This window comes from Pelophylax lessonae, assembly GCF_965119305.1.
Source record: "Pelophylax lessonae genome assembly, chromosome: 1".
Lineage (NCBI taxonomy): Eukaryota > Metazoa > Chordata > Amphibia > Anura > Ranidae > Pelophylax > Pelophylax lessonae.
The window spans coordinates 232,781,144-232,853,232 of NC_138768.1; the positions used below are offsets into that span (position 1 = coordinate 232,781,144).

General features: G+C 43.7%; 2 protein-coding genes across 3 annotated transcripts in view; one reads left to right on the top strand and one right to left on the bottom strand.

The window, feature by feature from the left end:
• The first annotated feature begins 19,809 nt into the window (after positions 1–19,809).
• CDK2AP1 (cyclin dependent kinase 2 associated protein 1) lies at positions 19,810–47,183 on the top strand. Of its 2 annotated transcripts, XM_082271100.1 has the most exons (6): positions 19,812–20,077; positions 35,049–35,106; positions 36,309–36,376; positions 36,808–36,905; positions 42,548–42,674; positions 46,217–47,183. In XM_082271100.1, the coding sequence occupies exons 1-6, from the start codon at positions 20,005–20,007 to the stop codon at positions 46,282–46,284; spliced, it is 492 nt and encodes a 163-aa protein (XP_082127226.1). In that variant the 5' UTR covers positions 19,812–20,004; the 3' UTR covers positions 46,285–47,183. The 2 variants fall into 2 exon arrangements, with proteins under 2 accessions (XP_082127227.1, XP_082127226.1); XM_082271101.1 differs by lacking the exons at positions 35,049–35,106; positions 36,309–36,376 and having other exon boundaries at positions 19,810–20,077.
• A 13,006-nt stretch (positions 47,184–60,189) lies between these two features.
• The window catches only part of MTRFR (mitochondrial translation release factor in rescue), a 23,353-nt gene continuing 11,453 nt past the window's right edge, over positions 60,190–72,089 (bottom strand). The window contains exons 2-3 of the mRNA XM_082271324.1: positions 71,338–71,604; positions 60,190–60,455 (exon numbers count right to left, since the gene is read on the bottom strand). Coding sequence (XP_082127450.1) covers positions 60,240–60,455; positions 71,338–71,604 — 483 coding nt within the window. The 3' untranslated portion in view covers positions 60,190–60,239. The remainder of the gene's footprint in view (positions 60,456–71,337; positions 71,605–72,089) is intronic.

Consider the following 72,089-nt stretch of genomic DNA (forward strand, 5'->3'; position numbering starts at 1 on the left):
AGCCAGCCACCCACCACAGGGTGCCAGTAAGCCAGCCATTAGCATTAAACAAGAATTAACATGTTCAGTACCAGATTTGTGTCAAAAATTGTCTTTATTTTGCAAAACTTTAAATGTACAAAATATCGGCCCATATCGGCCGATACCGATACGTTGCGGCTAAAATATCGGTATCAGTATTGGCTCTGAAAAACACTATCGGTCTATCCCTACCATGAATGTCAATTTAACAGATTTGGTAGTGCAACATTTGTGCTCACAATATCCTTTCACCTGGTAACAGGTGTCGCTACCTTACCTAGGTATTAAAGCGGTTGTATACCCAGCTTGGTGATTTTTACCCAGAGGTAAGCCTATAAATTAATGAAATGAACCTGCATGGTTTAGGAGATATTCACCCTGTATGCAACCGCTGACATCAGTGGCGCATTCAGAGCTCCTTGCTGGAACGGAGGGAATGCACGGAAGTTAAGTCATCGTGGCTCCAGCCACTCACAGCGCCGGAGCCAGTGAATTAAAGCACTTCGAGAGGATCTCGGGATTATTGGTTAACTGGGAAAAATCAGAGACCATGAATTAGGGATAGACCGATTATCAGCAAGGCAGATATATCAGGGGCCAATATGCACTTTCCCCGATATATCGGTATCGGCCCCAGAACTGGCCGATATTGCCGATATTTTTGTGACGTCATTCTGCCTTCTTAGGCTGCCTCCCTCGCCTTGGACAGCCTCATCTGGAGTTGGGACTAGTCTCGCTAGAGTGTATCACAGCCATACACCCACCCAGAGCAGCCCGGTGCCAGCCAGCCACCCACATCCACAGGCCCTGTACCAGCCAGCCACAGTCACTGTACCAGCGAGCCACCCAGCCACCCACAGGCCCTGTACCAGCCAGCCACCCACAGGCCCTGTACCATCCAGCCACAGGCACTGTACCAGCCAGCCAGCCACCCACATGCCCTGTACCAGCCAGCCACCCATCACAGGGTGCCAGCCAGCCAGCCACCCACCACAGGGTGCCAGACAGCCAGCCACCCACAGACAGGGTGTCAGACAGCCAGACACCCAAAGACAGGCTGCCAGACACACAGCCAGCCACCCACCACAGGGTGCCATCAAGCCAGCCATCCACCACAGGGTGCCCAGCCATCCACCACAGGGTGCCAGCAAGCCAGCCACCCACCACAGGGTGCCAGCAAGCCAGCCACCCACCACAGGGTGCCAGACAGCCAGCCACCCACCACAGGGTGCCAGACAGCCAGCCACCCACCACAGGGTGCCAGACAGCCAGCCACCCACAGACAGGGTGTCAGACAGCCAGACACCCACAGACAGGGTGCCAGACAGCCAGCCACCCACAGACAGGATGCCAGACAGCCAGCCACCCACCACAGAGTGCCATCAAGCCAGCCATCCACCACAGGGTGCCCAGCCATCCACCACAGGGTGCCAGCAAGCCAGCCACCCACCACAGGGTGCCAGACAGCCAGCCACCCACCACAGGGTGCCAGCCAGCCACCCACCACAGGGTGCCAGTAAGCCAGCCATTAGCATTAAACAAGAATTAACATGTTCAGTACCAGATTTGTGTCAAAAATTGTCTTTATTTTGCAAAACTTTAAATGTACAAAATATCGGCCCATATCGGCCGATACCGATACGTTGCGGCTAAAATATCGGTATCAGTATTGGCTCTGAAAAACACTATCGGTCTATCCCTACCATGAATGTCAATTTAACAGATTTGGTAGTGCAACATTTGTGCTCACAATATCCTTTCACCTGGTAACAGGTGTCGCTACCTTACCTAGGTATTAAAGCGGTTGTATACCCAGCTTGGTGATTTTTACCCAGAGGTAAGCCTATAAATTAATGAAATGAACCTGCATGGTTTAGGAGATATTCACCCTGTATGCAACCGCTGACATCAGTGGCGCATTCAGAGCTCCTTGCTGGAACGGAGGGAATGCACGGAAGTTAAGTCATCGTGGCTCCAGCCACTCACAGCGCCGGAGCCAGTGAATGCAGAAGAAAGCCAGGGGAACGTAGCAGTGACTGGGCTCCACTGTGGGGGTTTCATTCTAAGGTGGGTATCTCATAATGTGCTAGCATGCGATATTGTCTGGCAGTTTTTTTGGGCTTTTTTTTGTTTTGTTTTTTTGTTTGTTTTGTTTTTCAGTGGTTTACTACTGCTTTAGGGTCCATTCACACTAGCGCGACTTGTCAGGCGACTTGGTCGCCTAACAAGTCGTGGTGGATCGCTCGCCATTGAATAGTACAGGACCCGTTCTAATAGGAGCGACACAAGTCTTTCCGACTTAGAAAAAGGGTCCTGTACTACTTTGGGGTGACCTGGAGACGACTTGCATTGACTTCAATGATATGAAGTCCATGCAAGTCGCGCCGAGGTCTTTATAAGTCTAATTACCTGACGCTTTTTAATAAACTACTTGCGGATGTACAGACATGGACTGATACGTCTCTTTCCTGGATGGGAAGAATTGCATCAGTAAAAATGACTGTTCTACTTAAATTGTTGCATTACTTCTGAACTCTACCAATAGCTGTACCATTTGAAGCAATCCAAAAATTTCAACTAAAAACCTTTAAATTTATTTGGGGGACTAAGGGTAGCCGACTGGCAGGAGCTGTGTTGTTTCCTACCAAGGATGTGGGAGATCTGAGAGTTCTGGACTTCTGTAAATATTAGGTGGCGGCACAGTTGACCCAAATGTGTCAGTTACACTCTTATAGACCAGACTGGGTGTCTTTGGAGGCTAAAGCTTGTTCCCCTCTGCCCTTTAGATCTGGTGCTTTTGCTCCCTTCCAGACATCGCAAAGCTTTTTTGAACCCAACCCTTTCTCATTCCATAGGCTTATGTGACTCTTCCTGTAGGAGGTGGCCCCTTCACTCTGCTCGTATCCCGGTTGCTCCTCTCTTTAACAATCCCTTGTTTCCCCCAGGCCTACAATCTCAACAGTTTTGATGGTGGATGGACAAGGGATTATATTGAATAGGCCAATTTTTTGATCGCAAGGGCATACGCCCAACTTCATATTTTGTGCAGCATTTAAAGGTGCCACCCTCTGATAGCATTCATTTACAACAAATTCTACATTACTTACGCTCTTTTTAAAAAGTGAGCGCTGACCTTGCCACGCAAACAGTATTTGAGAATAGATGTTTGCATAAACTATTTGTTGCCTCTAAATTGTCTTATCAACTGTCATGGGAGAAAGATCTTAATTCAGACCCTGATGACGCAGACTGGGAAACCTGGAATGCTTGTATTCATAAGGGTATTATGAATGTTGCACTGGTAGAAGCAAGCTTTAAGGTTTATTCTAGGCAGTATTTAGCACCAGAATGCCTCTCAAACATATTTCCAGGTATTTCACCTTCATGCTTTTGGGGTTGTGGACAGGTGGGGACATCCTTTCATATCTGGTGGATATGTCCTAAGGTTAGATAGTTCTGGTTACGTGTCCACTCTTTGATTTATTCTGTTACAATGGTTAATATTGTTAGGGATGCTCGGATTGCACTGTTGAACACGCCGATGACATCCCGAGACATACGCAGTCGCAGATCCTAATTTACATAATGTTTTTAGCGGCAAAGATAGTAATTGCAACGGCTTGGAAGAGCCCTGTAGTCGACTTGGCCCTGCTGAAGCGCAAGTTGACTTGGAGTATGCTTATTGAAGAAATTGTGCTTGTCCTGCAGGATAAACAAACATTTTTTGATAAGGTATGGAAGCCCTGGCTTACTTATTTACAAGAACTGGATGTCTAACGGCAATTGGATATGGGATCAGTAAGGAGCTTCTGGATGGATGGGATTCTTTCATTTTCTCTTTCATCTCTCTTTTCTCCTCTTTGCTTTCTTCTCTTTTTTATTTACCAACAATGCTGCATATTGTGTGGTCTTATGGTTACACCTTTTTGATGGATAAATATCCTCACATAAAGTATATTTGTTCCAGTTCCCCAAATAATATTCCAGAATGTGTTGGATGTAAATGAGGACATTGCAGTTGGTTCTCTATTTTGTAGCTCTTTATGACATCTTTTTGTTGAAAAATCGATAGGAAAAATTAAAACAAAAAATTGATGAACCCCAAAAATGATGTGTTGCTTTCAGACAAAAGGGCTGAGGCCAGTTGGAGATGGCGTGAAGTTTGGCTGGGTCTATAAGCAGACCTTTATCCGTGACTACAGTATATAACCAAGAAAAAAAAACTGGATTTGAAGAGGCTTTTCTTCAGCTTTGCATACAGGCAGTGGAAACAAAGACGCTGAAAAACCATACATATGTGCTGACGATCGGCATTCAAATCTGGAGAAAAAATAAATATGTTGTCCAGAAACACAATGACACAAACATATAAAAGATCTTTAATCTAGATATCGGACATATCCTCTGATCTCTCTTTTCCTCCCTTAACACACTTTATCTACTCCTTCATTGTCCCGTCCTCCCAGGTATTTTGGTATTTCCAGTTCACTCATGCCTTCAAATGCCAGTTCCCGCCCGGGGGTTCGCAGGTAGTGCAGCCGGATCTGGAGCTAGTTCTGCGACACGACTACTCGGAGCGGGCGGTGTCGGTTCTCTACGCTCATCTCCTCCGGGTCCGCTCTCCGGAGCTCTCTGGTCTCCATGCTCGCTGGACCTGGGATGTTCCGGACTTGGACCCTGAGGACTGGATCAATATGTGGGAGCACCCCTTCAAAATGTTGGTATCCCTCAGGGATAGACTCATCCAATTCAAAATAGCCCATAGAGCCTACCTCACCCCATACCGTTTACACAAGATGCATGTCTCCCAATCCCCGGAGTGCTGGCGTTGTGGCCAGGATCCGGGTGACTTCCTACACATTTTTTGGACTTGCCCTCATCTCTCCGCCTTTTGGTCTGAGGTACTCCAGTTGATTGAAAAGGTCTCTTCGGTCAAGCTGGACCCCTCTCCAAGGATATGTATACTAGGACTGCTGGATGATTTGGTGCCTCGGGTGGCGGACCGGACGTTGCTGGGTCTCCTGCTCTTTTACGCCAGGAAAACCATCGTGCTTCACTGCGACGCCGGACCCCACCCACGGTACTGCAGTGGAAGCAACTGGTGAATTTGGTTCTTCCTCTATATAAAAATATGTATGCACACAGAGGCTGCCCGAAAAAATACGATAGAGTGTGGGCCAAATGGCTCTCTGATTCCTCCACAGCTGCGAGTGGCTGATATGGGTCTCACCCCTTGCCCTTGGGCACCTGGTGGCGCTGATCTTGGCCCTCAAAGAGTTTCCCCCTGGACTCTGGGATATCGGAGCTTCTCCAGTTGCCCGCCAATAGACAGTATGTCCCATGGGGTAATTGCACTTGCCCTCTCTGTTGATTATTTTGTTTCGTGCTTCTTATCTGGACCCCTGCGCGGGTGACATGCCTTATTTTCTGTAAATTTGGGAAGTTCAGTTGTGAACCATTGCACCTTTTTTGTTGTGTTTTTTCCTGATTTAAAACTTAATAAAAAGATTTTCAAAAAAAAAAAAAAAAGATCTTTAATCTGCCAGCACCTAGTTTAGTTCAACTTTCATTTGGTAGTCTGCAAGGGGTAGGGTGCTGTGGTGGTTATCACCTCTTCCATGTTTCCCTCCTTGTTGGGTGCCAAGCAAGGGTCATATGGGAGGCCCACCCCCGGGGGTGGGTTCTTCTGGTCTACACTAGCCACCTGTAACAGAATCGCTCTGCTATACACATGGGGTACCTTTCCATCGGTGCCGTTTTCATCAATGCTCTGGGACAAGGCTGAGGCTGCCATGGGGGAATGCTCAACTTAAAGGTGGGTCTCTACAGTGAAGCCCCCCCCCCCCCACCTCCGGGATGGAACTGGAGGCCACTCTCTGCCCCCATCATTAAAGTGATTGAAAATGATCAGCTTGAGAAACAAACCATTCAATTTAAAATAGGAATGAAAGGCAAAACATTTGTGCATAGCAATTAAAAAAAAGAAAAACATTATAAATACCTTTTTTAAAAGTGATCACATTTTTGTTCTCAGCTGCATAAGAGCTGGGGGAAGGAGAAGCAACAGCACACTGATCCTCCCAGTGAAGGGCTGTGCAGGGGGGGTGGGGGGTGTCAGGACAAGTTTTGTCATTGGAGGAGAGCAGTCTGAGTTTCCAGCACAGCCAGAGAACTGACTACGTTGTGTTCTCCTGTTCAGTGTGGTCAGTTTTTAACAAGAAAGCAGAAGGACTGACTGGAACACCAGGGATTTCACACAAAGGAAGCAATACAAAGAACAGGATTTTTTTTCATACAAGTACATGGTATGGCAGGCACATCTCAGGAAAATGAAATGATGGGTTTACATATTCTTTAAGGCTCTACCCTGGACTTCACACAGACTAGGATCATGAACCCTCCAATAAGACATATTAATCTCTGAAAATCTTGCATCATTTTAGGTACTGTTAGGCTATTATCACAGCATTTTCCCCTACTTCACGTGAAGGGTGACAAACATTTCACCTTTTCACCAAAACACTTGAATCCTCAACTGTTTTTACTTGATGAATGACTCATTGCGTTAGTAGGCTCAGTTCTTCCTTGAGAAGGATTTAATCCTCACGTGGCCCGCTATCAGGGATAAATCTCAAGCACTCCCATCTTAATTGTTTTGGTACATACAACTCAGACATTGGGTCACATCACTCTTTCCTAAGGTCCTTTCCACAAAACTGACCACTTTTGAACACATTTGTAGTTACATGCCCTTATCACACAAACATATCTTTATAGTCTACTCTCATCCTAACCATTTTCCTTTACCCACTACAAACTCTTATGCTGCCAAATGGGAGGAAGACTCAGGCTACCAAGACAGAAGAAGACCTGATCTATAATTGCTACCTGTACTACTTATATTACTGCTCTTGAGTCTGCTTTTAAGGCCTTACCCAGGTGATACTTTGTATTCTCTAGATTTACATATTTCAAGAGCTCTTGGGCCATTGCTGCAAGGGTTGTCAGGCTGGCAGAGATGTCCTACACACTTGGTGGATCTGAACAACGCTTCGTTATTTTTAAACCAGGATCTTTACTTTAGGGAACAAACTATTCAACACCTAAAGACACATTGTTATCCTTATTCATATTTTAAACCATCAAACCTCACAAAAGCCCATTTTAGTCCCGGTTCACACTTGTGCGATGCGGGAAGGCTGCGAATATGCAGCATGTTCCCGCATCGCAAACGCACATCTGGCAGTTCACACTGCCATATGCGATACGCAGAGGGTGTCAATTAAATGTTAACGACACCCCCAGTTTGATTGCATATCGCAGTGAGATCTGACAGTTCGCACAGGATCGGATCGCACAAGTGTGAACCACTGTGCGATCCGATCCTGATGCGGCTGGAAAAAATGGTCCTGTGCGTCTTTTGTGCGGGTGCAGTGCGAATTTCAGCCATACAAAGTGTATGGCTGAATTCACATCCGCACATCCGATCGCATGTAATGAAGGAGCAGTGCGCGAATTACATGCGATCGCCGCACTCGCAATAGTGTGAACCGGCCCTTAAACTAGATCACTTTATATTATTGGCCTCTAAACATATGATAACTCTGGCATAGCAAAAAACATCTTAAACTATTTTCAAAAGTTGGAAATCATATTGACAACTTTTATGTCAATGAAAAACTCACTAATTTTCTCACTAACACACATTACAGGTTTCTTAAGATATGGGGGGCTGGGGATTAAATATCGCCACCCAACACTTTCCATAGAGATTCTGACAAGTTTGTGAGGACCCCACCATGTGTGGCCGGGAGCCCCCAGTGCCATTCTGCTACTTACCCACTTCTTTATAACCCTGCCCCTCACATGCCAATCTTTCCTTCCTGACTGTCCTCTTTTTAATTTCTCTTACTTCTCCCCTTCCCTCTTCCCCTTTTTTTCATCCACACATCTGGACAATAGGCCCTTATAAATCTTCCCACTTCTCACTCTTTTCTCATGTCTACCTTGAATACTATCCGGTATGAGAATTGAAAGCTAAACCCAAATCCGTAACCCCTGTTTCATTCCCTTTCCGCAAACCTCCCCTATCCCCCTTCTTTCACCATCCCTAAATCTATCTGTCCCCCACCCACCTTTATTCCTCCCTCTTTCCATCTTCTTCAACTAAACCTGGAAATATCAGGTCCTAAGGTGCCACAATCTCTCTTCCTCAAATACAGAGCTGCTAGGTGCATTTACAGTAGAACTATATGCATTTTTTTTTCATTTTGGATAGAGGAAGGGAGGGTTATAACCCCTATCAGATATTTTTTTTTACCATCTGTGTCCCATTGCAAACATTTCACTTCACTTCCTGTTCTATAGTCAAACAGGAAGTGAGAGGAAATCCCTGCAAATTAAGGGAATTCCTTGGGGACCCCCAGGTCACCAGAACTAGTGTCCCTATTGGAGGGTTTAATTTTCTGGGAAAAAACTAAAATTTGGGATTTTCTTTGACTTTCACTTTCGATCATAATGGTAAACAGGGCAAATAGAGAGGATGAATCTCCCTAACAGGGGCACATACAGCTATAAAAAAAGTCAGTTGTTCTAATCTCTCTCCACCCCATCCAAAGCTAAAAAGAGAAGTTTTGCCTTTAGTTATACTTTAAACAAAGACTAAGCATTGTATTTTACTTGTACTATCTTGTTTAATAGCTCATTGCATTTTTTGAGATTTGTTGCAAAACTTCTTTTTAACTAAACAAATGCTTAGATTTCCTGTTATATCCAAATACTAGATTAGCAAAATTGGGTAACGTATTTAAATTTTGAACATTGGAATTGATCTGAGTCACTGCCCTTGGGGGGAATGGGGGAGGATTTTTCCTCCTGTACAGCAAATTTGGAAATTGCTGCTCAGGGAGTTTTTGTTGTTGTGAAAGATTAAACTTGATCATATATAATCATTTTTTTCAACCTTAAAGTGGTTATAAAGGCACCAAGTTTTTTACCTTTATGCATTCTATGTGTGAAGGTAAAAAAACCTTCTGTGTGCAGGAGCCCCCAGACCCCCTTTTACTTACCTGAGCCCCCCTCTAGATCCAGCAATGTCCACAAGAGCCTTGCCTCTCTGGGGACTCGCACTCCTGATTGGCTTTTGGCCATTGGATCCCGCTGCTGTCAATCACAGCCAGTGAGCCAATCAAGAGATGGAGGGGGTGGGGCCAAACCGCAGGTCCATGTGTGAATGGACACACAGAGCCGCGGGTCAGGAGCGCGCCTCCTTAGGTGCCCCCACAGCAAGCTGCACCCGGCAAGAGGGAGGAGCTATGAGCACGGTGAGGGTCCCCAGGAGTATGCGGGCTGCTCTGTGCAAAAGTATAGCAAGTATAACATGTTTGTTATTAAAAAAAAACAAAAAAAAAACAAGGCTTTGGTATCACTTTAATTATATACTGTAACTAAATATGTATGTATCTGCACAGGGCCACTGTTAGAAATCTGTATGGCCAAGCTGACAGGGCCCCCATCGACCCCCCCCCTCTTTGACTCCACCCTGGCCCCTTCCCTGATCCCGCCTCAAAACAAAATGCAGTTTTGTCTTCAAGTAGGGTGGGGGGGCATACAGTGCAGCAGTTGTGAAAGTGATTGGGCGGCTTCAGAGCTGCTCGTATCACTTCCACGTGAAACCCAACAGTTTCCCTTACAAATATACACACACTCCTGGCTGCTGACCCCGGCCGGGAGTGTTTATGTGTTTAAAAACACGTCTGCAGCATGGTCCTAGTGCTTGGGGGCAGTAAAAACTCAGCACAGCTGCCCACTTTTACTGCCCCCTCCCCCCCAGGGCAAGTGTAAAGTAGCATCCAACTTTGTCTTATGATCTTCAGTATTAGGATATTCATTCACATAGTGCAGCAGGTACTCGGCTCTGTCACAGTGTCACATGGCTGCTGGGCGCTGACTTTGTTATAACTGTACTTTTTTACAGTCTGTAACATACAGTACAGCCATAAGCTAACAAAGTCAGCACCCAATAGGCATGTGACACTGCGACAGAGCCGAGCACCTGCTGCGCTATGTGAATGAATATCCTAATACTAAAGATCATAAGGCAGAACAAGTATTTTATTAACCACTTATGGACCGGAAGATTTTCCCCCTTAATGACCAGGCAATTTTTTGTGATTCGGCACTGCATTACTTTAACTGACAATTGCGCGATTATCCGATAGTGTACCGAAATAAAACTGATGTCCTTTCTTTCCCACAAATAGAGCTTTCTTTTGGTGTTATTGGCTCACCTGTGAGATTTTTATTTTTTGCGCTATAAAAAAAAAGAAAGCGACAATTCTGAAAAGAAAAAAAAAAAACAATATTTTTCACTTTCTGCTATATAACATTCCCAATTAAAAAAAATTTAAAAATCTATTTTTTCATCATTTTAGGTCAATTTGTATTCTGCTACATATTTTTGGTAAAAAGAAAAAACATCCCAATAGGCGTATTTTGATTGGTTTGCGCAAAAGTTATTGCGTCTACTAACTAGGGGAAAGATTTATGTAATTTTTATTTATTTATTTTTTTTACTAGTAATGGCGGTGATCAGCAATTTTTAGCGGGACTGCGATATCGAGGTGGAAAAAGTCCGGGGGACAGATCGGACCCCTATTTGACATTTTTAGGGAGACCAGTGACATTACTACAGTAATCAGTACTAAAAATATTTACTGTTACTGTAATAATGACACTGGCAGGGAAGGGGTTAACCCAGGGCCAATCAAAGGGTTAAATATATGCCTAGGGGGTTGTTTATAGCTGTGAGGGGAATGGGCTTGTGGAATTAACACAGAGACCTGTTCTCTCAGGAATCAATACAGAGCGCCTGTGTTCCTCCTATTTAAGATCACAATGGTCTTTTTGTGTTTACAACAGCAGACTGCCATTCTCTCTCCACGGGGAGCGATCGCGGGTGCTCGGCGGTAATCGCAGCCATTGGCCCCAATGGGGGCATGCGCGCGCCCCTAGGATCACTCCTGCAGGTCGCTGTACAGGTACAGCGATTCGCGCAGCCGAGCCATTCGGCGCCGCTGAGTACCCGGAAGTGATGTCATGAAATGACATCACTTCCGGGTACTGGTGGCGCCGGATTCAAAAACTTACATCATTCAAAACAGCCAAACTTTTAGACCCCCAGATCCCTTCAACACAGTACCTGTAGACATTAAAAAAAAGAAATGTTTTTTAATGTCCGAAAATATCGGCCAATATCGGCCGAAACCGATATCCGATGACCAAAAAATCGGTATCGGCGGTAAAAAAAAACAATATCGGTCGATCACTAGTAGGTAAAAAACAAACAGGCGAAGCGCCTCTAAGTGCAGTAAGTTTTTAATACGACAGGCACACAAGATATAGCAACTCACATGGGGTACAAAAAGGTAGGCTTGATCTGATGCCAAAAGATGGTGGTGGAGTCCAAAGTCCAGGGTCCGGGAGAAGAGATGACCGATCACTAGTAGGTACACCACCCAAAAATAAAGAAAAATCCCTGCAATACTCCTTCCTCCTGGGCCCCTCTGTTGACCTGATGGGGCCCAGAAAAATTTAATTATACATCCACCCCTAAGCAAATAGGAGCGGTGGTGTAATTTTGTGAGCCCTATTTTTTTATTTGAAAGAAATTAACTATAAAGCTGTACAGCCCCCCCTGTTGAGCTGATCGGGCCCGGTAAAACAGGGTGGGTTGTACTGCCCTATCAGCAGCCCATTATGTGCAAGTAAAAAATTCAAAAGAAATGAAAACAAGGTTGGTTGTAGAAATCTTCCACTATTAGAACAGGGTGGTTTCAAAACTTCCACACCTCCTATTGCGTTCGTCACAATCAACATCTGCCTTGATACATTCAGTGGTGATTAGATAAAGTTGGCTGGGTGGATAAAGGGGTTAGATGCATGGGTGATCTGGCTTGTACGGCATAAAAAATCCAAGTGTTTTTGGGTGCAAGGGTGGCACAGGTGCAGCATACAGCCCACTGTCTCCAGCCTGTCAAAATCAATGACAGGATGAAATACCTGCCGGCTGTATGTGGCTGGACAGTGTTGCGAGCATTACTCAGGTTTATGGCCGCATGTGTTCAGGGACATACAGTTAGGTCCATATATTTTTGGACACGGGCAAAGTTTTCACACTTTTGACTCTGTATGCCACCAGAATAAAATTAAAGCGAAAACAATCAAAATTAATTTGAAGTTCAGACTTTCAGCTTTATTTGAAGAGGTTGTATATACAGAATTTCACAAAAATGAGTACACCCTTCACATTTTTATAAATATTTTATTATATAGTTTCATGTGACAACACTGAAGAAATGACACTTTGCTACAATGTAAAGTAGTGAGTGTACAGCTTGTATAACAGTGTTAATTTTCTGTCCCCTCAAATTAACTCAACACAGCCATTATTGTCTAAACCACTGGCAACAAAAATGAGTACACGCCTAAGTAAAAATAACCAAATTGGGCCCAAAGTGTCAATATTTTGTGTGGCCCCCATTATTTTCCAGCTCTTCCTTAACCCTCTTGAGCATGGAGATCACCAGAGCTTTACAGGTTGGCCACTGGAGTCCTCTTCCACTCCTCCATGACAACATCACGGAGCTGGTGGGTGTTAGAGACCTTGTGCTCCTCCACCTTTAATTTGAGGATGCCCCACAGATGCTCAGAAGGGTTTAGGTCTGGAGATATGCTTGGCCAGTCCATCACCTTTACCCTCAGCTTATTTAGCAAGGCAGTGGTCTTCTTGGAGGTGTGTTTGGGGTGGTTATGTTGGAATAACGCCCTGTCTCCTACTGAATTGTAGCTCCCTAGTGTCGGCAGCACTCATGCAACCTCAGACCAAGACACTCCCACCACCATGTTTGTCTGTAAGCAAGACACACTTGTCTTTGTACTCCTCACCTGGTTGCCACCACACACGCTTGACACCAATTAACCAAATAAGTTTATCTTGGTCTCATCAGACTACAGGACATGGTTTCAGTAATCCATGTTCTTAGTCAGCTTGTCTTCAGCAAACTGTTTGCAGGCTTTCTTGTGCATCATCTTTAGAAGAAGAGGCTTCCTTTTGGGATGACAGACGTGCAGACCAATTTGATGCAGTGTGTGGCGTATGGTCTGAGAACTGACAGGCTGATCCCCCACCCCTTCAAGCTCTGCAGCAATACTGGCAGCCCTCATATGTCTATTTCCCAAAGACAACCTGTGGATATGACGCTGAGCATGTCCGCTCAACCACTTTGGTTGACTATGGCGAGGCCTGTTCTGAGTGGACCCTGTCCTGTTAAACTGCTGTATGTTCTTGGCCACCGTGATTCGGCTCAGTTTCAGGGTGTTGGCAATCTTCTTATAGCCTAGGCCATTTTTATGTAGAACAACAATTCTTTTTTTCAGATCCTCAGAGAGTTCTTTGCCATGAGATGCCATGTTGAACTTCCAGTGACCAGTTTGAGAGAGTGAGAGTGATAACACCAAATTTAACACACCTGCTCCCCATTCACACCTGAGACCTTGTAACACTAACGAGTCACATGACATTGTGGAGGGAAAAGGCTAATTGGGCCCAATTTGGACATTTTGACTTAGGAGTGTACTCACTTTTGTTGCCAGCGGTTTAGACATTAATGGCTGTGTGTTGAGTTATTTTGAGGGGATAGCAAGTTTACACTGTTATACAAGCTGTACACTCTACTTTACATTGTAGCAAAGTGTAATTTCTTCAGTGTTGTCACATGAAAAGATATAATAAAATATTTACAAAAATGTGAGGGGTGTACTCACTTTTGTGAAATACTGTAAATATCAAGTACACATTTTAGAAACTGCAACCATTTTTTACACAGTCCCCCTATTTTCAGGGGCTCAAATGTAATTGGACAAATTAATATAATCATGAATAGAATGTTCATGTTTAATATTTTGTTGAGAATCCTTTACTGGCAATGACGGCCTAAAGTCTGGAACCCATGGACATTACCAAAGACTGGGTTTTCTCCTTTCTGATGCTTTGCCAGGCTCTAAATGCGGCTGTCTTCAGTTGTTTTTTGTTTGTGGGTCTTTCTGCCTTTAGCTTTGCCTTCAGCAAGTGAAATGCATGCGCAATTAGGTTGAGATCAGGTAATTGACTTGGCCATTGCAGAATTTTGCACTTATTTTAATTCAAAAGCTTTGGTTGCTTTTGCAGTGTGTTTTGGATCATTGTCCACCTGTACTGTGAAGCACCGTCCAATCAACTTTGCTGAATCTGGGCTAGCAGTATATCTCTAAACACTGCAGAATTCACCTGGCTGCTTCTGTCTTCTGTCACATCATCAATAAACACCAATGACCCAGTGCCACTGGAAGCCATGCATGCCCATGCTATCACACTGATTCCACCATGTTTTACACATGATGTTGTGTGCTTTGGAACTTGAGCTGTTCTTCTCCACACTTTTTTTATTCCCGTCTATCTGGTACGGATTAATTTTAGTTGCATCTGTCTAAATAATGCTTTTCCAGAACTGGTCTGGCTTTTTTAGATGTTTTTTGGCAAAGTCTAATCTGGCTTTTCTATTCTTCAGGCTTATGAATGATTTGCACCTTGTGGTGAACCCTCTGTATTTGCACTTGTGAAGTCTTCTCTTGATTTTAGACTTTGACAATGATACGCCCACCTCTTGGAGAGTGTCCTTCACTTGTCTGGATGTTTTGTATGGGTTTTCTTTACCATAGAGAGGTTCCTGCGATCATCCACTACTCTTGTCCTCTGTGGACATTTAGGCATTTTTATGTTGCTGAGCTCACCAGTGCGTTCTTCTTTCTTCAGAATGTACCAAACTATTGATTTGGCCACTCCTAATGGTGCTGCTATCTCCCTGATGGATTTGTTTAGTTTTTGAAGCATTGCAATGGCCTGTTTCACTTGTATGGACAGCTCCTTTGAACGCATGTAGGTTTACAGCAATAGATTCCAAATGCAAATACCACACTTAGAATCAACTCTAGATGTTTTACCTGCTTAACTAATGAAGAAAAAAACAAAGGAGTAGCCCACACCTGGCCATGAAACAGCTTTTGGCTCCTTTCACACGTTCCGCCTCCGTCGGCAGACTCCCCTCCTGTTCAGGTGCAGGTGACAGCTCCCTCTCCGCTCTGTGTGCAGAGAGGGAGGTGTCCGAGCCCCACTGCTATAAAATAGGGTTTCCATCTGTCCAGATTCCACGGACAGGATTGGATGCGGATGGCAGCGGACATGTCTCCGCTGACATCCGCTGTCCCATAGGGATGCATGGAGGATCCAATCACATCCGCCTAAAAAACTGGCAGGCGGATTTGATTTGATCGTTCATGTGAAAGGACCCTTTGATTCAATTGTCCAATTAGTTTTGGTCCATTAAAAAAGGAGGATGGCTATTCTTAAGACTTGTAATTCATAAACCCTTCATCCAATTTGGATGTACATACCCTCAAATTAAACCTGCGAGTGTGCACTTTCAAACTCATATCCATTATACAACTATAGCTTGAATATGTTTTGGTAAATACCTGAAAAAAACTAAAATTGTGCCTGTGTCCAAATATATATGGACCTAAGTATGCCTTGAATGCAGGACTTCCACATACAAGGCAAATGTTCCTAAATGTATATGGCCTTAAATGTGAGTAATGTTAGGAATAGCATGCAACCACATAATTCAGCCTGTATGCTACACTTCTGCCTCCCTTGAGCCCAAAAACGTCTGCTTTTTAGGTAGTATGAGTCAAACAGTGTGCATAAGCCCTAAATGCTGGGGTATGGTCCTGAGACTTGTTAAAACTGAAAAGGTAGATTGAATGAGCTGTAAAATGTCTTCAACGTTACAGAACAAATCCAGATGAATATGACTAACTACAACTAGATATACCCAGGGCCAGAGCTACCACTAGGAGAAAAATTTCTGGTGACTTCCCCACACAGTCCGCCAATGTTCCCCACACAGTCCACCAATGTTCCCCACACACAGTGCTGACAATCCGCATACCGCTGAAGCCTGCAGGATTGGATTATGTTTTTGCAGATTAAGCTCTCTCCTGCAAACTTCAGCCAATACATGAAGAAGAGGTATCCAGCCAATGAGGTGAATTTCACAGTCATTTAACAAGTAAAGAGAGCGTATATGAATCAAAGTATAGTGAGATCTGTCATGCTTTTTCATGTTACACTTTCAAAATCTAAAGGTTTAGGGCTGACCAGTGCGGGGTGTACCAAGATGGCGTCTGCCACCTTCCTACTGCTGGCGTCCAGCTTCTTTCAAAATGTAACATTCACAACAGCATAAAGCCTCGTACACACGCGTCGAAAATTGGCAGGGAATTTTTCGTCCAACGACCCATCTGCCGATTTTCAGCTTGTTAGTATGATGCTTCCGACAACCGACTCCGACTTTTCGGCCGAAAAAAAATCTGGTGTGCAGACTATAAAATTTTTGTCTGCCGTCAAAACACGGCCGATTTTCGTGCAGTCAGTACAGATTTCGACAGGGAAAAATCTAATGAGCAAGTCTAGGCATGCTCAGTGAAGAAATAACACAAAGAAAGCAAACCAACACATGACATCACTTCTGAAGTAGATTTTTCTTGAGCAAGAAAATTTGTGTGCAGTCTAGGCACATTCCAACCAACAAAACACAACTCTGGACAAAAGACGGACGATCGGTCGGCCGATAATCGTTGCGTGTGTACGGGGCTTTACAGATGTCAATATACTATATTTAGTTATGTACGCTCACTTTATTGCTAAAATGACTGTGAATTTCAAGACGTAGCTGGGTGTAGTAACATGTCCGCCACCGACTTCTGGCTGCAGGTGTTCTGTCACATTTGCAAACCTGCTACGCATGCGCAGTAAGTATTTAGCTGCTGACAGAAGGTCACGTCCGTTACCTAATCTAACAGAACACTGATGCTAGACTATTTTGCGCCCTAGATACTCTCCACCCCCCCCCCCCCCCCAAAGTTAGCTCTGTGTGGAGGCTGACTGGAGAGCTAGAAAGAAGTGAAGATGCGCAGCACCGCACGGCTTGCACAGCACCTTAATGGCTGGGATACCTCCTCTTCCCGGATTGGCTGAAGATTGCAGGAGAGGGCTTCAAGTCCAATATTCCTATTCTGACAGAACACTGGCCCTGGATATACCATGACCTGGAGAAATAAGAACCTTCACAGGCAGCATGTGAGGGAAGATTTGCTCTGTCTGAGATTTTCACTTTAAGAGAGAACTATACTCACCTCCTCATCCGCCGACATCTTTAATTGGTCTTCCTCTAGTTGCAGGATCTTTGGCCATCTTGATTGGCCTCGTAGGGATGACATAATTGCAGCACCCAGGTTCATATATCCTAGCAGATGCCAAAATTGAACCCTGAGCTATGCGCACCTGATAGCAAACTTTTCTTTCTGATGTCAAGTTCCACTTTAACTTGGGTGATGGCTATGAAAGCAGGCCGTTCTCAGGTTATCTATCCCAAATGACAAAAAAAGGAGCCATCTCTCTTTACAATGGTAATTATGCTAAATAAACAACAACTGGTGATTTGTGTTATACTGATTTACTTATATATATATATATATATATATATAAATAAATTCATATGACGGGCTAAAACAAGCCAGTTACGGCTTTAGATAATAGAACAAAACAGGCACAATTCTGGCCCAAAAATGCGTCAATGTTGCATTCTTTTCTTTGCAAGGCGTAAAATAGTCACATCTTTATATATGCCCTTCCATCTCAAAGATATTACATGAAGTGCACGGACCAGGGAAGATATTTCCGCAGTGCATTTAAATCAATTGCAATCCATATGCATATAAAAATAACTAGCTTGCTGTAACATAAGGACAAATGGTTAAAATTCTCTCAGAAACTGTGATTAGCATTGACCTATTTGCTGCTGTAAAAGTCAGCAAAGCAGCTGAATGTGATGCATGCAAATGCCCCACCATACAGGTTACATAAAGAGAAGATTATGCAGTGATTGCTCTTTGCTGACATCCATCTTCTGCTCTCTTTTATTCTCTTGCAGTCACATTAGCTGCTTTGAGCCCATACGTCACAAAATGGCTGTTAATACTGACAAAATCATTCATCCGAGACATAAACCCTGATCACACTGCGTGCCTCGCACCTTTACTAAAGGAGCACAGCCCAGCATCTTGGAGGCTCAAAAAAATCATTTTTAATTGAATGATTTCATGTACTACAAAGCTTGGACAATAATCATTTACTGCTAAATAAAGAGTTCAGCGGGCTCATTGACAGATTATTCACGTTTACTATGCCCTGGGATTCCCTGAAGGGGTTACATGTATGTGATGGCAGGTGGCAGAGATTTATACAAAAAAAGCAATGTCTGCAGGACAACCTTTTTTTTTTTTTTTACTTCATACAATAAAACAAAATTATTCTGCATGAATTATTTATGTAACTATAGCGTCAATGCCTCATTTATTTCAGCCCTAATCCTCCCCACCCCCGCCCTAAAAAAAAAAAATGCACGTGGCCAGGCACGGGTTAAAATGTGTCAAAAAGATGACTCAAATGGGGTGATTTTAAGAGATATTATGACGATTTTGATTTCTGAGATATATTATATATATATATATATATATTAGTCAGAATTGTATTTTGAATCCTAAAATTATATTATTTTAGTCACCTTTTGCCACATATCTGACCCTTGCCTTACATATATATATTAGTCCGAAATTTCTCCTGATTCCCAAAATTACATTATTTCAGTCACCTTTTTGGCACATATGTGAACCTTGCCTCACACACACATATATATATATATATATATATATATATATATATATATATATATATATTATTTTTTTAGTCAGAATTGTCTCCTAAAATTATATTATTTCAGTCACCTTTTTGGCACATTGGTTAACCTTGCCTCACACACACACATATATATATATATTTTTTTTTAGTCAGAATTGTCTCCTAAAATTATATTATTTCAGTCACCTTTTTGGCACATATGTGAACCTTGCCTTATACGTACATACATATATATATATATATATATATATATATATATATATATATATGACAGGGCAGGGGTCGCCATTGTGTCAAAAACGTGAACAAAACACTGAATTTCAAATTCTGACTAAAAAATGATATATATCAAGGCAAAGTTCACATATGTGACTGAAATAATGTCATTGTAAGATTTTGGAGACAATATATATGTATAAATGATGAGTCAGGGGTCACTAATATGTCACAAAGGTGACTAAAATAATTTAAATTATGTAATTTTGAGGTTTAGGAGACTTAATTCTGACTGAAAATGTGTGTATATATGCAGTCACAATTGTCTTTTATATCCTAAAATCACATTATTTTAGTCACCTTATTGATACATTAGTGACCCTTGCCCCTCTCTCTCTCTATATATATATATTTTTTTTTATTATTTTTTTTTTTTTGGGTGTCCAAAAGTATTAATATATATGTTTAACTTGTGTATAAAATAAGTGTACAAAAATAAAAATGAAAAAAGTTTTTAAAATACTTTCAAAATCCCGGGTAGGAAGTGTCCTGTAGTGGTAAAACTCGTGGTGAGCCTCCTTTCACAGTTGGTGTCACGTCATCCATATAGAATATATATAGAATTTATTGTACAATGTGGGTGAGTTTTTTTGTTTTAATATTTTTTTATTGTGTGTCTCTGAGGAGGGGTGACCCGAGGGGTCGGCGGGGTAATCCGGGGTCGGTGACCACGGCGGGCTGTGTGTAGCGTTCCTGGCATTGTGGGTGTCAGTCTAGAGTGACGCCATATTTGCCGGTGCCGCCGCTGTAAACAACAAAAAGTGTCTGAGGGAGACAGACAAGAGACGCTTCAGTGGATTTCAGGACATTTTATTTGTTGTTGTGGGTGAATTGCTCTCCTCTCGGCAGTCATGTCTCTGGGAATGGCTTACAAGCCCAACCTGAACGCTCAGCAGACGCTGGCCGGCAACCACGGCACCCCGGGTGAGTGAGAGAGCGGCTGGGCAGTAAGTTGGAGCGGGGGGACGGCCGGGGCCCGGTGGATTTTAGGGGAGATCCGGGCGGAGGATACCTGGGGAGAGTTTACGGCTGGCCGGCGGAATAAGGTCACATCCTGCCACATTCCAGCTTACGGGGAGGCCCTGGAGAGCGCCGGGCGTTAGGTGGCTGCGGTGGGGCTTTCGGGGGGCGGATGAAGAGATCGTGGCCCCGGTGACAAGCGCGCCATAGATGGATCAGCAGGAACCCTTTGATCAAGTCCGTTTCAGCGCCTCCATGATCGGCTCCCCCAGGGCTGCTGATTGATCTGAAACAAGCGAGCGCTGCTGCTGGGACATCTAGTGGCGGCCTGGGGAAGTGCAGCACGCTGCTGGGTAATGTATTACTAGTGACTGCTGCTGCTGCCCATTATCTCCTTCTCACACAATATCAAATCATTGTTACCATTTGGAACGTTTGTTACATTTATTGCAGCTCAGGGCCGACCACGGATACAAATTTCAACAATACAAATGCTTGTGATTTCCTGGATAGAATAGCACTTTCTTACCATGAAGTGACAGCAATTTAAAGAATTCGAATTCATTATTACTAAAATGCCTATTAAGTATTTGTCTTTTCGGCCCTATATTAGTATAAACATCTTGTCATACTATTCCACTTAGAGGTCTGTTTTCAGTTGACCATACACCATGCAATCTGATTGGACAATTAGATCTACCACCAACTGCGCTTCTATGTGGCAGCAGGGTGGGTGGGCCTCTGGGCACAGAAATATTCATTTATATGTATTCCTCAATATAACTTTTTTGTTTTTGTGCACCAAATGCCTTTACAAACCAAGATATTACTTTATAAAAGTAGCAGCGACTTATTCAGTATCCTGTACGCAGCCTGTGCACATAGCAGAGCCGTGGGTGGGGTCCAGCAGGCTCCACTAACTACAGGAGGGGGAAGACAAGACCAGTCACCCTGCACAAAGAGAGAGAGAAGCAGTGACTGGTCTTTGTTAGGCTCCTTTCACACTGGAAGACTGATTGGGTCTGCCTGTTTTTCATTCAGCCCTAATCGGACCCTTTATTCTCCACTGTGGAGTGGCGAGTGTGAACTGATAGGTGTCTGTTTTTTACACTAGGGATCGACTGATTATTGGCAAAGCCGATATATCGAGGGCCGATATATCGGAATCGGCCCCTGAGGTTACCGATATTGCCGATATTTTGGGAAAGTGCTGTATCGGAGTGATGCCTGCAGCTAGGGGCATCACCCCGGTACCGGTGTTCATAGCCGACAGTCGGCTGTCTTGTAATGACAACCAATGCGGCTGGGAAGCTGCTCGGCTGTCATTACAAGAAGCGGGACGCCCCCCCTCCCGCCACCCTCCGCGGCTCACCCGGGTCTCCCGACCCATCCTACTTGCACACCCGCCAAAGACCCGATCAAAGCCGCATTCGGCTCTGATCGGTTCTCCATGTAAAAACCCGGTGTAACATTAGAAAACCATACCCGTGAGAAAACCATACCCTCGTCACTTCCTGTCAGGAACAGCTGAGCAGCGTAGCAGTGCGCATGCTCACAGCCCCGGAGATGTCATTGAACAGCCGAGGGCCTGACAAGTGCGCATGCTCCGAGGGTATGGTTTTCTCACTGTAGTAAGTGTAACGTTACACTTGCGGCGGTTACATTAAAACAGCTCGGCAGCAACATGGCTCATCTCCGCTCCTATCCCTGTCACTTCCCTGATCTCGGCTAATAAATATAAAAGCGGCGGCAGGTGTATGAAATCTAAATGACGGAGATGTCGGCTCCGTGATCCGCTTTTATATTTATTAGCCAAGATCAGGGAAGTGACAGGGATAGGAGCGGAGATGACTCATATTGCAGCCCAGCTGTTTTAATGTAACAGCGGCAAGTGTAACGTTACACACACTACTGTGATAAATCCATACCCTCCGTAGGTGCACCGGAAGTGACGAGGGTATGGTTTTCTCACGGGTATGGTTTTTTCACGGAACACCGGAAGTGATGTCATGACATCACTTCCGGGTACTCGGCGCCAGATTAAAAAAAATGACAGCATTCAAAACAGCCAAACTTGGAGTTTTTAATGCTTTTAAGTGCAGAGGAGGGCTTGGGGTCTTTTAGACCCACAGATCCCTCCACAACAGTACCTGTAAAAAAAAAAATGTTTAAATGTCTGAAAATATCGGCGGATACCGATATGCGATGACCAAGATATCGGTAATATAAAAAACAATATCGGTCGATCACTAGTTTACACCCGTCGACATCCAATCCAATTTGTTCTGCTGAAAACAAACAGATGGGGACCCCTTCTGTCTAGCAAATCGGATGGCGGTCGGGTGTAAACAAACAGGCAGTCTGTTTACATCCAACTGACCATAGAGGAGAGCGGGCTGTGTCTGTTTTGCCTAAGTGGAGCAGATACGGACCAGCCATCCGCCTGCTCAGCAGGGATCAGTGGACAGATTTCCCTCTGAGCAAGTAGACTCCTGGCGCAGCCCGCACCGTGTGGAAAGGGCCTTGGAGGAAGCTCTTGCGCAGAGACAAAGGGGTTGATTTGCAAAAGGCAAATAGACAGTGCACTTTACAAGTGTAATTGCACTCATTTCTCCAGAGCTTAGTGAATGTGGGGAAGCTCTGCTGATTTCCATCATCCAATCATGTCCAAGCAAAAATGCTTTTTTTTTTTTTTTTTATACCTTCACCTGATTTGGTATTAATTACAAAAGGAGGCCTCACTGCATTCTCTAAGTTTTGGGGAAAACAAATGCAACTTTAGTAAATGCCTTTAGTAAATCCACTCCAAAGTTTCACACTGGATTACAGCACAGATCTGGAAGAAATACACAAAGCACACCATGAGTCAAGTAAGAATATACCCGACTGTTGTATTTAGAAAAAAATTGCTTATTTTGGAATTCAGTGCTAAAGGATAAGTCCAGGCAAAACCTAACTAACGCTAATCCTGCTCTGTGCCACATTCTAAACCTAATCTAACTTTGTACAGCAAAAATAGCTGTACTTACCTTTTCTGCACCTGAACCAGTCTCCAGCAATGGAAGCTGTGTGCAGGAGAGGACCGACCAAAGGCTGTCAAATGAATGGGAAGTGACGTCACCCATAGACTTACTATGGGGCTTCCCTTGTCAGATGCCTCTCCTGCACCCGCCTCCACGCTGAAGCCGCCGCTGACAGCTCAGCGTGGGACCGGACTGGTTCGGCTACAGAATAGGTAAGTACAGTGATTTTTGCTTTACAGGGTTAGATAGATTAGGTTTAGAATGTGGCACAGAGCAGGTTTAGCTTTGGTTAGGTTTTGCCTGGACTTCTCCTTTAACACCCAGGCACAGCACATTAGCATCCACAGGGTCTGAGGTTCTGCACAGAGAGCACGCTCCCAGCATACTGCCTGAACTCTCGCCTACAGCCTCTGGTCACTGTTTGCTATCGGGAGCCCCATGGGACAGCTCCTGGTCATGGGACACCAAATCCCAGCAATCACATAATTGGGAAGCAAGCCTCATTCTCCCGGCATCAACACTCACTTAAAGGTGTGCCAGGAGGTGCCAGCAGGTGGTTAAGGCCCCTTTCACACGGGGCAGACTGCGGCTGCGATCTGCTTGCTCAGCAGGGGATCTCTCCACTGGTGCCCAATGATCAGGCAGGTGACAAGTCCGTGTCGTCTCCAGCTATGCAGAATGAACTCAGACTGCTCTCTTCTATTGGTGGCCGGATGTAAACCCAACTGCCCTTTAATCCGCTCCGCTAGATGGAAGGGGAATGGATCCCCATCCTTCTTTTTTTTTGGCAGATCAGATTGCATGTAGGTGGGTGTAAATTGACACATATCCGTTTACACCCACCACTCCTTAGAGGAGAATGGAGGTCTGAAAAATGGACAGGCGGACCTGATCGGAACATCCGTGTGAAAGGGGCCTAAGGTTGGCTATGCACTATACAATTTTCTTGATCAATTTTCTTTTAGATTTACCAAAACCATATAATATGAGGTCAAACCTAAACCCTTTCAATTTGTATGGAATCAGGCCGATCTTTGCACTACATAGTTGAAGGTAAATATAAAGGAAATTAAACAAGAAAATTGTATAGTGTATGGCCAGCCTAAGAGCCGGATCACACCGGGGCCACTCAGTCGCCCGACTTTGAAGCTGCCCGTGCAGCACGACTTCATCGCGGCCTGCAAACGACTTCTCTAATAGAAGTCAATGCAAGTCGCTCCGACTTCGCTCCCAAGTAGTGCAGGAACTTGAGTCACTCTGATTAGAACGGTTCCATTGCACAGAATTGAGCACTACTTGTCGGGCGACCAAGTCGCCTGATAAGTCATGGCAGTGTGAAACGGCTCAGAGTTGGTCCATTGATCGCTACATGATCCGTTCTAATAGGAGCGACACAAGTCGCTCCGACTTAGAAAAAGGGTCCTGTACTACTTCGGGGGCGACCTCGGAGCGACTTGCATAGACTTCCATTATGTGAAGTCTCTGCAAGTCGCTCCGAAGTCGTGGTGCACTGGACTGCACAAGTCGCCCCCGAAGTAGTAAGGAGTCGTGTCACCTCAGTGTGAACCGGCTCTAAGGCTCCGTTCACATGTAGGCGTTTTGGGGCGTTTTTGGGGAGTTTTTCTGCTCTAGGATCAGCTCTCAAAACGCCCAACAAGACAAATCCTATTCATTTCAATGGCCCCTGTTCACATCTGAGCGTTTTAACGCTGTAAGCAAAACGCCCACCGCTCAAAAAAGTACATGAGCTTCTTTTTGGGAAGATTACAGGCGTTTTCCATTGGTCTCTATTCAATCTAAAAACGCCTGCACAAAAAACGCCTGTAAATCGCGGTAAAAATCGCGGTAAAATTGCGGTAAAAAAACGCACGAAAACGCTACGCTCAGGTGTGAATGTAGCCTTAGAGTGTGAACTTTTAAAACATATTGAAAAGATTGTTTGTTTATTTACATTTGTCCTTCTATTGAACAATTTTGGTAAAGAGTAAGGCTCCTTTCACACGGCCGCTCCGTGTGAAAGGTCCGCTGCGGGACTTTTTTTTTTTTTTTCCCACGGAGCGGATGACATTTCTGTCATCCGCTCCGTGTGCCCCCATATCATCCCATCCGTTTGCGGATGATATGCGGACATAATGTAAGTATATGGCACTGCGGATGTCAGCGGATGACACCGCTGACATCCGATTTTCCTTCCTTTCCGTTTTTTACACGGAAGGAAAAATAGGGTTCTGTTCCGAAAAATAGACATCTGTCAATAAAATAAAAGTCAGCAGCTACAAAAAGTGACTTTTAAAAAAACATCCACTCACCTGTCCCACGGTCCAGCGATGAGCTCACCACAGCCGTCTTCTTCCTCCATCCTCCCTTGGCGGTGCCGGCATCTTAACTATGGGCACCCGGCTGTGACAGCTTGCATGCATGCCCACTGTGCGTGGGCGAGTCGCGCTGTGCATCCTGACTGTTGGATGCAATCTTCTGGGACCTGTCAGTGTCCCAGAAGTCTTCAGGGGGTAGGGAGGGAGGAGGACTTCCGTTGCCGAGTGCAACGGAAGTGGGAGCAGGTACCTGTCAAATTTGGGTACCTGCTACCCCCCCCCCCCCCCCCCCGCTCGCTCCTCAAAAGTGCCAATTGTGCAAGAGGAGCGGGGGGACGAGTCCTTAAAGCAGAACGTCCCCTTTTGGGTGGAGTTCCACTTTAAGTTCAGACGATTGTACAATCAGATTGTATTGTGTATCCCTTCGATCTAAAGCTGCGTTCACATATTGACAGTAAAGCCCCGTACACACGTACGTCTTTTGTCCAGGACTGTCCTGTCGGCTGAAAATTGCAAAAGACTGCACACGAATTTTGTCGGCCAACAACAGCCGACTGCAGAAGTGATGTCATGTGATGGTTAACTTTCCTTGTCTTTTTTATTTTCTGAGCATGCCCAGTCTTGCAAATCTGCTGATTGTCGGCTGAATTCTGTACTGACTGGCGAACAATCGGCCGTTCTGGTGACGGCCAACAAAAATTTTAAAGTCTGCACGACAGTTTCTGTTTGGCCGAAAATGCGCTGTCGGCTGTCGGAAGCATCATACTAACAAGCCTACAATCGGCCGATCGGTCGGCGGCCGAATATTTACGGCCGACAATCGGTACGTGTGTACGGGGCTTAAGGCTCTTTTCACACCAGCCGACTCCAAAGTTGCGTGATTATCAGTGCAACTTTGGAGTGCGACTTTGATACAACTTTGAAGTGACTTTGATAAGACTTTTACGCTCTCTGGCATTGACGTTGTATCAAAGTCGGATCAAAGTAGTACAGGAACCTTTTCTGAAGTGGCAGTTGTGTCATTTGGAATGCCTCCCATATGTCTATATGTTAGCATGTAAACACAACATGGGATGCTACAAGCAAAATCCCTGCGATGAGGTGAACCAGTATTGCACTGGTATTAATACTTGTAAGTATAGATACATTAAATTGTACTCTGATAATAAAGAGGGTAAACTATAGGGGTCTTAGACGACAGGACCCTGGGGGGAAGAGACTGGAGTTGCTGCCCTTGTTGCTTACCACCAAAGTAGGCCTGTGGCACTTAGTACAATTTTTGTTTTTATTACAAGAAAAATGTTTAGGTTAAAGTGAACCTTTCACCAAAAAAACATCACATCTGCATACCGATATGAAATCACCCTATATTCATGTTGCAAACTGTTGATGCTTTATAAATCCTGTATAATAATAATCATTAGTTGAACCTTTTTTGCTTACAATTACTGTTTTTCCACCTCCTGTTTCAATGAGGCAATGGTGATGTAACCATGGCCTCGCAGATGCACCCTGGGAAGATGCTGTCACATGTTCCAGGAGGCAGACCTAAAGTTCTATTCAGAGTTCCAGGAAGTAAGGGGAGTTTGAGTAATTTGCCCTTAGTGAAAATGGCCCTCCGTGAGAGGAATGGGGAGGAAAAATGAAATAGGCGTGGGAAAAGTGAAATATGCTAGAATAAAAAGCCTGCAAATATCTAGAAGTGTCTGTTTATAGATTGCCATTACTAAATGTTTCTAAAGGTGCCTTTGTTTTAATTTTTTGTGATGGGGGAAGTTTAGTTCTGCAATGTCCTACCAAAAAACAAGAATAACACATTTTTCAGAAGCAACTGTTTGCAGAGGTATCCACCTTGCTTTCTAAATATTGTCGTGCTTACCTCAGTGATATACACTCACTGGCCACTTTATTAGGTAACCCTGTTAAATTGCTGATAACACAATTTGCTTATTAGCCAATCACATATTAGCAACTCAATGCATTTAGGCATCTAGACATGGTAAAGACGACTTGCTGAAGTTCAAACGGAGCATCGGAATGGGGAAGAAAGGGGATTTAGGCTGGGTTCACACTGTGTGACGCGCGGCTCGCAGCAGGAGGTCTGGTGTGTCCCCGTTAACCCTTTCAGGTCTGAATTTTTGGCTGAATTCAGACCTGAAACAGAGCCAAAGACACACAAGACTCTTCTGCAGTGCGCTCCACGGCCTTCCTGGAAATGTGTAAGCCGGCCACACTCTCCTGTCATGCAAAATGGATGCAAGGAAACCCCCATCCAATTTACAATAGTGTGAACCCAGCCTATGTGACTTTGAACGTGGCATGGTTGTTCGTGCCAGACGGGCTGGTCAGAGTATTTCAAACACTACTGATCTACTGGGATTTTCACGCACAACCATCTCTAGGGTTTACAGAGAATGGCCTGAAAAAGAGAAAGTATCCAGTGAGCAGTTGTGTGGAAGAAAATGTCTTGTTGAGGTCAGAGGAGAATGGGCAGACTGGTTTGAGATGATAGAAAGGCAACAGTAACTCAAAAAAAAAAAAAAAGAAACACTTGATACAACCAAGGTATGCAGAATACCATCTCTGAACGCACAACACATTGAGCCTTGAAGCAGATGGGCTACAGCAGCAGACGACCACACCGGGTACTCCTATCAGCTAAGAACAGGAAACTGAGGCTATAATTTGCACAGACTCACCAAAATTGGACAATAGAAGATGGAAAAATGTTACCTGGTCTGATGAATCTCGATTTCAGCTGCGACAATCAGATGGTAGGGTTAGAATTTGGCTTAAACATGAAACCATCCTGCCTTGTATAAATGGTTCAGGCTGGTGGTGTAATGGTGTGGGCGGGATATTTTTTGGTACACTTTGGGCCCTTAAGCCCCGTACACACGTACCGATTGTCGGCTGCAAATATTCGGCCGCCGACCGATCGGCCGATTGTAGGCTTGTTAGTATGATTCTTCCGACAGCCGACAGCGCATTTTCGGCCGAACAGAATCTGTTGTGCAGGCATTTTTGTAGGCCGACAACCGAACGGCCGATTGTGCGTCAGTCAGTACAGAATTCGGCAGACAATCAGCAGATTTGCAAGACTGGGCATGCTCAGAAAAGAAAAAAAAACACGGAAAGTTAACCATCACATGACATCACTTCTGCAGTCGGCTGTTGTTGGCCGACAAAATTCGTGTGCAGTCTTTTGCACTTTTCAGCGGACAGGACAGCCCTGGACAAAAGACGGACGATCGGTACGTGTGTACGGGGCTTTAGTACCAATTGAGCATCGTTTAAATGCCACGGCCTACCTGAGTATTGTTGCTGACCATGTCCATCCCTTTATGACTACAGTGTACCCATCTTCTGATGGCTACTTCCAGCAGGATAATGCACCATGTCACAAAGCTCAAATCATCTCACCACTGGTTTCTTGGACATGACAATGTTCACTGTAATCCAATGGCCTCCACAGTCACCAGATCTCAATCGGTGGAACGGGAGATTCGCATAATGGCTGTGCAGCTGAAAAATCTGGAGCAACTGCTTGATGCTATCATGTCACTATGGACCAAAATCTCTGAGGAATTTTTCCAACACCTTGTTGAATCTATGCCACAAAGAATTTAAGGCAAAAGGGGGGTCCAACCCGGTACTAGCAAGGTATACCTAATAAAGTGGCCAGTGAGTGTATACGCAAAGGTGGTAACCATTATTATGCTACCAATATTTAAAGTAGAAATCTAGGCCAAATCTAACTAGTCTTAAAAATGTTCCCTCCCCCATTCTAACACCACGCTGAAAAAGATGTGAATACTAACCTATTTTCAGCCCACTCTGGCCCGGGCATGTGATCCCCTGTGCCAGCCAGCAGGGGAGAGCTCTCAAAAACATCTGGGAGTACCTGGAAGAGGTGATAATACTCATAGGCTTGCTATGGCCCATTTGTTGTCTGTGCTTCCTCCTCTCCCCTGCAGCCTCCACTGACACAGGGGAGCCAGATCACATGACCAGAGCAGACTAAAAATAATAAGTATGTACATCTTTCTAACACAGGTTGGTCAGCATAAATGTTATGTGCTAAAAAGACCTTTCGTAAGACTAGTTAGCTTTCGTCTGGAATTCTACTTTAAGGAAATTGATTCCAAAAACATGGTCTGTTCTTTACTACTGTTACATTTTTTGCTATCTACAAGTAACAAAAGGTGCCATATATGCCACCAACTTGGAAAGGTAGGGTCCAATCAGAATGCTGCCCCCTTGATATTGTCTGCTGGAGGTCATAGAAGGACACATGTTTGAGGATACAGATTCTTGAAGTGCCTGCCTTTGCCATCTATTACTAGAGTAAGTACATTTTTATGCCAGCTGGTTCAGCACATAAATCATGAGCTTTGCCAAATATGTCCTCCTCCAGGTTTCATATGTTTCTCAACTTCTTGCTTTTTCCGAACTAACTCCACATCTAATGGACTAGATATATGAAAGACAAAGGCATTGATTGGCCATTTTTGCCTGCTTCTGCCTCTAACGATACCAGTACTTTAGCTACATGTTATTTGGATACAGCATTCTCACAGTGCAGGCAGCAAGAAGGCTGATGTCAGTTATGCAAAGCAAGTGGTATGCATCCATTATAGCTCCATAGCTAAGTTACTAAAAAGTGAATAGATCCTTTTTTTTTTTTTGTAATCAATCAGTGCCTTTGGCTCATCTATGCATGTAAAAGAGATTTCACTATCATCTTCTTCCATACAGTTGCCCAAACTGCTGTATGTACAATCTCTAAAGTTGGATCAAGCATGCTTTTCCAACTAGTGTTTCCCAAGTCATCCTCCTGGAAGGTTTGACAGATGGCTCTGCCTACTTGCAGAAAACATAGAGTTTAAAATCCCTCCAGTAGCTCCCAGACCTAATTTCTTGTGTTTCCTCCATGCAAATCTGTACTCAGTTCTGTTTTTGTTTTGTGTCTCCACGTGGTTTTTCAGAAGTTGGCAGAGACATTCCATCCCCCCCATCCTCACTAGCCATCAACCATGTGAGCCGGCCAGTAGGACTTATGGGTTGAAGGCTAGCAGCATGGGGGGGGGGGGTTTCTGGCAATGGGGCGCACAGCACTACATCTCCCTTTAAGGGCTCTCCATGGCTCTAGCAGCAGCAGCCATCAAAAACTCTTATGAACTGCTGCTAGTCTTCTCTACCTACCTTCAGGCTGGTGGGCTGAAGTGCATTCTTCTACCTTCACGGATGTCTGGAGAGTGAACAAGACACCAGTGCTTGTATGACACGGGACTGAATAGGGAGGTAGTAAGTTGGCATCTTAGAAGTGACACGTGGGTGCCTGCAGATCACTTAAAGCGTCAGGGAGCAGTTTCTACTTCTAAAGCTTCTGGATGCCAGTTTGGAAGCCCAATGCCTGATTATTACTTTCATGAGAGGAGCATGCTCCAAACTGGAGTGTGTTGGTGGTGCTACCTGAATTTGGCATTTTAGCTGGAATCTCTGGCAGTCTTACTGTCATGAAGTAGGGAGCAGGGCATCAGCTTACCATTGATAAGACTTTAGCTTTTTGAGCTTTTTATCGCTGTACACTATAGTGGTATTGGGATGGTTGTTTTTGCCATGCACTGTGTATCCTCTTTTATGTAGCTTCTGGGGTGCAGTTTGGTGTTTTAATGCACTAGCAGACACTTACTCCAGCTGGGGGATAGAGAATCCCTTGTTTGCATATATTCCAGTCCTTTGGATGGTGTAGGGCTGCAATACAACTGGCTCCCCAGCTTACAGTGCCTTTGCGAAAGTATTCAGCCCCCTTGAACTTTGCGACCTTTTGCCACATTTCAGGCTTCAAACATAAAGATATAAAACAGTATTTTTTTGTGTGAAGAATCAACAACAAGTGGGACACAATCATCAAGTGGAATGAAATTTATTGGATATTTCAAACTTTGTTAACAAATAAACTGAAAAATTGGGGGTGCAAAATTATTCAGCCCCTTTACTTTCAGTGCAGCAAACTCTCTCCAGAAGTTCAGTGAGGATCTCTGAATGATCCAATGTTGACCTAAATGACTAATGATGATAAATAGAATCCACCTGTGTGTAATCAAGTCTCCGTATAAATGCACCTGCACTGTGATAGTCTCAGAGGTCCGTTTAAAGCGCAGAGAGCATCATGAAGAACAAGGAACACACCAGGCAGGTCCGAGATACTGTTGTGGAGAAGTTTAAAGCCGGATTGGATACAAAAAGAGTTCCCAAGCTTTAAACATCCCAAGGAGCACTGTGCAAGTGATAATACTGAAATGGAAGGAGTATCAGACCACTGCAAATCTACAAAGACCTGGCCGTTCCTCTAAACTTTCAGCTCATACAAGGAAAAGACTGATCAGAGATGCAGCCAAGAGGCCCATGATCACTCGGGATGAACTGCAGAGATCTACAGTTCAGGTGGGAGACTCTGTCCATAGGACAACAATCAGTCGTATACTGCACAAATCTGGCCTTTATGGAAAAGTGGCAAGAAGAAAGCCATTTCTTAAAGATATCCATAAAAAGTGTATTTTAAAGTTTGCCACAAGCCACCTGGGAGGCACACCAAACATCTGGAAGAAGGTGCTCTGGTCAGATGAAACCAAAATCGAACTTTTTGGCAACAATGCAAAACGTTATGTTTGGCGTAAAAGCAACACAGCTCATCACCCTGAACACACCATCCCCACTGTCAAACATGGTGATGGCAGCATCATGGTTTGGGCCTGCTTTTCTTCAGCAGGGACAGGGAAGATGGTTAAAATTTATGGGAAGATGGATGGAGCCAAATACAGGAGCACTCTGGAAGAAAACCTGATGGAGTCTGCAAAAGACCTGAGACTGGGACGGAGATTTGTCTTCCAACAAGACAATGATCCAAAACATAAAGCAAAATCTACAATGGAATGGTTCACAAATAAACATATCCAGGTGTTAGAATAGCCAAGTCAAAGTGCAGACCTGAATCCAATTGAGAATCTGTGGAAAGAACTGAAAACTGCTGTTCACAAACGCTTTCCATCCAACCTCACTGAGCTCGAGATGTTTTGCAAGGAGGAATGGGCAAAAATTTCAGTCTCTCGATGTGCAAAACTGATAGAGACATACCCCAAGCAACTTACAGCTGTAATCGCAGCAAAAGGTGGCGCTACAAAGTATTAACTTAAGGGGGCTGAATAATTTTGCACGCCCAATTTTTCAGTTTTTTATTTGTTAAATAAGTTTGAAATATCCAATAAATTTCGTTCCACTTCATGATTGTGTCCCACTGGTTGATTCTTCACAAAAAATTACAGTTTTATATCTTTGTTTGAAGCCTGAAATGTGGCAAAAGGTCGAAAAGTTCAAGGGGGCCGAATACTTTCACAAGGCACTGTACCTCAAGTACAACTGAAGTCTATATTTTGTGGTATGTCTACAGTGCTACGAAGGGCACCTATATCAACATGCTTAGTAGTATATGCTTTAAATTCTATATTGGAGGTCAGAATGTATGTAGCACATTTATGTGGTTGCATTGTAGCCAACACCTCTTGGTAGGTTCAAATCAGATCTTCAAACGGTACATGGTCTATGTGTATTGCCAAATACCCGCACAGGTATGGTAAACCTAATTTTACTAACAAGATCTGTTGTTTTAGCTATTGTGATATTTTTTTCTCAGTAATCATAATACAATACAGAAAAGCTTATTACATTGTAGTTGTATGTATAATGGAAGTGTTGCAGTTTAATTATGTAGCATTCTTATACATGGTTTACCCAAATCAATCCTCCAGGACAGCATATGAGAGTGACTCTCCTCACTTGGAACAGGAGACCAGCGGATGGACAATAAATGCTAGAAAAACACCTCCAGTTTTACTGTATTTCCTCGAGGCCTAGCAAGAAAAGCAATAGTTTCATGCTATGTTCTTTTCTTTGTCCTTGATGCTAGTTGCAGGGGCCTCCCTATCTTTTTGGAACCTTTTTATGCAGAAACAGTGGGACCTGGCAGTCATAATAGCAGTGCTGTGGGAGCAAGCTTTTTTTTCCTTCCAAAAGTACAAGAGCTCTCATTATAGTTCTACTGGGCAGTGAAGAAATAAAACGTGCCTCCTGGAACATGACATTTTTAAATTCTTGGAGAAAACTCCTCAGCCAACAATGCATACTTGTTATGAAGGAATCCTCTGGATCGTTCATAGGTCTTGATTCGATGAGTGAAGAAATGACCACTACTTTTTTGTCATTACGCTTCTTACTTTAGGACTTGCCTAGGCATCTCCAGGGCCTAATTCTGTTCCAGGTCTGCCTAGTACGACCACCTTGGTACCCCCAACTAGCGAAAATTTAGAAGACTTTTAGCAACCTGAGAATTGAGCCATCTCCTTGGAAAATTTTGTAAAGCAAGAGTGCAGAGAAGAGTCCATTGAGAGTAAACCCTAAACATTTATGTTGCTAACTTTAAAAAAGCCAATCACAGTACACTTAGCTAATGGCTCCTGCTGCTGTTCGAGTTCCTATGTGAAGATAAAGAGAGGGGAGAAGAGATCCAGGGCTGTACATTGCTGAGGGGAGAAGTGATGCAGCAGTGTACAGTGTTGGATCTCTTCTCTCCTCTCTTCCCCCTTCCCCTTCACACAGGGAAGGCGGTTCACACTAGCGCGACTTGTCAGGCGACTTGTCAGCCTGACAAGTCACGCTCCCTCGCGGTCCATTGACCGCTACAGGACCCGTTCTAAAAGGAGCAACACAAGTCGCTCCGACTTAGAAAAAGGGTCCTGTACTACTTCGGGGCGACCTCGGAGCGACTTGCATAGACTTCCATTATGTGAAGTCCCTGCAAGTCGCTCCGAAGTCGTGGTGCAATGTAATGCACAAGTCGCCTCCGAAGTAGTAAAGAGTCGTGTTGCCTCAGTGTGAACCGACTCTTAGTATCACTTTAAGGGAGATGTTTTGGAAAACTATATGAAGCAAAACAATGTTTACATAGTTGTCCCACCAGAGAAGGTGGAAGGTAGTAACCCAGAAGACTTTGTGGAATCCTGGCTTGTACAGTATCTACTTTCGGAAAGGATGCCTTCCCACCCCACACATTGTTTGTGGATTCAGCAGTGAACACTACAGAACAATTTACAAATAGCCATATGTCCTCTGCAAGATCTAGGTTGGCTGATAAACCAGGAAATATTGTGTCTGTAACATTTTTGGCCAGACAGTGGCTCAAGGAACAGAACTGGACCTTGGATATGCAGAGGCATTACCAGGTGGACCTTCTCTGCATCAATGACAAAGCCTTTGGCAGAAGTGCTGCAAGCTGGCATCTCACCTTTAGTAGGTGATTTTTCTCTTGTCATCTCATATACTGTCCTGGAAGATGATTTGGGAAAACAGTTAGTTAGCTGGTAACTCAATTTCCAGGAATCTTTCAGGACAGCAGGGTATTCTCCTCCCCTTATAGTTTGTTTTATATGTTGGGCATTGTTTTATTCTTGTTATTGGCCTTCTGTTCTTGTTTGTTACTGGGGATTCCAGCTAGTTTTGGCCTTTTAATAATTGCAGATAATGTGTTTCCTGTTACAGGTGGGCAGAACAACTCTCATATGCTGTCCTGGAAGATTCATGGAAACTCAATTACCAGGTAACTCTTTTTTTTTCGTATGTTGCTATATCAGTGGCTTTATCCATATAAACTATTCATTCAGCCATCCAGTACTTGTCTGCATTTACATTCCTAGCCTTGTACACTTCATGCTTGGGCAGTTGCTGTGGTGTTTTTGTTAGTCTAAGGCAGCCATTCTCAACCAGGTTTCTGAGGAACCCTAGGGTTCCTCCAAAGCATACTAGGGGGTTCCTCGAGCTGTGGCTGATTGACCTCCCATCTGATGATACCTTCATAATTACAGGGCCAATGCCACATGGCAAAACCAACAGTTTGCAAGCTATAATATTTTTGGCTGTCTGTAAGGCTGGCATCCTATCACCACTGTAATGATTTCAATCTTCTCAATCACCACCTATGTAAGCTGCATTATCTATATTGACCCTGTGACAGGAGTCACTTTGGCTGGAGGGCTCGTGGAACCCAGATTACTTTAGAGAGGTCAGGAAACCCCTTGTCCCGTTCATTTGGTTTAGTAAGGGTTCCCGGAGATCTGAAAATTATTTTAAGGGATCCTATGTGATAGAAAGTTTGACACTCTGGTTAAGATGACCCAACATGGTGATTTAGTGTTTACATGCCTTGCAGCACTGGAATTCTGGGTTCATTTTCTGCTATGACTACAATCTGCAAGAGCAGACTCTGAGTATATGAAGTACCAGTATATGTTTTTACATGTGGCTTATGGGGTATCAATCCTATGTTTTTTATGACCTCATATATAGATTCAGGGTTCTGTTGTTTGAATGACATGTTTCATGCATCACATTATTTGCTTTTATACATTTGTTATGGTTATTTACACTTTTTTTTTTTAGTATTGTGGCATAAAGTTTAATTGCAGCACAAGCTCATACCAGTCACTTCATTATATACAACATGGTGTTTAAAGGTTAAGTTCCATTTAAAACAAGGCTTTGGGAAGTAAGGAGATATAGGCATTGGTTGCATGCTAAAAATACATTTTGCTTTTCCTCTCAAGTAAACTGTCCTGGGGGATGCCTTGGAAAAACATGAGTTATTACATAAAAACTCATTTACCAAGAATCCTCTAGGAGGGTGAGTCTCCCTTTTTTTAATGTTTGTGTCATAATATTTTTGTCCAAAGGAGTCATCTTGCTTATACTGAAGCTGGAAGCTACTGGAGGGCTTTTAAACTCTAGGTCTTGTATTTCCTGCAGGCAGGCAGAGTTATCTCAAGTAAACCATCCTGGAGGATTCCTGGAAAAGAAGTATCCAGAAGTATCAGGTAATAACTTGTGTTTTCCATTGACATCTGGTTAACATAGGTCCGCAGCCCTAGTGTCTAAGCTGTTTAAAACTACATGGGCACTATGTGGTTGATTTACTAAAGGAAAATATAGATGGTGCACTTTGCAAGTGTATTTGCACTCATTTTCCTCAGAGCTTTGTAAATGTGGTAAAGCTCTGCTGATTTCCATTATCCAATTTATGTGCAAGAAAAAAAATGCTGTTTTGTTTTTTTAATATCCCTTGCACTTGATTGGGTATTCTTTATAAAGTGAAGCTTTATCAAATTTACATTTACTAAGGAAAATGAGTGCAACTGCACCTGTAGCTCATGTAAAATGTAAAAGACCATTTTCATTCATTCTATCTTATGTACAGTTAGTTTTTACTGTTTTCCATTTTTATGTTTTTTTTTTTTTTTCCCAACAGCTGTAAGTGCACATTCTCCCTCTACTAGCATAGCATCATCCGCACAATACAGACAGCTGGTGAATGACTATGGACCCCCATCCTTAGGATATACTCAGGTAATACTGAAGTGTAACTACAGACAACTTTTGCATGTCAGTTTTGAGTGGAGTGGGGAATGGTTAGAACCACCACCAGGTTTTATTGCAGGCTGTGGCTTTGCTGGGAAGGTTTGCACTTATATGCCAAAGCTATATGCAGGAGGTGCCTGCTAAATACATTCCAGTGGCACTTAGGAAGCGTTAATGTAAAAACGACTATAACATTTTCTTTTAATTAAACCTCAAGAAGCTAAAATACCTGGTTATGCTACTTGAACTATTTAGCACCAAGCCTAAAACTGCCAAGGTACAGTACAAACTTGAGTTTAGGAAATTTTGCATTTTTTTTGCCAAAGCTCCTAAACTCAACTCCAAAAAAGCCAATGCCAATGTACACATAGGCTTTTACCAGAGTTGCTGCGGCGAGGGGAGCTTTAAACTCCCTCTCTTGAATCACGTTCAGGATAAGAACGTTTTGACAACCAGCCGCTGGAAAATGCAAACCGTGATTTTGACGTGTTTTGCGTTTTTCCGCGGCCGGTGGTCAAAGTAGGCTGTGTTTACATGAAGCCTTAAGGAAAAACAGTTCTTGTTGCTCTTTAGTCAAACATAAAGCTACATTGCAGACTAGCCCTACAGTGCTTTATCCAGTACCGTTGGTCTGCCTGGTAATTTTTTCTCATAATAGAAATTTTTACCATAAAAACCAACTGCAACCAATACGTTTTTTTCCTTAGTTTTAGTGTGAGAAAGGATTAGAACCTCTGTCAGGATTTTTTGAATGCATTTGTTGGGTGATTTGTCCTAACTTTCTGATTATTTGATATATATCAGACAGAAAGAGGAAGGACATATCTCGCTAACGGGTACACAGACTGCACTGCAAACAATAATTCTGCTTCAATTTCCCTATATTGCAGAAGTCAGATACATATATAGTAGTATAGAATATGATAACAAGAGCTGAAATCAGATTTTCTTTTACGTTCATTGACGGACACAGCTCTTCTAGTCTTGTACCACCTACACGAGTAGGCAGAAAAAGAACACAGCACCACCTATGGGCAATCCTAGCTGGTGGAAACCCCTCTGTGCTATAGGCAATCCAATTATTTCTGCCTAGTGTTTCAGGAATGAGGACCTAGTTCCCTGCTGGGATTTTTTTTCCTGTAGAGATCTTCAATCAACAGCCCAGCCCGGCTGGGCAACGAGCTGGATAATCTAGATCCAGTGGTCACCCCAGTCTGGCCAACAAGTGCACGCAGGCATTTAGCTATGCGCTTTGTTGGCTGCGAGAGCCCCATCCTGTAACATGGTGGCCAGTGTGTTAGATGTCTCGCAGGAACTTGTATGACCAGGCCCCTGATCTCTGTGTCAGTGTTACCCTGGCAGACAGCACCCCCACTGCGGAGAAGAGGATTTGTCTTGGTAGTGTTACCTGCATGCTCTGCTGAATTGAAAAGTAGATGCCCCCCCTTCCCTCCCTCGGCGCAGGCTCTGCCGGGTTCCCCTCCTCCCTTACATGCTACTGTGATGGGGAGTCTCTCTGGGCCACAGTGCTTCCATGTGTCGGGTAGCCCTACTTGTGTTCCCAGACAGGCGGATGTTCCCCTGGTCTCGGTCAGAGGATGTCCGCCAGTGCCATTATGACTCCATTGCATGTGAGCCCCCTTCCCACTCCCCTCCAGCCTTGGTGATCTGTCTTTGTGCCTTTTTCTAGGGGGGTATCTTCACTGGTTCGTGGATCCTCTCTGCTCTCGACAAATAGGTTCACAAACTATGTTTGTCGGGCTATAAGATAAGCTTTCATTTCTGTCGGCCATAGAAATTCTTCCTTTCCAGTCTTCGTCTTTCCCTGTTTCACCTGCAGGCTCTCTACGAGTTGGTGCAGGATCTGCTACTCCTGGAAGTGTTTACCTATATTCCGGGTCCAGAGAGGTTTCAAGGGTTTTACTCCAGCTTGTTTCCGATGACGGAAGGTGTTCAACTGGTCCTGGACCTCGAGGCCTCCCATTGGTTATGAAGGTGCAAAATTTCAAGATGGAATCCATCCATTTGGTGGTGGCCTCCCTTCATTAGGGTTTTTTTTTCTGGCCCCCATAGACATTAAAGTATAACTAAAGGCAAAACTTTTTTTTTTAGTTTTGGACAAAGTGCAGAGGGATTAGAACGCTCTCTATTTGTCCTGTTTACCATAATCATTGAAAGTGAAAGGAAAAGAAAATCCCAAATTTTGGGTTGTCCCCAGAAAAGTAATAGAGGGAAAATCTTCCAATGGGGATACTAGTTCTGGTGACCTAAGGGTCCCCAGGAAATTCCCTTAATTTGCAAGGATTTCCTCACTTCCTGTTTGGCTATGGGACAGGAAGGGATGGGAAATCTCCACAATGGGACACAGATGGCGACAAAAATGTGACAGGAGCTCTAGCCATAATGAAAAAAAAAAAGGTTTGCCTGTAGTTCTACATTAAGGATGCATTCCTACTCATTTTGCATATATGCCGGGCACAAATGCTTCTTAAGTTTTGCGGTTGGGGATGCGTGATATCAGTTTGTGGTGCTCCCCTTAGGCCTGGCCTCCACCCCCCCCCCCCTCCGGGGTTTTCAAGCTGCTGGTTTCCGATCCTGGTGTTGCTGAGATAGTGGTGGATTGCAGAAATTTGCTAACTGGATGACCTCCTCCTGCGGGTGGATGCTCATTGTCTGCTGATGTACTAAGTAGTGATCATGATGAGCTCACTGCAGGAATTGGATGGGTCACCAGCTTGTCCAGCTGGGGTTGAGATGAAGGGGGGGGATCCTGGGATTGAGATCAGCGCAGAGCCACTGGCTCTCAAGCTTCGGGCACACCCTGGAGTGGTGGGTAATGGTGTTGGACAATGTCACAACAGTAACTTATGTCTCCCTCCAAGATGGTATGAGGAATGCGGCCGTGGCCCTGGAGGCTTCACATGCTGACTCCTTCGGCCATGTGCATTTCCAACCGTGGAAAGTTTACCTCAGTCATCAGACACTGGATCAGGGTGAGTGTTCAACACCCTGAAGTGTGTTGTCAGATCTTTCTGCAGTGGGGCACGCAGGACACAGATCTTCTGGCATACCATCTCATCAGGAAGGGGTTAAGGTTCATGTGAAAGTGAAGTATCCCCTGGTGGATGTGATTGAGTCTCTGGTGACGCCGTGGGGCCGTTTTTTGTCTCATTTATGCTTTTTCTCCTTTCCAACTCCTGCCCCATCTGCTTCGCAGGCTAAAGCCCGTAGGAATTCCAGTCATTATGGTGGCTCAGGATTGACCTTGACAGTTTTCCTCTGCCGCCAAGGGACCTCAACTAGTCTTTCGGTCCTTCAGAAGTCTACCTTTGAAAAAATCAGGGATATCTCCCTGCTGACGCTCACTCAGATGGTCTCGTTGTTTGGAGGCTATCACCTTTGCACGTCACGTGTCGGAAATGGCAGTTTTCTCCTTATTTGGCTTTACACAGGGGGAAGGTGGTTCTCCGCTGTGTCCCTCCTCCCTTCCGAACGTGGTGTCTGATTTTGACCCGAATTTAGATATTGTTGGCAGGCAGACCATGGAAAAGCCTAATGACTTTCCCTGCCATCATTTCTCAATGGATCGGGCAGGGGGTTGTTTAGACTTCTGCCATTAAACTGAGGGTTCCGCCCTTCCCCATTACAGCATACTCTTCCAGGTTGATTAGTGCTTCCTGGGCTTTTAAACATTAGGCACCTGTGTCACAAATTTGCAAGTTGGTTAACTGGTCTATGTACGTATTCACCAAGTTTTATATAGTTGCTGTGTTTGTGTCTTTGGATGCTAGGTTTGGCGCACAGGTTTTGGGGGTGGCGGTTTTGAGGTTCCTTGTTTCCCTTTTTGAGGTATTGCTTTGGGACATCCCAATGGTCAAGACTAGAAGGTTAGTGTCTGTCAATGAACGTAAGAGATCTGGATTTTTTGTTACTCACAGTAAAATCCCTTTGTTTGAGTTCAATGACGGGCAAAACACCCACCCTCTAGTTGGTTCTTTTTTTCTTTTACTGCTTTGTGACTAACTGGCTTGCCTATAGAAGAGAGGAGTTTTATACTGGTTAGGACTGCCCATAGGGGGTGCTGAGTTTTGTTTTTTTATGGCTAGTGTACTACTCCTGTGGGTGGCAATATAACCCATTGGTCAATACTAGAGGAGCTCTGTCTGTCAATGAACTCAGAGAAAGGGATTTTACTGTGAGTAACCAAAAATCATTTTTTTGTAAAATCTTTTTCTTCTAATCCTTTAAGGAACACATGAACTCAGAAACAGGAAGTTGGGACACTGGCAAACAGAAAAATCATAAGCCAGCCCCCATATAACCCCTCCTCTAGATGGGGATAACTCTAACTGATAATGTCCTGTATTCTCTGCCTCTGGACTGTTATCAGCTCACCAGATTTCTGACTTTTTCTGAGTGTTTTGGGCAGCAATAGAAGCCAGATTAAAGTTACTACCAACACAGGACAGGGAACCATACCAGCTGATTCAAATTAGGATTTCAAGAGGGAGTTGTCTCACTGTCAATAAAATCCCTAACGGAGAGCATCCATAGTTGGGAAGAACCACCATTTTTTTTCAAATTCCCTCCCAAAGGGAAAAAAACTCCAACACACTCTTAAGTGTGTCCCAGGAGTTTTTGGAGTATCTCAAATCCTGGAGGAGGGACTCAAATAAAAAAATGTAGCTATAAGGTTTTTGCAACTGCAAGAGACCTTGAAAAGAGACCTGCAAGATACACAGGGGCATATCTGTGTATAGTTTGTTGCATTTAGAGGCAGTAAAACACTGTCCCTGGATGCAGCAACACTGTGCTATGGCTGAACACAGACTGATTAGTAGTGGACAGTTTGTGTGCAACCAAAACTCTGCATAAATGCTGATACTGGAGTCTGGACACACTCTGTCTGCTTCCAGCATTGGTCAGAGGCTCTATTCGCATGTAAGTGCTCATATCAAACAGAGGTGGCACTGGCCATTGATTTGCACAGAATACTAATCCGACAACTGCTGCTGGTTGCACACAGTGTGTGCGGGCAGCATTTACAATGGATGGCAAGAATCTACTGATTCTTGACATCGGACACACCTGGCTGCTGCTATTTGGCCATGTGAATTTAGCCTGAGGGCATGGAACAGCAGTCTGATCCTCCAGTTGTAGTGTAATATGCACTGCATCTATAAGATTTTAAATAACCTCACTGTTCCAGGCTAGCTCCAGATATTAAGTCCTGTGAGGTCTGGGTATGGTCTCCAAAGCTAGTGCTGAGGAGCTGTCGATCTGTATAGCTGCAAAGCAGAGGCCAGCTCAAGCAGCAGAGTCTTGATTGAAGTCATTGAGTATAATACATGACAGAGGTGTAGTAAGAATCCTGAAGTCACTAAGGACAAAATACTACAAGGTTAGAAGACTAGGCAGAGCTGAACAAAAGACCTCCAATTCCTAGGACACTAGCAAAAACAGTGAGGCATGCAGGCCTGTAAGTGGCAGTGTGATCTGACTTTTTCTGAATTTGTGTGTCCCTCAATGGGTGATGGTAAATGTATTTAAATGTAATTCAACAGTAATTACAGTTGAATTTGGGTTGTACAGTTGTAATGACTGCCTTCTGTTTGCTATACTGTTTTTAGAGTACAACCAGCAATCAGGTACCCCAAAGCAAGTATGCAGAGCTTCTTGTCATCATAGAGGAACTCGGTAAAGAAATTAGACCAACTTATGCAGGCAGTAAAAGCGCAATGGAGAGACTAAAAAGAGGTAAGGTCGTGTTTAATCAATTTAATATTTATATTTTATTACAAACTTTAAAACCTAGTGAGGGGAAATATTCAAAACTGGAGCATTCACAATCTGGAGTAGCTGTGTGTGACAACCAGTTGGCTTCTACCTTTCAGCCTAAAGATACAAGCTGATTTGTTACCACGAACAGCAGCTCCAGTTTTGATAAATTCCCCTCAATGCATATAAAGCAAGAATTTTTCTTTTATCTTGGATTTAAAGTGGAACTATAGCTGTTTAGAAAAATGGTAGTAGGAAAGTTTTTTTACTTGCTGCAGAAGAGGCATATCTTTTCTGCAATAAAGTCTTCTTACCTTCCTATTCATATTCTTCTTTTGGGTGTGCGCTGTGCTGAGCAGCGAAGTGTACAATCCTGATCCCTGCTGGGTACCAGGATAAATGAACTCCCATACACATGTGCGGATGTTATGTCATCCCAGACTGACCAATCAAGATGGCTGAAGATTTGGAGTGTGGGAGAAACTAAATAGAAGATTTTAACGCTGATGTGGGAGTTTGGGGAACGTAGCATTGCTAAACCAGAGGTGAGTATAGTTTCACCTTTAGGCTCCATGTACACAGGACGTTAGAAAAAACGTGCTGCAAAGCTAGTTCTGATGCCAGGAAAAAGCAGCTGTTAAACGTGCTTTCAGTAGCTTTTTCCATTGGCGTTATTGCACGTTTGGCCACGTTCCTTTTAGCAGCGTTTTTTCTGCCTCCATTCAAAATCAATGATTCCGACTTGCGGTGTGATTTGCGCTTTGAGAATCTTGAGGGGGAACTCCACACCCAAAATGGGAAAAAAAAAACTGCGTGGGGGTCCCCCCCAGGTTCCAAACCAGGCCCTTCGGGTCTGGTATGGAATTTGAGGGTAGACCCACGTCGAAAAAAAACGGCGTGGGGTCCCCCCCAAAATCCATACCAGACCCTTATCTGAGCATGCAGCCCGGTAGGGCAGGAAGGGGGAGGGGACGAGCGAGCGGCCCCTCCCCCCCCCCCCCCCGGAACATACCAAGCCACATGGGGGAGCTCTGCACCCCCCCCCCCAAAGCACCTTGCCCCCATGTTGATGAGGACAAGGGCCTCATCCCCACAACCCTGGCCGGTGGTTGTGGGGGTCTGCGGGCAGGGGGCTCATCAGAATCTGGAAGCCCCCTTTAACAAGGGGGCCCCCCAGATCCCGGACCCCCTCCCTATGTGAATGGTTATGGGGTACACTGTACCCCTACCCATTCACCCCATAAAAAGCAGTTCCCCCTCAAGATTCTCACAGCGGAAGTCGCATCATCCTGATCCGACTTGCGTTGCGCCTTCCATTCAAATCAATAGGCTCCCATAGGGAACCATTGATTTTGAATGGAAGAAAAAAAAACGTATAACGTGGCTGAACGTACTTCATCGCGTTCGGTCCCGTTTTTGCGTTTGAAACACCGGGAAACACACGTTCGAACGCAAATAATTGCATTCCAGAAAACGTTCCTGAACTCAACTGCCTGCAAATGACTGTAAACGACCCTGTGTACATGGACACATAAGATAACATGTAGGTGGGTTCATGGGCTTCTGAAAAAAACGCCCAACTGCTCCTAAACGGCCATTTACAACGTCCCATGTACATGGAGCCTTAAAGCGGTGTTCCAGCCTCCCCCTCCAAAAATTAAAAGTCAGCAGCTACACATACTGTAGCTGCTGACTTTTAATATTAGGACACTTACCTGTCCTGGAGTCCAGCGATGTCGGCACCGCAGCCGATGTTTCCATCGGCTGTCGGGTGCTGCCGACACCATTGCTGGTGAGGGAACCCAGCAGGGAAGCCTTACAGCTTCACGGGCGGGCCCCTAATGCGCATGCGTGAAGCGCGCTGCACATGCGCATTGGCTCGGCGGCGGGGGAAGGAGAAGGGGGCCAAACTTTCGAGGGACAGCGCCACGGCGCCGTCTCCCGGAAGTGGGGAACAGGTACCTGTCAAAAACAGGTACCCGTTCCCCCCCCCCTCCCCCCTGAAAGGTGCCAAATGTGGCACCGGAGGGGGGAGAAAGCAAATGAGCGGAAGTTCCACTTTTAGGTGTAACTCCTCTTCAATGTGGAAGGGTTATAGGGGTCTGTGAAGTTTCTATTTCTCTGTACCGTTGGGAGATTTCACAATTTGAGCTGGTGACTGGTGCAGAGAGTGATGGGAATTCAACATTTATGAGTTGTCACAGGAATAGAAGGGGAAATGTTCTAATGGGTAAACCTGTTCTGGTGACAACCATATAAGGTTTTTTTTTACACCTGCGGGAATGTGTGCAAAATTGCTTTCCCACAACACCGCAAAACACGCTGCCTTTTTGCAGATGCATGGTGATGCCATTAATTTGTAATGAAATCCCTATGCATCTTACTAACTCACATAAGCACTCCCATGTTTTTTGGTGCAAAAAAAAAGACATACCTATGCTTTAAATCCCAATAGTTTGTACATGTATATAAATAATCTGATAATTTATATACATGTATAAACTATTGGTATTTGAGCACAGATATTTCTTGTTTTTGTTGCAATGCAGGTCAGTGACAAGACCTGAACCAGACCTCTCCCCCAGCTTGTGTCAATGCCAACATGTGGCAGACAGTGTCCACAGTATCATTTGCAGTGGCAAAGCAGAGTAGGACTGGCCATAAGAGGCATTACTTTGACACAGTTGGCCGGTTTAAACATTTATTCCAATGTGTAAAGTGAAAATCCTGTTTTTTTTATGGCATAGTTTGCTGGAAAGGGTGTATAGCAGTGTGCAAATGGTTCATCCAGAATTTGTAATTTTTTTTTTTTTGCTGGTGTGGTGCAATTTTTAAAATGGGTCAGGCTCTTTTGTGTGTGTAGGGCAGCCCACTGAAATTAATGAGCTCCCCTAAACGCAATATGAGGGAATGTGCAAAAAAGCATGAGGGGGATTTCCTCTCCCTATGGAGATGTTTGCTCTTAAGCCCCTTTCACACTTGCGGACCGTTCAGATCCGCCTGTCAGTTTTTCAGGCGGATCTGAACGAATGCCCAATGCATCTCTATGGGGCATCGGATATCAGCGGAGACCTGTCCACTGACATCCGATCTTGTCCGTCAAATCCGGACGGATGGAAACCCTATTTTCCATCCGTCTGGCAGATGAGATTGGATGAGAACGGACAGGCGGCCCGTTCTCTTCCGATTCCCCCATAGAGAACAGTGGGGACCTGACCTCTGTCTTTGCACAGAGCGCGGAAACAGAGCTGCCATTCGCCTGTTTAGCGGGGGATCGGCGGATCGATATCCCGCTGAGAAAAACGGAGTCCGCCGACGGACATGTGTGAAAGGGGCCTTACTTTCTGCTGTGTCAGGAGTCTTAATAAAGCAATAAAAAAAGTTTGGACTTTACATAAAGCACACTTTTCAAGAATCCTTGCAGGTTCCAGCTGGTTGTTGTATTTGATTGGCTGCTGATGTCTACATTAATTTGTTCATGGCTTAATGTACATCACCTGTTTTTTGTTTTTTTTTCATAGGAATTATCCATGCAAGGGGCTTGGTACGAGAATGTTTGGCTGAGACAGAACGAAATGCAAGATCCTAGCTGTGCCCAATACCACACGTCTAAAGCATACAAAGATATTTCTTTCTGGATTTTTAAACCTTCAGGGCAGTCTTTCTGATTATTTAGCTAGAGGGAGCCGTATCATTCTTCGGGAGCCCTCTAATGTACTGTAAAGCTGCTAATCCTACGATGCAATTTTTACTAGTAAACAGAATTTCCATATATATATTTAAAAGTATTGCTGACTCTTTCAGATAATTTTTCTAAGAGTCCAAGGAAATTCATGATGTTTTGCATCATAAGCTGCAATATATTTTCCTTATCTTCCTGGTATGTTTATATCCAGGTTACATCAGTGTTTACGTGTTACAATTTGATGCTTCATATTTTGTGTTGCTTTTTCAAGAACAAGGGATTTTTTTTTTTTCCTTGCAATTATTATTCTTTTGGTTAAAGGACCAATAAACCAAATCTGCATATAAACCTGAGTTGCCAGAAAAAAAGTGATCTCCTATGACAAGTTATCGTTTATGGGGCGAGGTAAATAGCTGAAAGTTTTTGGGGAAACTTGGATGAAACAGGTTTGAATGTGGTTCCAATTACTTTTGTTTTCCTAAATTGTCTGCCTGCACCACTCCCCTTATCCACCTGCCCCCTCTATTGAGCAATGAGCTGAGCATTTAACTATATGGAGCACTCTTTACAGCAGACTTTCCAGAGGGCATAGCCTGCCTGCCTGCCTACGGATATGGCCATCTTAAAGTGTATGCATAGCCAAACCATTTGGAGGTTTACCTTTTTACTTCTGTTCTGTGGACAACTGTAAAATGTTGGGTTTCTGAACAGTTTCTGTTTCAGTTACAATGGCCAACAGAGAGGTTGAATCTCCCTAGTGGGAAATAGAAACCAATACAAGTTTGACATGGATTCTAACCCTTTCCCACTCTACTTAAAACTTAAAATATTTTTGGCTATACATTCAAGTCTACCAAACGGTGAAAATTCAATGCTGAGTGAAAGTTGACTCAACACAGTGGTTAGTTGATTACGGATCCTTTCACACTGATCAGTTTTTCAGTTGAAAAGAGCAGAAGAAAAATGTATTAAAAATGCTACACTTTTCAATCACCGGTCAGTTGTGTTTTTGGCTGCTTTCACACTGCACCGTTGCAAAAATACAGATTCTCTTGCTTTTTTAACTGAAAAACTGATCAAAGACGATCAGTGCTAAAGGGCCCTAACATGAACCAAACCTGCAGCAATGCAACTGACTGGTGTGAGAAGTTCCATAGGATTTAAAGGGACGCATTTTTCATGCATTTTTCTTTTGCTTTTTTTTAGCGGAAAAACTGTTAAAAAACTGATCAGTGTGAAAGGTCCCTAAAGGCCCGTACACACGATAAGAAAATCTGTAGGGAAAATTTGTCCGACGACTGATCTGTCGATTTTCGGATTGTTAGTATAGTGCTTTCGACAGCCAACTCCGACTTTTCGGCTGACAAGATCCTGATGTGCAGGCTATAAAGTTTTTGTCGTCCGTCAAAACAATGTCCGATTTTCGTCTCATTAGTACAGATTTTGACGGAAAAAAAATCTTAAGAGCAAGACTAGGCATGCTCAGAGATGAAAGAACACATACAAAACAATCCAACACATGACGCCACTTCTGAAGTAGAATTCTGTCATACGGGAAAATTCGTATGAAAATAACCTCTTCACTTTCCACTTTCCACATCAGACTAGCATGCCACAAAAAACGGACGACAGATCGTTCAATAATCTGATTGTGTGTACAGGGCTTAACTCTGGGATTATGTTGGTGTAATTGGCTGTCATAAGCTCCTGTTGCCTAATGCAGCTGTTACTATGACGACTGACACAGGGCAGTCAAAATCATTGGGGTCTTGTTTGATAGAGTTTATATTCTTAACTGCCAATTAATAATTACAGCAACCAACCAGAGTTCATTCTGTTATGGTCTGCTATCCATATAGTAAATTCTAAGGGCACTTTAACACTGAGTTTCTGATCAGTTTTTCCATTTAAAGAAGCAGAAGAAAAATGCATGAAATTGCATCCTTTTTAAATCCTGTGTAACTTTACACACCAAGTCCTGCTTGCTGCATTTTTGGCGTGCTTTTCAAAACTACACCAAAAATGCAGCTCCTTGTTGAAGTGGGAAAAAAACACGTCAAAAACTCACCAGCGCTTTTTTTTTTTTAATCACGTCAATGTTTTACAGGTGCTTGCTGGGAATTGGGCAACTAGAAAATGTGCCAGAAACGAATAAAAAACGCATATGTGTTCTTGGCGTGTTTTTCAACAGAGTAGTGTGTAAGCAGCCTAGCTGCACTTAGGCCCCTTTCACACAGGCGGACCGTTCAGATCCGCCTGTCCATTTTTTTGGCGGATCTGAATGGTCCCCCCATGCATCTCTATGGGGGATCGGATGTCAGCGGAGACATGTCCGCTGACATCCGATCCGATCCGTCAAATCTGGACGGATGGAAACCCTATTTTCCATCCGTCCAGCGGATCGGATGGGATCGGATGGTCCGTTCCCATCCGATTTCCCCCATAGAGATGCATGGCGAACTGACAGCTGTGTCTCCGCACATAGTGCGGAGACACAGCTGTCATCCTCCTGCTCAGCGGGGGATCGGTGGCTCGATCCCCCGCTGAGAAAAACGGAATCTGTCCGACGGACGGATAGTGTGAAAGGAGCCTTAGGAATAAGAATTCGTAATTGAATAACATAAATGTAAACAAATCTCTAGACAGTAGCACTTCAAAATATATAAATGTGAAAGTAACCTGTGTTGTAGGTTTAGTGGTCCTTTTATTTGTTACGGTAATTACTGTCAAATCATTCCTTGCTTGCCCTTAACATTATAAAGTTGTTTTCTTATGGTTTCAATTTTTTTTTTTTTTTTTTAAAAAGCTGTGGGATCAAGCCCTGATCAGTTTGGTGTTTAGGATGTTGGGGTTTCTGCAACAGAAGAAACTATAATTCACTTGTTACATTCAGCAAACAAATAGGTGGAAAGGGGCTGCACCACTGACCTATGCATCTGCATGTCTGTAAATGCTTTGCTAGCCATTCAACATGCATGGGGGTGATGACCTTTCTGCTGGCAGATATATATAACTGCCTCTTGGTTATTACTCCATATTCAGAATAGGCTGTTACTTGTTGGAGAAAAGAAACAAGTCTAACTATTTGCATCTTTGTATGTATTTATTACTTGATGTAATAAAGCTTATTTTCACTAAGGATTTGAACTGGTTTTATTAGTTTTTTATATGATTCACATTGTGGTATCCTAAGGTTGTTTGAAACGGAGGATAGGAACAAGAAGTAAAACTTAGGGGCCATACAGTATAGTACATTTTTAGGACTGATGTAGTTTTGTGCTTGTGTGTGTTCTTTTTTACTGAAACCTTTTAGGGTCTGTTCACACCATCAGACTACAATTAACACTTGTAGGTGCAATACAGTTGCATTCTTTATATACATACATTAAAGCAGCTCTGTGATCATTAAGGCTGATGTCAGACAGGCATTTCTGCGCTAGGAAATAAATCACCAGCATCAGGTTTGCTAAACCCAAGAGGTTACCTATCTGGATACCTTCTGGATTTGCTCACTCACTAGCTGAGACAGTGAAATGTCACTGCAATTGCTAGAGATCAAGGTTCAGCATCATTCGAGCCTCACGTGACCTGGTATCTACCTCCTGCAGTCTCTGTACAGCAGGGCTGTAGTGTGAGGAAAAGAAAGCCGCACAAAGACCCAATCAGTTCATGTGCTGGCAAGAAGCATGTTGATAGGAAGAGAAAGCAGAGATGAGCTCATCGCTGTGCTGCTGCTTCTTTCACTGTCAAATCACACAAAATATTAATTCACATTTCTGTCCCTCTCCTCAGCATACTAATGTGTAAGTAACATAAAAAACACAGAATAAAGTCTCTAAATTCCCAATTTAGAACAAAAGCACAGTTTGTGGAAAAAACAAAAGTCCATCTATATGGTGCAATTCATCCAAGGTGACTCTTGTGAGCAATGGTGACCTCCCTCAAGTGCTCCCACACTCGCCAGAGATTTTTTAAACCCTCTGCTGTTAAGCTAAAGAGTCAAAGAAGATTTTGGATATTTCACCTCCCGGGTGCTTCTGTTTGCTCCTGCTCTCCTCTGGTATCCTTTTCCTTGACCGTTCATTGTCTGCAGAGATGAGCCAGTGGCAAACGGTTGTCAAATTCAGTACTGGGATTTCTCAGCCGTGCCTATCAGAGATATTTGACCCTCTGCTGTTAAGTTCAGATCAGCCAGTGCCACTTGTGTTATCCCTGAATTTCGGTACTGAATTTTAAGGTGATGTTGTTGTTGTAAAGGGGGTTGTGATGTTTTAACATTGGGTCCTGCGTATGTCTTATTGTGCCGCTCCAAGCAGGAGTGAACTGTGTTGTCCCGCTGGTACTGGAAGTGGAAATGCCGGCAAATCACTCATTCAGTGGTGTCAAACAGCATAAAAAAGAATCTCCCGCTGGGCCTGTGGAGCAGCGTTGGCTGAGGCCTGCACATATGCACATCGACATGGATCGGGCTGGTTTGAGCGGTGATTATTGTTTATGCTTTTTAACGTCGGGTGCTACATTATGTCGCATAAGCCTGTGCTGTTTGCCCCAGCACTCTATGGGGAGAATTCAGAAAAGCATTTAGGACACTTTTCTGGCAGTATGGCCCCTTTAAGAAGGCCTGTGCTTTAATTAATTTAAGGCTTAAAACAGTTTTGTTAAGATAATTTTTTTTTTTTGCAGAATATAATTCCCTGCTGCCCCCTCCTCTGGGTCCATGTGAAAAAAGCTTACTAATCTCTTTATCTATTCTTCCGTCCAAGACTGGTCTAAGGGTTTGTTAAATTTGTGGTTGGGAGGGGCACTGAAAACGTGTGGTTGAGACGCATTTTTAGAAACCCTACGCCCCCCCCCCCCCCCCCCCAATAACATTCAAAGACAGTGGACGAGGTGTGCACATTTTGAGGTTGTAATGCTTAGTTTTTGCTGTAGGCAAGAAGCAATCGCTCCTAACCCATGACCCTTTTTAGTATATGGGAAACGCCGCAAAAGGAAAATTAAGGGGTTAAAACAGTCTCAAAAGGGCTCCGAACATGGAGCACTTTTCAATGGCGCAGCAACTTATAAGCAAGCCTAGGTCTGAGTGATGGGTATTAGTAGACTTGTTAGTATTGGCTTTATTTTACTTCTTTCTTCTGAAAAATACAGCATGGAGGCAGTAGCAGATGTGTTTTAGAATAGCTCTTCTGCATCACAATAGAGGAGGGGAGTGTTCAGGATTACCAGATTTTGGACAAAAGGAAGTAGGGTGGATATAGAAAAGTAGGATTAAAAACTGAAGCACTGAGCAGGTAGTCTTTGCTCACTGTATGAATATATTCCATACTGAATATAGTGTACCTCTAGAGCAGAATACAAGCCAAAAGTGTTTTTAGTTTTGGATAGATCAGGGAAGGGTAAGAACTCTTGGTAAAGTATGTAAACCCAACATTTTATATTCCTGATATGTGCTTGCTGTACTATGTACTTGTAGGAAAAAGTATCCTGTTTGTTATGCCTTCTTTGTGTGAAATCCCTGGTGTTTCTGCCAGCCCCCCTGCTTTCCTACTAAAAACTGATCACACTAGGCATGAGAGCACAGGGTGGTCAGTTCTCTAGCTAGCCCCTCCTCCTCCTCCAATATTTAGACTTGTCCTGATACCCCCCCCCCCCTTTTCTATACACAGCCTTCCACTGGGAAGCTCAATGTACTGTTGCTTTGAATTACAATTGCGCAGTCATGCAACACTGTACCCATACAAAATTATCATTTTTTTTCACACAAGTACAGCTTTATTTTGGAGTTATTTAATCCGCACAGTTTTTTTTTATTTTTTGCTAAACAAAAAAAGACTGGAAATTAAAAAAATAAATAAATACAAGTTTTTTTCATATTTTGTTATAAAATTTTGGAAACAGGTAATCTTTCTCCTTCACTGATGTGCATCAATGGGCGGCACTGATGGGAAGGCACTGATGGGCTGAACTGATAAGGGGCAATGATTGGCAGCACTGATGGGTACCATTAGCAGCACTGGTGTGCACTGTTTGGACTACACTGATAATCAGGACACTTATAATCAGTGCCCTGATTATCAGAGTACATATTCCTTTTAGAGAAGCCAGTTATCCGCTCTCTTCTCTCCTCTTGCATGTCAGCATGAGAAAAGGAGTGCCGATAACTGGCTTTTTATTACATCCGTGATCAGCTGTGATTGGACACAGCTGATCATGTGGTAAAGAGCTGTTGATTGGCTCTTTACCTTGATCTGTGATCACAGAGAGCGCTGCCCGCACCTAGCAGCGGGCGCAATCACAAGAGGCCGTCGTATCTTCCTAGAACTAGCTGTCTGCGATGTAGCCATCATTAGGCTATAGTGCAGTCGGCAAGTGGTTAAGCTAGTTATTTGGTTGAAAAATTAATCTTTATTTGCATAAAAGATATACAAAAAACAATACTTTGTCGGGGTACATTCTCCCCTGTACTGCGACGCAGCGCATAAATACACTACATTACAATACATTTCCGATCATACAAATAAATACATTCAAATACATTCATTCTGCGGTATGATGCCTGATGTGTTGTGCGGAGTAAGGATACCCCGTGCCATCACATCATGCATGACGTCGCAATACCCCTAAAGCATGAAACTTAAAGACGTTGACTATACGTTGCATCAATCAAACAATATTCCATTTCAAAAAAGCAACAGGTGTGATGGGGGAGTGGGGTAAGGGGAGGGGAATGAAATCACAAGCCCAAAGCTTTATTGAATGGACAAAGACACACAAGGGAGAGTGGGGGAAGGGGAAATCTTCAGACCTCCTCTTCCTCCATGAGATCCATCAGGTTATAGTCTCTGAGCAGACTGTGAACCAGTCTGCGACAGTCCTGAATAGACATCCTCTCCCGCTGGTGGATAAGGCGCTTTCTGGCGCACCATAAAGCGTCCTTAAAGCAACACAACACCCGCCAGACGTGGTCAATGTCCTCCTGGGAAAAAGTTCAGTGAAAGAGTCCATTCATCACACCGAAATGTATGATGGCAGTCTGTGGAACAAAGTCTCTAAGTTCAGATTCCAAGGCCCTCAACAGGCTCTGTGCAAAGGGGCACTCCCAGAAAACGTGAAAAGACGTTTCCTCCTGGATGATGCAAAAAGGGCAGTGCCTGTATCTGCACAAGTTTCTGGCAAGCATAAATGTCCTGAGCGGCAACCCCCCCTGGATTGCCATCCATGCCAGATCTTTATGCCTGTTGGTGAGTCCCTTTGAAGAAACATTCCTCCAGACCACTTTGCAAGTGGCTGAAGGGACGCCTGGAACAGTTTCCACAATGTCCGATACGCTGATCAAATTGTAGGTAGATTTTGGCTTCCACAAGTCGGGCTTAACTCCATGCAGCCCCTGCTCCTTGATGAACTTAAAAATGTCCAAGTAGTACCAAGGAGTGTCCCAGTTGTCCCATCCAAGAGACCTCCAAAGAGGAAGGAGGAAAAAACGGGACATGGAGTTGCTGCCAGAGTCCAAAGTTCTGTCCACTAAAGTCCGGCGGATGCAGTTGCAAGCAAAGAACACCCTCAGTAACGTTGCGATGTCGGGCACGCCCTTACCGCCCTTGAGGGGTTCCTTGAACATGACTGACCGCTTCACTCTGTCCATTTTGGAGCCCCAGATGAAGTGGAACACCGCCCTGGTGATGGCCTTACAGGTGTTGACCCGGGGGGGCCAGGCCTGGGCGAGGTACTGCAACACAGGGAGAATCTCGCTGTGGAGTACCAGTGTTTTCCCTTCGATGGTGAGTTCTCTGAGGCTCCATAGTCCAAATTTCTGTCTCATCTTGGACAGTCTCTCCTCCCAAGACTTCAGGGCTGCGCCCTCAGCTCCAAACCAGACTCCAAGAATTTTGATGAAGTCCGCCTTGACGCTGAAAGGAATGGGCGCAGGAGAAGGCAGGAACCACTTTTCGAAGAGCATGACTTCTGACTTCCCGCAGTTGAGCTTTGCCGAAGTCCTCACAGGTCTGGACGAGCGAGTCGATGGAGCGCTGGTCAGCACAGAACACCGTTACGTCGTCCATGTAGAGTGAGCACTTGACAACCCTTCTGTCCGGTCCCGGTGCGGTGATCCCTCTGAGCTCTGCATTCTGCAAAGAGCTCGATACAGCAAACAAAAAGCAGAGGTGAGAGAGGGTAGCCTTGTCTGACCCCAGGTAGAACAGGGAAAGGTCAGTTTTCCAGCCATTCACCAACACCGTACTACAAATGTCATGGTACATGGTACGAACAAAACATTTCCCCAAGACCAAACCTGCGCAGAGCTCTCCACATGAACTCATGGGAGAAACGGTCAAAGGCCTTTTCCTGGTCAAGACTGACCAGGGCCGCGTGCACACTGCGGCGTTGAATGTACTGGACCGTGTCCCGGACAAGCGCGAGGCTGTCCGCAGTCCTGTGACCAGGAATGCCACAAGCCTGATCCGGGTGGATGATCTGTTCGATGACAGATTTCAGCCTGTTGGCCAGAACCTTGGCGAGGATTTTGTAGTCCACGTTCAAGAAAGAGATTTGATGCCAATTTTTCAGATCCCATCTCTCCCCTTCCGCTTATACAAAATCGTGATCATCCCCTCCCTCAGCGAAGGAGGCATTGTGCCAACGAACCTGCAGGATCAATTTGGTTAGTGATACCTGCTGACAAGAACCTGTCGGCCACAGCCGTGTCTGTTTCTTTAGGGGAGTAGAGGTTGGTGTAGTAGTCACTGACCACTTGCATCACAGCCTCCATCCCCTTCTGGAGTGTTCCGGACTTGTTGTGTAGCTGTGACAAGGGTGTGTGTCCTGAGTGAAGTTTCCTGAAAAAGAAAGAATTACACTTCTCACCTTTCTCAAGATTCTCCATAACTTGGCATGGAAGACAAGGTGCCTGGATTCTTCCTCAAAGTGTCCTTTCAGGCTCTTCTTGGTGTCCTCCAGGTCCTGCCTAACGTCCCAGCCGCAGTGGTGAAGGTCCTGCAGGGACTGCAACTGACGTTGCAGTCTCCTGAGTTCCCTCTGCCTGGCACACACTTGCTGACGTCCCCTTACCTGAAAGAAGCTGCGCAGCTTGACTTTCACAAACTCCCAATAATCGCTTACCTTTCCGAAGAACCTCTTGTCCTCCTTCCAGGTAGTGTATGCCTCCCTGAGTTCCTCATTTTCCAGCAGGGTACCATTCAGCTTCCAGGAGCCTGGGCCGGGGGCAAAGCCCTTGCCCAGGTCACCCCGAAAGTGAATGGCCCTGTGGTCAGAGAAAAAGCAGGGGACCATGGAGAACCCACGGTGTCTGACTGCCTTGGAGGTGAGCACGAAGTCTATCCTGGAACGCACAGATCCATCAGGACGGCACCACGAATAGTTCACGGAACCTTTCCTTATGGATCCCACGGCGTCCTGCAAGGAAGCCTCCGCGATCATCTCCTTGAGCAGCCTAGACGTAGTGTTGAGCTTCGCATACATGCTGGAGCTGCGCCCATCCTCCTCAGACAGTTAAAATCACCGCCGATTACTACTGCCCTGGTGGTGACAAGTTGGGTCCGCGGGTCTGGAAAAGCTCCAATCGCTCATTCTTATCTGGGGAGGCGTACACGTTGATGAGCCTAACTGGCTCTCCTGCCCATGAGCTGTCTATGACCAAAAGACGGCCACAGACGAGTTCCTGGACGGAGTCAACCGTGAAACGACCACCCCTGACAAGAATGGCTACCCCTGCCGACTTGAATCAACACCCCCGGACAAGTAGGAGGGACCAAGGATCCACTGGGAGGACAGATGAGTGTACCTCCTTGAGAAGGGTAGGGCACGCTCCTGAAGCATGTAGACGTCACTCTGCTGTGTGGAAAGAAAGGTCAGCGCTGCCTGCCTTCTAGACGCATTCTTAATGCTCCTGACATTAATGGAAAAGATGGAGATCTCAGCCATCATGTAAAGGAGATGAAGGGCTAGTTAGCAGGGGGCTGAACTTACCTCCCCTGAGGGGGGTGTTGGATCCTCCACTGCCTCCGGTGCCTGTCCGGTGTCCTGGTTCAGGCCGTACTCCTCGAGGACACTTTCCATCAGGTCTATGGTGAGGGCAGTCCCTGGGTGGGTCATATCCTTACCTTCCTGCACTTCTCCTTCGTCTTCCTCTTCCCCCGCAGACTCAAGGTCCTCCACCACTGTGTCCTGTCCAGCGATGTAATTTTGCTGGGCCACGGTGGGCCGCTTGGAGGATGCGGTGGGTTCTTCTCCTGTCGGACTGTCTGGCTTCCGTTTCTGGCCTTTGCTGGTGGGGGTGGACAGGGCGGGGAAGTCCTCGATGAAGGGCTGGGAGGAGGGGGGGGCAGGGGAGGTCACCTCCGAATCATAGGGGGAGGGACCTGGGGAGCGGGGGGGACTCACCAGTGGCTTTCTGGGGTTCCTTCAGTGTCTTTTCCTCTGGCTTCTTTTTCCTGGTGCTGGCAGGAGCTTTCTCCTTGATCAGGGCTCCAGCGTAGGACCGGGATCTCTGGGGGCAGTCTCTGTAGACGTGCTCCGCCAATCCGCAGAGGTTGCAGGCCTTGGTCCTCAGGCAATCCTTGGTCTCATGGCCTCCAACCCGACAGAACCTGCAAGCAGGTTCCTGACATCCAAAACTTACGTGACCATGCCGTCCACACCTCTGACAGGTCTGGGGCATGTCGGTGTAGTAAAGGAGTCCTGCTCCCAGAGAGAAGCAGGGCTGCAGGTGCTGGAGATCCCCTGAAGAGTCTCTCCTTAATCTGCAAGACACGGCCCACTTACCTGTCCAGAAGCCGTTGACATTGAGGATTCTGACTGGGTATATTTATAGCACTGATTACTGTAGTAATGTCACTGGTACCCCCAAAAGTGTCAAAAATGTCAGTCAAGGGTCCGATCTGTCCGCCGCAATCCCGCAAAAAAAAATAAAAATCGCAGATCGCCGCCATTACTCGTTAAAAAAAAAAAAACACCAAAAATGACAGAAATCTTTCCCTTAGTTAGTAAACGCAATAACTTTTGCGCAAACCAATCAAAATACGCTTATTGCGATTTTTTTTTACCAAAAATATGTAGCAGAAAACAAATTGGCCAAAAATGATAAAAAATTTTGATTTTTTTACATTTTTTGGGGGGGGGGGAATTTTATATAAAAAAATGTGAAAAATATTGTTATTTTTTCAAAATGTTCGCTCTTTTTTTGTTTATAGCGCAAAAAGTAAAAATTGCACAGGTGATCAAATACCACCAAAAGAAAGCTCTGTTTGTGGGAAAAAAAAGGACGTAAATTTCGTTTGGGTACAGCATTGCATGACTGCGCAATTGTCCGTTAAAGTCGCACAGTGCCGAATCGCAAAAAGTGGCCTGGATGTAAGACAGCAAAAATCCTCCGGTGGTAAAGTGGTTAAAAAAGGCCCTTGTGCGCCTACTGCCCGAAAGTAGTAGCACAGAGTGGGGGGAGGAGGGATGATCGCGGTCTCGTTCCCTGTGGGGCTAAGCCTCTAGCCCAATAGCAGCAAGTAGGTGAAGCCGAATTTAATTGACGATCCTACAAGGACCAAATGGCTTGGATAGAAACAAGTGGCTTTCAACGTCCTAGCTGTGAAGCAGAGACACCCCTAAAGGCTAAAGTCGATACTACACTTGATCTTAGCCAAAAGGCCGAGAAGCCTAAGTTAAGCTAGTTATACACTATTCAATGTTCTTTAGATCTGCCAATATCAATGTATCGGGTGCCTTGCATCTCCCGCACCATGCCAAGCTAACAGAGGCTCCCACTGAGGGAGAGAATGCCTGTCAGCCCCTGCGAGGGATTTCTCCCCCCTCCTTCTCTTCACTGACACGGTATGTTCTACTCCCTCACTGGCAGGGAGAAAAGAGCCAATCGGCAAAGCATTCCGGGGCATGTAGTCCCACCAAAAACGGCCCCATAGCCTTATATAAGAACAGAACTACACACCCCAGAATTCTCTGGCAAGAGGAGGAGAAGAGGCATCCATCTTGTCTGCTGAGAAGAATTTAGTCACCATGAGGCAAGATAGACTGGACCCAGGGGAGAGGTGTTGCCGCCCGGGTCAGTCCACCACATTGTTTCAGGCATCCACGGCCAGTTGTGGACATCCAGCCTGAGAGAGGGGGATCCCAAGTGAATATCAAGGGTGCCCCTGCACCCACGGCCGTGAAGCGTTTCAGTGTGCATTGACCAGTCGGCTTACCAGAAGAGCCTGCCTGTTCTAGGACATTCATTTGGGCCTTTACCGCAGCCAAGCAGGAGCTCTAAGTGCACGAACTAAAGTTGCTTTCCGAAGATACAAGGGTCATCCTTTTTCTAAGGCACTGAAGTTACTGGTGCCATATGGGCACGCACACACATACTCAGGGCTCTGTGTATGTAGGGTGAGAGCGGGGTAGTCTCATTTGGGAGTTAAGCTACTGAGCACTGGATTAGATATAGTGTTGGTGATTGGGCCTGTGGTGTCAGGGGATAGAAGAGAGAAGTCTGACATAGGAGAAAGCCATTCTTCTGCTCTCCTCCTGCCTGGACTCATAGCGCTAATTTAAGTAGAGGTCACCAAGCTTGTGTAAAGTTTTTTTTTTCCTGGCTCAGCCCCATGCCAGCACATGATGGCATGGGCAGAGCCAGGAAAAGAAAATTACGGTAAGTATTGGCAACAATTTTTCATTTTCCTGGCTCACCCCTATGCCAGGAAAAGAAAACTACAGTAAGTATTGGCAACAATTTTCCATTATATTGTGTATCGTTGTTTAAGTGCTTGCCTTTGCTTCTGGGGTAATTTACGGTTGTGGAATCCCCTAGAAGCAGCCTGATATAATATATCGAGGTATATTGCTCTTAATCTCAGTTATTGTTCTTCAGCTAATGCATTCAAGAATACACTATTACTGTCTGTTACATTTACACAAAACCTTATAGTAAAGACAGTTCTGTGTTTTATCATAACCTGTGTGTTTTCATGGTCTTTGCACTTACACTATTGCCAGGTGTGCCAGAGATTGTTCTTGGGATTAAGAAGCAGAGTACAGGACCAATCATACTTAAGCGGCTCCTGCGGTGGTGGAACTACATCTATGTAGTAGAAGGGAATGCCTGACTGGATGAAAATATAATGGGTTATTTAGATTTGTCTTCATATTACAGTTTTGGTAAATATAAAAGGGATTGTAGAGTGTATAGTCAGCATTAGGTTCTTACCACAGTGTGTATCCCCCAAGAAATGTAACTCCTGTCCTCTCAACACAGGTACCTGTTCCAGTGACAGGTTAGATTTCCTTTACTTTTTTTTTTTTTTTAGAGATTTTTCACTTGCTTTCTATTTTATCTCCAGGGAAGGAAGTGAGGGGAAATATCTCCATTGAAAACACATTCAGCAAAAAATAAACCATACATAGATTATTGTCTATTCTTGTATAAAAATGATTTTCCCTTTTAATATGGTTCATTTATAGTGGTATTATTTAGTTGCACATGCTTTTAATAAAACATATTTATATTTTATTTGAGATAGAACAAGATGTAAATTCAAATCAAAAGGAAAAATAGTATTCACAAACAGTTTAAAATGTATATGACATTTTGAATTTGTGCCCAGCTCAGATCTGACTGCAGCTTGTCAGCAATATATAGACGTGATTGAACTGACTAAGAACACAGTATTTTCTGTAGTTTGGTATAGAAATATTATGATTCAGATTTGATAATAGGTACCATACCTTCGGGATCATCCCCACATAATGAGTCAGTTTGGTAATGAATAACAGGTTCATCTGTGTTATCCACTAGTTTTGGTTTTATTAAAGAACAAGTCTATTAGCTTATGCTCCACGTGTGTACATCAGCATTATTATTCAGTATTTTCTAAGTTTTTCATCTCTTTGAGAAGCCTTTTCTTTTCTAGAGTTTCCCTGGATTTTTTCTTCTGTTCTTGTTTCTTTCTTCTTGCTTCTTCTTTTTCCTTGATAATATCACTGTTATCTCCTTTATACAAAACATCCAATTTTTCCCTGAGGATGCCTCTTGCTTTCATCCGATTTGTCTCCAAAGACCTGGTCTGGTGGCACTAAACAAATAGTTTTCTTTTAGTTCAGAACAGTTAAAAATTATATTTCAATTAGTCAGTATTATTCAATTTATACCTGTACCTAGAAGATATGTTTTATTGGTAGGCTAAACCAGAACTTAACCACTTGACATCTGGAAGATTTACTCCTCTTTATGACCAGGCCATTTTTTTGCAATACTTTAACTGGTACTTGCACAGTTGTGTGACGCTGTACCTCATCAAAATATGTCCTTTTTTTCTCAAAAATAGAGCTTTTAAATGGTATTTGATCAACTCTGTGGGTTTTTTTTTTTTGCGCTATAAACAAAAAAAGAATAACAATTTAAAAAAAAATAATTATATATATTTTTACTTTCTGGTATAGGACATAGCTAATAAAAAAAAAAAAAAAACAAGAATCAAATTTCTTCATCAATTTAGACCAATATGTATTCTGCTACATATTTAAAAAAAAAAAAAAAAAAAAAAAAAAAAAAATCACAATAAGCGTATGATGATTGGTTTGCACAAAAGTTATAGTGTGTACAAACTATGGGACATTTTTATTTATTTACTTTTTTACTAATGGCAGTGGTCAGCGACTTATAGCGGGACTATGATATTGTGGAGGACAATTTGAACACTGGACATTTTTTGGAGACCAGTGACATTATTACATAGATCAGTGCTAGAGGAAAAAAAAAAAAAACCCATGCATGGTCACTGTACTAATGACACTAGCTGGAAAGGGGTTACCATCAGGGGGCAAACAAAGAGTTAAATGTGTTCCTAGCCAGTGCTTGTGTACTGTGGGGGAGGTGCTTTTACTAGGGGAAGGCATTGAGTCATGTTCCTGAACACAAGATCAATGCCTTCCCTCCTGACAGAATAGCGGTTTGCCTTGTTTACATAGACAGACTGCCATTCTGTCTGTTTACCAAAGGATTTCTGGGTGCTGGCAGACCGAGTCCACAATTCCAGTTGTGTATAATCACAGTGGGAGCAGGCCCCCCGTGGCACACAGAATAGCATCTTGCCTTGTTGACATAGTCAGACCGCCGTTCTCCCTCTGTGCTGAAGGAGTCAGCGGTACCTGCCGATCAGCTCCCACTGTGTATAATCGCAGGCGGCCGCTGGCCCCAGACCTAGAAGTGTTGGATTACATACTAGGTGCGTGATCTGCCATAGCCGTGCCACTTTACCACTGTAAATATCTAAGTTATATGGTCAGCAAGTGGTAATAAAATAAAAATCAACCCCCATCGCCCTAAATACACATGGAATTTCAAACACACCTGTGGCATGCATTACTGCAAACTTTTGCATGAGAACAAAAATCCTAGGCCCATCATTCTTGGTTAACTCTAAATTTATGAGCTGTAAAGTCCTTCAAAATGTCTCCTACTGACAATTTTGGGTACTGTAATTTTCGGACACTTTTTGTTTACAAGTTAAAATCAGTATTTTTTCCTAGAAAACTACTTAGAACCCCCAAACATTATATATATTTTTTTAGCAAAGACTCTGGAGAATAAAATGGTGGTCATTGCAATATTTTTTGTCACGTGGTATTTGCGCAGCGGTCTTTAAAAACGCAATTTGTTTGGAAAAATTACAAAAAAAATCACATTCACTGCATTTAAAAAAAAAAAACTAAACAGTAAAGTTAGCCCATTTTTTTTGTATATTGTGAAAGATGATGTCACACCGAGTAAATAGATAACCAACATCAACATGTTACGGTTTAAAATTGCGCACACCCGTGGGATGGCAACAAACTACGGTCAATAGAAATCTCAATAGGCGACGCTTTAAATTTTTAACGGTTACCAGTTTTGAGTTAGAGTGTAGCTCTTTTTTTAAATTATTTCTCACTCTTTGGAGATCGCGGCGATACCTCACATGTGGTTTGAACAGCGATTTCATTCGCGGCTCGACTTCCATATGCATTTTCTTTCGTGCGCGAGCTAATGGCGACTGCTAATTTTTTTTTTCCCCTATTTATTTTATTTTTTTAACTTTATCCCAGGTTTTTTAAAAAAAATCTGATCACTTTTATTGCTGTCACAAGCAATGTAAACATCCCTTGTGACAGCAATATGCAGTGACCGGTACTCTTTATGGAGGGAATTGAGGGTCTAAAAGACCCTATACCCCTCCACTACACTTCCATGTATTCAAAACGCCGCAAACGGCATTTTTGAATACACTCGTTTTTTAAATTTGCCGCCTTTAGCAGCAGAGTAACCCGGACGTGACGTCATGGATGCCGCCTCCGGGTTACGTCATCAGAGACCCGATCGAAGCCGCTTCTGGCTTTGATCGGGACTCCATGCAGCCGGCGGACATGCCGGCTGGGTGCTCGGGTCTCCCGGTGGGACGGCAGACCTGGGCAAAGCCGCGGAAGGCGGCGGGAGGGGGGGGGGGGACCTCCCCTCCCACTCGCCAGGGTAACGACCGAGCGGCTCCCGAGCCGCATCAGTCATTACCAGTGTTGGGGGTAACTAGTTACAAAGTAACTGATTACAGTAACTACATTACTTTTTTTGGTAACTAAGTAAAGTAACTAGTTACAATACTAATATTGGTAACTACACTACTTTACTAGGCTATAGGAAGTAACTACACTACTTTACTAGGCTATAGGAACGCGCTTTCTTGTGTTACCCAAGCCGTGCGATACAATCGTTATTTCGAAGAATAGAGAGGGATGAAGTTTATGACTTTTTGTTGCACTTTATGTTTTATTCTGTTTTTTCAGGTTTTGTTCTCATGTTTCCCAAAGCCTGTGTTTATACAATAAACTCTATGCAGAAAGAGTGTCATGTATCTTCTTCTACACGGTCAATTAACCGCTTCCATACAGAGCAGTTAGACCCCCTTCCTGCCCAGACCAATTTTCAGCTTTCAGCACTCTCACATTTTGAATGACAATGGCTCAGTCATGCTACACTGTAACCAAACAAAATTTTTATCATTTTTTTCACACAAATAGAGCTTTCTTTTGGTGGTATTTGATCACAACTGGGTTTTTTTTTTTTCGTGATATAAGCAAAAAAAGAGCAAAAATTTTGCAAAAAAAAACACTTTTTTTTTAGTTTCTATTATAAAATTTTGCAAAAAATTAATTTTTCTTCATACATTTGGGCCAAAATTTATACTGCTACATATCTCTGGTAAACTTAACCCAAATTAGTGTATATTATTTAGTCTGTGTGAAAGTTATTGAGTCTAGAAGCTATGGTACCAATTACTGAAAATTGATCACACCAGATGTACTGATGGCCTATCTCCTTTCTTGAGGCCCTGAAATGTCAGGACAGTACAAATACCCCCCAAATGACCCCTTTTTGTAAAGTAGACAGTCCAAGGTATTTAGTAAGAGGCATGGTGAGTTTTTTGAAGTTATAATTTTTTCCCACAATTCTTGGGAAAATGAAGAAAAAAAATTTTTTTCTTTTTTTTCCCAAAACGTTGTCAATTTATAAGCTATTTCTAACACATAGCATGTACACAGCAAAAATTACACCCCAAAATTCATTCTGCTACTCCTTCTGAGTATGGTGATACCACATGTGTGAGACTTTTACACAGCCTGGCCACAAAAAGAGACTCCACGTCCAAGTAGCACCATAAGGCGTTTTAGGAGCATAAATACACATAAAACTTTCTTACTACCTATAACACTTTTCAAGGCCCTAGAGCACCAATACAATGGAAAAGTCCACAAAATGACCCCATTTTGGAAAGCAAACACTCCAACGTATATTCTATGAGGCATTATGGGTCCTTTGAACATGTCATTTTTTTCCACAAGTTTTTGGAAAATGTGGGAAAAAAATAAAAACTTTTTTTTTTTTTTTTTTTTTACACAAAGTTGTCAATTTATAGGATATTCCTAACACATAGCATGTACATAGCAAAAATGACACCCCAAAATACATTCTGCCACTCCTCCTGAGTATGGCAATACCACATGTGTGAGACTTTTTCACAGCCTAGCCATATAGAGGGGCCCAACATCCAAGGAGCATCATGATGCATCCTAGCCACTTGCCTAGGCCTATTTTTGACATTTGGTGTTTACAAGCTAAAATCAGTTGTTTTTGCTAGAAAACTACTTAGAACCCCAAACAATTATATATTTTTTTTTTAGCAGAGACCCTAGAGAATAAAATGGAGATTATTGCAATATTTTTTATCACACCGTACTTGCGCAGCGGTCTTCCAAACGCTATTTTTTGGGAAAAAATTCACTTTTTTGAATTAAAAAATAAGAAACCAGTAAAGTTAGCCCAATTTTTTTCCATAATGTGAAAGATAATGTTACGCCGAGTAAATAGATACCCAACATGTCATGCTTCAAAATTGCGCACGCTCACAGAATGGTGACAAACTTTGGTACTTAAAAATCCCCATAGGCGACATTTTAAAAATTTCTACAGGTTGCTATCTTAGAGTTACAGAGGAGGTCTATGGCTCAAATTATTGCTCTTGCTCTAACGATCGCGACGATACCTCACATGTGTAGTTTGAACACTGTTTACATATGTGGGCGGGGTTTCCGTATGCATTCGCTTCTGCGCGCGAGCTCACGGGGACAGGGCGCTTTAATTTTTTTTTTTTTTTACTATTTATTTTATTATTTTTTATTTTTACACTGTTTTTAAAAAAAAAAAAAAAAAATTGATCATTTTTATTTCTATTACAAGAAATGTAAACATTACTTGTAATAGAAAAAGGCACGACAGGACCTCTTTTTTGTGAGATCTGGGGTCAAAAAGTCCTCAGATCTCACAAGTACACTAAAAGATAGAAAAAATAAAAAAAAAAAAAAATAAAAAAAAATTAAATAAAATGAAAAAAAAAAAAAAAAAAAAAAAAAAAAAAGGGACCTTTAAACTGGTTGCTAGGCAACGACGTTTGCCGTAGCTCCGGTCCTCCAAGACCATAGAGTCGAGTGAGGGCAAGCCTGTGAGGATCCAGGACCGGATCGTTTTCCCCGCTGCCAGCGGGTCCGGCAAGCAGGGAAAAGGACCAGAATGCGGCGGGAGGGGGGGGCACCTCTTTCGCCACCCCGGAAGGGTGATCCTGCGGTGAATCCGCCGCTGGGACCACCCTTATCGGAAAGCCAACCGTCCACCGTTTAAAAAAATACCAGGGTTATGGCAGCTATCTGCTGCCATAACACCGGTATTTAGGTTTAAACGGAGGACGTATATAAACCTTTTTGGACTTAGACATGGTGGCTGTATGAAGGGTGACAGGTACTCGGGTACTTTGCTGGGCAGGTGACAGGTACTCTGGTACTCTTATGGGCAGGTGACAGGCAGGTGATGGGTACTGATGAGTAGTACTGATACTGATAGGTGATACTGATACTGTACTGATGGGTACGGATGATCAGTACTGATGAGTACTGATGAGTAGTAATGGGTACTGATGAGCAGGTGGCAAGTACTCGGGTACTTCAGGTGTCAGGTACTCTGATGAGCAGGTGGAAGGTACTCGGGTACTCTGATGGGTAGGTGACAGGTACTCGGGTACTCCGGTGATGGGTACTCAAAGTACCCGAGTACCTGTCATCAGAGTACCCGAGTACCTGTCATCAGAGTACCCGAGTACCTGTCATCAGAGTACCCGAGTACCTGCCATCAGAGTACCCGAGTACCTGCCATCAGAGTACCCGAGTACCTGTCATCAGCCCATCAGAGTACCCGAGTACCTGTCATCAGAGTACCTGATAAGCTGGTGATAGGTACTCGGGTACTTTGATGGGCTAGTGACAGGTGCTTTTTATTGGGGGGGGGGCAATCAGTGTGGTTGGGTGCACTGTACTTGGTAACTAGCTGTTACCACAATCTCCTCCTCACACAGGATCAGTGTGTGAGGAGGAGAACACGGTGACAGCTAGTTACCGTGTTCTCTGATGACATTTGTGACCGGCTGTGATTGGAGGTATTGGAGATAAAGGAAGGAACGAGCGGCTCGCGCTGGAGCCTCTCATGTGATCGGCTGGGATTGACACAGCCGATCACGTGGTAAACAGCCAATTTCATTGGCTGTTTACCTTGATCGGGGTTGGGCTCAGTCCGAGGGACGAGCCTCACCCCCGATCGCCGCGCTGCGCGCCCCCCGGGGGCGCGCAGTAGCGGGGAGATCCGGGCGCCGCCATGACGTCCGCCCGGATCGAGAAAGGATTTGTGCCGACGTCATTTGACATGGCGCGGTAAGGAAGGGGTTAAGAAAGAGGAAAGTAAAGTAATAAGTAGTGAAGTTACTTTTCAAATGCAGTAACTAGTAAAGTAATCTCATTACAATTTACAGAAGTAACTAGTTACATTTTTTGAGTAACTACCCCAACACTGGTCATTACCACCGGAAAGCCGACCGCCGGCTCCAAACAATGGTACCGGGGTGATGCCTCTAGCTAGAGGCATCACCCCGGTATAACACCGCAAAGTCAGCCGACGTAGCCCTAAGTCACTTTACGGTAAGTGGTTAAGGCTTGACTTTTTTTAATTAAATTATTTGAAATAACCCCATTTTTTAGATTCTAACAAAATCTTAGATGTTTTATTTTGTTTGTGTGAACTATCATTAACTTTAACCTCTGAATAAGTCACATACATCCATTGATCAAAAGGAACCTTCTTCCCAGAAAAGTAGAGTTTTTGAAAGAATAATGAATTGGTGCCATAACACAGAAAGGATTATAAAAACATTTTTTAGATACAAATTTTAAAAAAGATATGGGGCATAGTTACTTGCCAATAAAAGGGTGCCAGCCAGCCACCCACAACAGGGTGCCAGCCACCCACCAAAGGGTGCCAGCCACTCATTACCACAGGGTGCCAGCCACTCATTACCACAGGGTGCCAGCCAGCCAGTTTTTTTTAAGCCCAATATTCAATTTCAGTAGTAGTGTCCTTCAAATGTCAATGGAGATGGATGCAGATCGAAAAATTAAAAATGTGGTGTGGGACTATTTCTCGTCTCCATCTCCAGGAAAATCAGCAGCACTGTGCAACACGTGCAAAAACAATGTAAGCATGGGATCAATAACTGCAAAAACCAAAAATACGTCAAATCTTTGGGCCCATCTAAGAGTTCATCATGTTGATCTGTTTCATGCAGGACAGTAAAAACAAAATGAATCACAAGCTGAAACATCACTATCCCAGGCAACAATAACCGATAGGTGGCTAAAATCTGATGGAAGATCCCAACTGCTGGACAGAGTAATCACAGAGATGATGGTCACTGATAACCAGCCATTTACAATGGTGCCTGACTCTGGATTTAAGCGGTTGATGTCCATAGTTGAGCCAAGGTACACACTGAAGAGTGACAAGTTTTATCAAACCGAAATGCTGGGAAAGATTCACCAAAAGGTCATTGAGAAAGTAAAGGCTATGCTGAAACCAGAGAATGCTGGCAACTCACTCTCATTCACGACTGACTGCTGGTCAGGACAAACAGAATCACTATTGAGTCATACATGACACTACATTGATAGCGGAAGGCATGTGGTGTTGAATACAAAAGTGATGCATGAATCCCACACTGAGGAGTACATAAAAGAAATGTTTCTAGGCATGCTAGAAGAATGGGGAATCACCAAAGACCGAGTGATGCTTGTGCAGCGGAGGGGACATGGCGAAAGGAATGAGACTTGCTGAAGTGTCAGACTTCAATTGCATGGCACACACCCTTCAACTTGTGGTAAATGATGGTCTGTCAAACCAGAAAGCTTTGCTTGTCATAATTAGCATGCTGAAGAAGTGCGCAGGCCATTTCCACCATTCAATCCTTGCCAAGCAGCGACTGAGGTGCATTCAGGAAGACCTTGGCCTACCCAAACACAACTTGATACAGGCTGTTCCAACATGATGGAACTCAAAGCTACACATGCTGCAAAGGATGCTGGAGCAGAAGCGAGCTCTTACCATATGTTACAGTGAATATGGACTTGGAGGATATTCTTGTCCTACTGCTGATCAGCCAATGTCATTGAGACGCTCCTCCCCATAGAGGAAGTGACACTAGAGGTGAGTCATTACGACTCATCCGTGTCATCTGTAATCCCATGTGTGAGAGTGCTGAAGATGCTTCTTCAACGGGAATGACCCAACACACGTGGCACTAAAACATGTAGGCAGGCCATGAGGGACAGCCTCACCAAACATTTTGAGAAGCATGAAGAGAATAAAAATGTTGTGCTTGCATGTCTTTTGGATCCTCGATACAAGAACCATCCTTTCTATTGTGATGATGTATTGGCCAAGGAAAAAAACAATGGCTGACAGAAGATATTCAACAGGAGGTGCAGGAGGTTCCTGCTGAAAAGAAAATTAAAGAAGAAGAGCAGGTTTCTGATGTGGAAGAGCAGGATGCTAAAGGAGAAAAATGTCCAAAAGACAAATGGACAGAAGAAGAGAAACTTCATTGTGGTGAAATAGATGACATGTTCAGTGTAATATTGGGGCCTCATGCAGAGGATTCTTCTCAATCTGCAATAATGAGCCTGGATGATGAACTTCATCTCTATTTGAATGAAACCAGTAATTGACAGAAAAAGTGGTGATCCTCTTCAGTGGTGGAAAGAAAATGAGGCACGCAACAAAATACTTGCTTCTCATGCTAGAAGATACCTTTCTGCTCCTCCTTCCCCAGTACCAAGTGAGCGTGTTTTTAGTGAAGTGGCAGCAATTTATGAAAATAAAGAAGCCGTTTAACTGGTGAACATGCTGAAATGTACTATAATATTGTTCCACTTAACTGGGAGTATTGAAGTGTAGTAGTATTGTCTGTCCAGTCCACTCAATCCACTGACAGTGGATTGGAGTCAGTGGACTACTGCTGCAGTAGTGCGCCACTCACTGCTGCAATAATTTTAAATCACTACTGCAGTCACTGCATGGCTACCTCCGTGCTACATAAGGTGGAGATAGTCACCCTTAGTCCATCCCTTGATAAAGTCACGTGATCTGTGACGCAACACGTCGGGAGGCATCGGGTGACGTCGACTTCCGGTTTTACGGCCGTGGCCGGAAGTACCCAGAGGAATCATACCGCAAGAGTGCGGCTGGCTTGATCGTTTTTACACGTTTTATTTGATGCAAATGTGAGTGTTCCTGTTCCACTGATTTTATTAATAAAAGTGAGTTTTCTACATACTTCACTATTGGGCATTATTGCTTCTCTTTTCCGGATTATACTGGTACCGTGCAAGTAAAGTTGGGATTGACAGCTATCGAACTAAGAGTGGAGGTCGGAGCCACCAGAGAAAAGAGCCTTAAAAGGTGCAGTGAGGTGAGCGGCCACTGCTTCTGTATTTTCACGGCTCACTTTGGATCACATCACTGGATGTTCACAAGTTTCCCCAGAAATTCACCAATTGTCACCTTATTATATGTGCACCGATGAACTTTATTTTTTCACTGCACCAGCTTTGATTGCACCAGCTGTTTTTCGTTATTGCACATGGACTGCTAATTGCACTATATATATTTATTGATTTATTTATATATTTATTGATCACCACACTAGATTGTTTAATTGCACTTGAACTACTTTATTGCAGAAGAATTTACTTGTGGTTTTATACATTTGTCACTTTTTATATTTATGCAGTATGGATATTTAGGATTATAATGCACTGATGGATATTTATTAGTTATATATATATATATATATATATATATATATATATTCACTCAGAATTGAATGGTTATCACATTAGTTTACATTGGAGTTTTTTTTTTTTTGATTGTCAAATCGGAATATCTGAAATAGCTTTTACAGTGATCGCTTGTCACTGTGACTTTAAATCGCTTGGTACTGCTATTTGGCATTTTTCTCATGATATTTTATCAATGCGTTTTTTTCCGTGAATAGAAGCCGGATATACATTGGAACAGCCACTGTAGATTCTTTTATATTGAAGACAGACACAGTATTTGGTTTAGGATATATACATGTTTTAGGACTTAGACATATATTGAAGCAGCGTTTTTTGACTTATTTATATTGAAGATAGACAAATTATCTGTTGTAGGATTTGGATACATACTTTTTAGGATTCGGATTTTACTACTATTTTTTACAGTCCTATTGATCTATTTATATTGAAGACAGACACACCATTTGTTTTAGGATTTGGATACATATTCTTTATGATTCGGATTTTACTAGATTTTTTACAGTCCGATTGACCTTTTACACTTTTTATCATAATACTTTTTTATGCAATTTTGTACATGGTAATTCCCACCATACTTTATCAGAGGAAGTTCATACTATACCTATGTCATTAGGGAGCTCATTTTTGAGCCCCTTCTGAGATTGTTGCCCACCAGCGCCAACTCATTTTTGTAATTCAATATTTAAATTGGTATTCAGTGAATATACCAGAGCTGGCTGCAGGTGGGATATGAGATTAGGATCAGATCCTAATCTTCATCAGTTGCAACACATTTTAGGAATTCCTCCTATTTGGATACCCAAGTGACAGCGCACATATCGCCCCCCATTTCTGAAAACTGCAATTCAGTGTTCACTACAACTGCTTCTGCCATGTTATAACGAGCAATGCTAGTGTAATTGTACACTGTGTTGGACACAATTGACGTTGCGCTTTCCAATTAATAATACATTTAACAAATATCACCCTTTGGAAGACTATGGAACCAAATAGGAATCGTTTAAATTCAGGATGCCCACCACTCTTCTAATAAATAAAGGTGTTGTTCACCAAAGGGGACACTCCACATTGTTCCAGAAAGAATCCTTGGTTCCAATGTAGTTATAGATATTTCAAGCACCAAACCTATAGCCATGTCTTACTCTGCATCCAGTCAACATTTCCTTAATAAAAGTTTACTTGTATAAATGTTACCTTGACAACAATTCCAGATGGAATATGCTTTAGCACTACACAGTTATTGGTTTTATTAGTAGCTTGTCCTCCAGGACCATCTCCTCGAACAAACTGTTCTGTTAAGTCCTTCTCATTTAATTCTATTAGATCCATGGTTGAACTCTTTTTTCCTGCTCTCTGGACCATAACACTTGCACTCAGTTGGTTCAGGAAATTGAGCTGCCGACTCCATGGTTTCCAAGACAGCTGAGACAAACTGAAAATGACCGAAGCCATGGATCGCATCTGTATAATAATAAAGAACAAATATTATTAAATATCTTCTAAAACACTAAGAATAAGGTCTACGGATCCCACTTACAAATACATATAAGTTATTAAGAACCAAATACATATAGGTTATTAAGAACCAAGTAATAAAGGTGCCCAAAGTACCCATAGGGACTTACTAAACTTGGCTTGTAAACACAGGTTGAAGAGCATCACATTCAGAAAGCATTTAAAAAAATTTGAAGTGAAACCCAGTAAACATTTTAGTTTTGTTTGCATAGAATGAGGAAAGGTTGCAACCTGTTAAAGAGGAACGTCAGTCCTGTTTTTTAAATTTAAAGTCAGTAGTTACAAATACTGTGGGGTTGGGGGGGGGGGGGGGCAGTCCAAGCTGATGTAATTCTTGCCTAGATGAGAACTGTGCAAATAGGAGCAGGTACCTGTCACACCACAAAAAAACCCTTGTTAGACTTACCAGTAACGGTATTGCCATGAATCTT

Excerpts from the sequence above, each read along its gene's own strand:
- CDK2AP1 (XM_082271100.1), top strand. The coding sequence starts at position 20,005 with ATGTCTCTGGGAATGGCTTACAAGCCCAACCTGAACGCTCAGCAGACG. Across the intron at positions 35,107-36,308 it reads CATGGAAACTCAATTACCAG|GCAGGCAGAGTTATCTCAAG; the intron begins GTAACTCTTTTT and ends TATTTCCTGCAG. Across the intron at positions 36,377-36,807 it reads GAAGTATCCAGAAGTATCAG|CTGTAAGTGCACATTCTCCC; the intron begins GTAATAACTTGT and ends TTTTCCCAACAG.